The sequence below is a fragment of the Phoca vitulina genome, unplaced genomic scaffold (assembly GCF_004348235.1).
Source record: "Phoca vitulina isolate PV1807 unplaced genomic scaffold, GSC_HSeal_1.0 scaffold1, whole genome shotgun sequence".
In the NCBI taxonomy this organism is placed as follows: domain Eukaryota; kingdom Metazoa; phylum Chordata; class Mammalia; order Carnivora; family Phocidae; genus Phoca; species Phoca vitulina.
The window spans coordinates 16113079-16185167 of record NW_022589704.1 but is presented as its reverse complement, the minus strand read 5'-3'; positions in this window follow the sequence as shown (position 1 = coordinate 16185167).

The following is a 72089-nucleotide window of genomic DNA, read 5'->3' as shown; positions in this document are numbered from 1 at the left end:
GCTGAGCTGAAGTGTGCATGGGCAGTGAGGTGAGGGGTCTCCTCAGCAACCACTGTTTTCACAGGGACCCTTGGCTGTGAAAGCCATGTACATGACCTGCTCTGGGAATCCAGCCCAAGATGCTATAATGGGCTCCTTTCATATCTCTCTCTCTCTCTCTCTCTCTCTCCACATACTCAGTCCCGTGGGCAGAAGCCACTTGCTCTTATCCACAGCTTCTGGGTATATAATGCATGTTGAGCATCTTGCCACCAGACCCCCTCATGGCTCAGGGAACCAAGATTTTCCTTGGCCTGATGCATGGGAAAAAAAAAAAATTAGTGGGCCGGCTGGAGATACACACAGAGCCGAAAGCAATTCATATCTTCCCCCCACCTGCATTTCTTCCCCTAACTTCCCTGTTGGTCTAAAATTCAGCAACATTTAACTGGTTTTGTATTTAAGGGCGGTGGGGGAGGATAATGAGTCTGTTGATACTAATTTGGATTTTTCTTTTTTATTGATGACCCCAGAGATGGCCCTTGATTAGAAAATCATATTAGTAATAGAAATGACTCTTCACTTCTACCCCATATGGGAAGATCGGGGTAAAAATAGTCCGATGGTATAATTTAGGTATTCTCCACTGATCCAGACGTAAGATCCGTTAAACTCATTATGTGCCAGACACGGTAGAAGGAACATTTACAGATATTATTTTCACAACCTTGTGCTGTAGCCTCATTTATAGGTAAGAAAACTCAGGTGTGGAGCTAGCAAATGGCACAGCTGGGATTGGAAACTAGGACTTCTGATTCCAAGTTCAAGATACCCTTCCCACTATACACATGCTGTCTAGGACAAATCGCAATTCATTCGGGGGATGCCCCACTTTAAGGAAATAATTTTTCCCAGCAGCTGGAGAACAGACAGGAAGGGGTGGTCATGAGGAGGACGAGGCTTAAATCTCAGATGAAGCCCAAATAGGTCTGGGTGGCCTGGAGGCCAGTCTCTGTCCATGAATGCATCACCCAGAACGACACATGTCTGACCTCAGAAGTCTGGATATATTAACTAAATTTTTACATTTGGTTTTCTTGAAAGAGTTGCGTATGAGTTTAAATAGCACCTTACACAGGGAAACATCCTAAAATTCCTAAGGACACATCCTCCTGCCAAAAGACCGCAGGAGCAGCTCTCCCACACATGTTCTCTTTGTGTGTGTTTCTCTCCATGCGTATTTCTCTCTGTGTGTCCGACTTTCTCTTTTTACCAGCAATCGCCATGCTAACTGCCCCTCCTTCCTTCCCACCTAGTCCTTCCACTCATGGACTCCACTCCCAACTCATGACCCCCACTTCACGAAGAGCCCCAGGAAAGGCCTGGGACTGGTATTCATTTCATAGAGAACAGGCCCTAGAATTTTCATGAATAAAATTCTCCATCTCATTATATAGGTTAATAAGCTCCTAGAGCATGTTCAGATCCTATGAAATATTAACGACATGCCACAGAACTTACAGGCTGAGGATATCTTATGCTTAGAGCATGAGGAGCCTTTGCCAACTGAGCATGAATCAACAATTAAAACATTTCTCAATGCACAATAAAAATCTGTGGGACATTTCTTGATGTCTAAGTGTCTGATACAGGACGGAAATTGAGGAGAACATTCATGGCAACTTAAAGGAACATATATTTAAGACTCAATGTATATGTAAGCTCCTTACCAGGAAATCAATGGCATTATTGATTATACAGAACAAAACAGAAAATCAAATTGGAAGTCAAGTAATAACTTACAAAATTAACATGTGGTAATAGCAGTTTTTTATAGTATCTGATGGACAGTAGGTCATATAAATGGCACTCACCTTCCAGTTTGGAACTTGGTGGAATCAAGTATTTTTCTAGGCGCACAGCTGGAAAGCAAGGCCCCCACTGAAGCTTGCAAAGCAAGAGAGAGATTTGAACACTAGACCAAAGCTCTTCTGACAGAAGTTCTAATTTTAGGTGTCCCTCAAAATAAATGTAGACTTAACTTTTACACCCTAGTGTCCTACATTGACCTATTTATGTTAAAAATAGCAGCCCTGAGCACCAAAGAAACCACAGAAGAGCTTCTTCCTTTTCTTGTGAGGTTTTCCTTTTATTCTTTTCTAACTGTGCTAAAACACTTAATTGCTGCAATGTTGCCATTTTGGGAGGGATACCTCACTGGTCGGAGTAGCACAAGACAGAACCTGAAGCTTTCTGGCAAATTCAAAATTGTGCAGTGTTCCAGCCTCAAGCATCACCTTGCCCAGACAAGCCCTCCACATCCAGGTGTCCCACCTACTTCCAAATTCCCTAAAATAATCCCCCAAATGGCTGTCACGGCCAAGGTTTACCAGAGTCCTAGTCCAACGCCACAGGGGCTCCGCCCTTGACAAGGTTTATCAGGTCATAGTTCCCACTCCTCTATTTTTGCAGGGATAGACTAGAGGCTTTTGTGACTATCAGACTATACGTTTGGGAAGATCCAAAATTGTCAGCTATTAACCGTATCTTTTTTTTTTTTTTTTAATGCAGACTTGGGAAAATGACTGAGTTCCAGACTATAGAGAAAGTTTCCAGAGACGAAGAAAATAAATTACAGGAGGTCAATCAGATTGTTCAGTCATCAGCCTAATCAAGGCACTCGTCATGGCAGAGACCCGAGCTCTGACTCTAACAGTGGGGACTAGAGATCACAGGCTGAATCCACAGTCAGGCTGAATGCCCTTTTCATTTGCTGCCTCGCCTCACAACTGGAGGTGACCATGGGACGCAGTGCTAGGCGATGAAACACAAGCAGAAGTCTCATGCGCAGAGCCAGAAGGTCAGGAAGATTTTTCTTTCCTAATAAAAGGAAACAGTAGAACTTGCATTTGCCTCTTGCCTTGGCCTTGAATGCAGATTCAGTGCCTGGAGACGCAGTAACCGTCCAGAGGCCACGAGGGAAATGCCAAGACAATGGCAGACACACCAGCTCTCACGTCATCGAGCCAGGGAGCCAATGCCGCCCGCTGCCTCCTTCCAAGTACTTTATTAGGTAATAATGAAAAGAAGCCCTTTTCATTAAAAGAAAAAAAAATACTATAACTAGGTGTGGTGATGGATGTTAACTAAATTAAAATAATAATTTCACTATATACACACATATAAATTATTATGTTCTACACCTGAAACGAATACAATGCTATATGTCAATTATATTTCATAAATTTTTTAAATGAAAAATATATAAACTTAAAAAAAGTATCTCTAGCTATTTGAACCACTTCGTGATGGTTTTCTGTTACGTGAGCCAAGCTTATTCCTGGAATGGATACAGTGCCCTGTCTAGTGCTTAGCGAGACATCTTACAGCTGGCCGGGCAGAGTGAAAAGGTAAGAAGGTGCCATAATTATGCTTCACACTTCTACTTCCATGCCAGTTGGCTCCAGGAATTTTAGAACCAGGCACTCCACAGCCTAAAGGGCACTCCCAACACGATACGGCACCGCACCTCAAACTCTCCTTGTACCAAACCCAACCCCTCTTTTTCCCCTCAAACTGCTCCTCGGAGTTCCTAATTCCAATTCATGGCACCATAGTCCCATAACTGTTGAAGTCAGGACGCAGGCGCTATTCTCAACTAGTACTCTGTGGGGCTTGAACAGAGTTTCAAAGTCCTAGTTAGAGACCCATAAGTAGGCCAGAGTATTTTCTTTTTAAATCTGGAGACTAGCCACATAATGAACTGAGACAAAATACACAGGGACTAGTGGTTCTCTACATCACTACACCTCCTCCTGCTCCCATATCTTCAGATCCGAGGACGAAAGAGAGCAAAGGAGAAAAGAAGGGTCTAGACCCTGCCTTCTGGCTCTGCCTGGGGCCGCCCACCTCCTTGGCTTTGGTGAGGGAAGGAGTCTCTGGAGAGGAGAGGGCAAAGCTACGCATCCAGATCGTCAAAAGAAGACGGTAAGCAAGGAGGTGTGAGGACCAAAATATGAAATATATGTTGCGGGTTTGAGGGTTTTTGTTTTGTTTTGTTGTTTTCAAATTACACAGCCTAATTCAACCCACAGGGCCACTAATATGGGTCTCTCCCTTCACGCTCTCAGCAATAGTTGGATCTCTTTAGTTGGAAGCCTTGGAGACTCAGCTCCAGTCAGCTCAAACAGATAAGGAACATGCTTTGGTTCACCTAAATAGCCCACCTAAATAAATAAAGGTGGGAGTGGAGCTGGTCTTTGGTCTGACTGGAACCTGGGGTCACAGTACCTCCTGAGCGCACTCTGCCTGTCCAGCTCATTCTCTCCGGGCAGGAAGGCACTTCACACGTGACCACCCGCTTCTCAACTCAAGCCCAGAGAGGAAAAGGAGTCTCGCACCCTGCCTCAGTTCAAACAAATCCCAGGAAGAAGTCAGTAGGAGTTTTCTGGGGTCCTTGAGGCCAGCCTTCGTGAACATAAAAGACTGTTTGCAGCTACTTGGTTTCTAAGATAAATATTCAGTATACTGAAGTAATGAAGGTTTTTTTTTTCTTTAGCTTTTAAGTTCAAACTACAAATCTTATTATTCTATCTATAAATCTAATAAATTTTTAAGGGGTACTTTACAATTTTGGCAATTAAGTTCCCTTAAACAATCTAAACCACATTTATGAATGTAATATATACGATTTTCTTTTTAAGTACTTCAAATGTTTGACTAACAAGCAAAACTTTCCCAAGTACCTAAGCAGTTCTTATAAATCTAATAAATTAAGCTTTTAAATATCATGACCCTAAAGTTCTCTTAAATCTTTCAATACTGTTTACAAACTTAGCCAACCTCTCTTGGAACTTTTAACTTTAAAGCTTTAGTCTGTAATCAACCACTTAATTAGTCATTTAAACGAGAATCACATGGCAAATTACAAGGTCGACTATGCCAGGATCTCTTAAACATTAAAAACACTTTACGAACATTACAATTTCACTAGCAGGCATATAGGGGTTGTCTGAAATCCAACACAAAAATGTTAAAAGTGTGGGTTTTGTTTAATTTGCCCTCTCTGTAGTTAATTCTAAAACCTTCCAAGGTTGGAAAACACTTACCTGATAAAGGAACAGTTTTATAATTGCCAGAAAATTGGAGCCACCTTCTCAATGGATGGCATTTCTCGTTATCCTGAGGTTTAGGCCCAGAAGTGGGTTCAGCAACCGGGGAAGCTGGACCTTCAATTTCTTGCCTTCATGACAGGCACCCTACGGCTTCCTCAAACAGCCATCAGGGGGTGCTGCACCCATGACCCACAAATGGGGTTCCTTTGGCTGAACCGAGTCCCCTGAGGAGAGCTAAATGCTTACCTAATTCATTTATAACTTCCTTCACCTGTTCCAGCGGATCTGAATTGAGGGATTCACTAATCATGCACCCAGATTGCTGCATCACTTGATTGGATTCCGCTAATCTAATTAGAGTTCGCTTCCTTCTTGTCCCATCTCCCACAGGCTACAGCTGCGAAGGCCATTTGACAACAGGAAGAAGGGGACCTCTGGCTAGTTTGGTCACATGCCCACCCATGGGGCCAGGTGAGCCAAATGCCTGGTCATGAGCCTTAAGTTCGTTGTGTGCACAGAGAGGGTAGGGGCGGAGGAGGAAAGCAATGAAGTCACGGCTTAGACAGCGGTGAGCAGCCACTAGTCCTGGCTCCCCCTTCACCCACCTTCTCCCAAACCCTCTTCCCTTGTGTATCTCAGATGTAAATCCACAGTGCATGCTCCTCTTCAAAAATCCTTCCATCTCCACTTGCTGATCATGACCAAGATCCATTAGTGACCTTTCTTGATGTGGCCACCAGGCCCCTTTTTATCCTCATCTCCTGACACCTTTCCTGTCATTTCTTATCCTTTGATCCTTCTAACAGATATAATTTATTGTCCCATCTGTAATGTAATAATTTACAGTGCTCTACATATGCAATGACCTTGTACACTTTCTTCCTTGTATACGCTGGTCCTTCCATCTACAAAAACTCCCCTTTTCCTGCTTTGTTTGCTCACTAAACTCCAGTTCACGCTTCAGGGATCCATTTCCCAGCCCCTCCCTGCCTTAGGTGTGTGCTCTTCTGGGGCTCTATGGCATCTCTGGGCTCTATTGTAGGACCCATCACAAGGTTTGGCAATTACTTGTCAGCCCTACCCACTTGCTAATTAGACCATCGGTTTCTTGAAGGCAGGTTTGTGTCTTATTTTTCTTTATATCCCTAGCGCCTTCCACAATACCTGGCATGTAGGTGATCTCAGTAGAGTCCTCCGTTATGAAGCCTCTGGAACGAATATAACTGAAATGTGGGAATAATGAATACATATTACAGTGCACAATAAAACTCATGACTGTGTGTGTGTGTGTGTGAGAGAGAGAGAGAGAGAGAGAGGGAGGGAATTTTGGAACCTTAGTTCAATCGATGAATGACCACCCAACAAACAGGAATCTTAAAATCCTTAAAGGCACAGGCAAATGTGGGGACATGGAATATTTGAGGCCTTTTAAATCCCTTCTAAATAATGATAACAAATACTTAAATAGTGCTTACGATGTGCCAGGCATTTTTCACCGTAAAAGAATTAATTTACTCCTTACCAAAATCCTAGGAGGTAGGACTACTATTTTCCTCCTTTTAAAGAGGAGGAATCTAAGGTACAGAGAGGTTATGTAACTTTGCCTCTCAATAGATTCAATTTACCTGTTTGAACACTCAGTGCTCTATGAGCTGGAACCAGGTAACAACAAGCCAAGAAGTGAAGATGACAGGATAGAAAGAATGGTACAGAATCCAGGAAAAGAAGACGCTTCTGAGAGATAAGACTTCTGCATGAGGCTATTAATATCATTTGCTGTCTGTGGTCCTATCCGAATGAGCATATTTAATGTGGTTAGAGGACCCACCTACTTGCTTATGGATGAGGTCCAGATCTTAATATTTGATCAGATCCATTTACAACAGCCCATTTAGGGCAGCTGTCCTCTAGCGGGTTTGACAAAAGCATTAGCCATCCCAACCATTCTCACCTAAACAAGAGGATTTATAGTGAATTTACTGAATTAACTAGTTTAAACTGGAATACTGTTATGTCAGCAAAGATCAGCTTCCCATCGTGGTGCCCTTGCTATCAGTCTCTCTCCAGACACTCATCTTGTCACACCATGGCTACACTGTCACTAACCGTTCTCTCTCTCTACCGGGGTCAAGCTAAGATGGAATGCCAGAGACTGAATGGATCCACGTTTCTGGCTCAAAGGACTCCCGTCTGTTTCCTTGTTTGAGTCTGTTTTAGATTCTGCAGAACTGAAAGGTTGTCACTCCGACTGATCATTCTTTCAGTGGTCAGTCCAAGCTTGTGACACAATTGTTAGCAAGTAAGGCAGGAACAGGAAAGTTGCTCTTGGCTGGACTTCTGGTGGCAGGGACGCTCTGGGATGGGTTTCTGCACTTGTGACATCAGTTGGCACCATGAACTGACATGTGAGGCAGGGAATTAAGATTATAGAAAATGAAGAGAGAGCTCAAGAACAATGTCTTCCTGTTTTAATCATGTGCTGGCTCATGTCCCTATCGTCTCTTTAGTTTGAGAAACAAGGCCATTTCCCTGGTTACAAATGCAGGGTGGATATGCCTCCATGGGTTGTTAGGATGATGAATGCCAAGTGTGTGTGTGTGTGTGTGTGTGTGTGTGTGTGTGTTTGAAGGAAGTTGGGCAGATTTCTTTAATTAATAAATGCTTTAAACTGGTAACTGCGCTATTATATTTATAACTCTACAGATTCCCTTATGCATTTTAGTTGTGGGTCCATTTTGAAAGTATGTTGCTTGTAAAACTTAGGGGCAAATATCTTATCCCCTTTTGTCCCTCAGCTACTTCATCTGTGAAATAAAGGATTTGATACAAATCATCTCCATGGTCTCTTCTAGCTTTATAGTTCTAGAATTTGAGATGGTCAATAATTACTTGTTGATGTGTTATAAATGCCTTTCATTTGCAATTCATTTGATGTCCAGGGACTAAATAACACTCCCCAGGGGGAGAAGAAAGGATGTATCATACTATTAGCAGTTGGTTGTTTGCTGATCTGTTTCCCTGCCGAGGATGTTACACCAAATCAATGGGCAGTAAAGGTTGTTGATCAAGCATAAGGTAATAAGGTAACTCTTCCGTTAAAATGCATGGATGAGGGGGTCTCACCACTTTCTCCAGTCTGTACATGTTCATTCACCTGGAGCTTGTAACGTGTTCGTTGGACAGGGCATGGTTGGATCTCTCCCCAAAGCTTTCCCTAGAATGGGTGAGTATCCTTCTAGAATTCAATCCTCTCTTTTATTTCTCTGATTAACTCAAATTCAAAGTTGACCTTCTGTTTACTAGGGACCTTTAGCAAAACCTATAATGGCTTACACAATGGTTCCATAATATGCTAGCCTCTTTGCTGGTCAACATGATGTGATTACTTCGTCTTCTTAGTGAAGCATCTTAGATTCTCAAAGAGTCTGATTCCAGGGACAGAAATTAAGGGCACGGGCATTCTTCTGGAGCACCGAGCTACTATCTTCATTAGTTTGGCTGCCCTCTCTGCTCTGGACTTCTGCTTTATACACTTCTCACAGCTCTGACACCTCTGTTCAATAGTCTTGTCATTCTTGGCTAATAAAATTGGTCTCATGCCAAGTCAACCATTCTCTCAAACCCTGGGAGTCTCATCTCATCATGTCTTCCTTTTATCACTGAATAAAGTACAGTACTACTTGACCAGCTCTGAGTACGTGCTCCATTGTGCTGTCCTCCAAATACAACCCTCTTCCAGCATAAGACTAGGTCATTTTCTCAACTATGATTTTGTTTCTTCTCACTTTCCTACAGTTAAGGAAGGTTCTAAAAAGACATTTTTTTGAGATGTGTGGCTCCTTATTCCCTCTGAACATATTTGACCGCTAAGAAAAGAATTCTTACTCTTTACAAGCCCATCAATTTGCTTAAGAACCTCGTCTTCCACTGGGACACCCTGCTTCTTATTAGGAGAATCTCATTCGGCATTACAGACCAGATGTTCAGCATCTCACTCTGCTTCCCCCATTACCCTGTGAGCCAGGAAATCTGTGTTGTTTAGGCCCTTTTGCCATATTGCCCACTGGATTTTTCAAATTACATGTATTTATGTATGTCTGTATACATATATATATATGTTAAATGTGATATCATGTATATTTTCTGTGGGTTTTTTTGTTTTTGGTTAATTTAGTGCAGATTTTTTTTTGTTCTTTTCCTTTTTCGCAGCTCTCCTGTCTCCCTGTTCTACCCACCATTGTTCCTGCCACACCATTCCCCTCTACCCAACTCCTGTGTCTCATTTTAACCACATGGTATAGATCCTTCTACATTCCTCCATGTTTATGTGATTGTATACAAATGTGAATATACATATGTAAACATGCAGGAATAGAGGTTGTATTAGCCAGGGTCTCAGCAGGAAACAGATGGCAACTTCCAATTAAGATTGTTCAAAGAGAATCTAATAATGGGATTGTTTATAAAAGTGCAGATAGGTATCGAAAACTAGAAGGACTGGAGCTATACACCAGGGCTGTTAATATCCCTAAGACTAAAGGAAGAAGGGGAGGAAGTAGTTGCCAGAAAAAGAAGGAAAGCCCTAGAGAAGGGGCTGTCGTGAGCAAAACTGTGATGCTCAGTGACTCAGCCTGAACTCCCTCTCCTGACAGTGCTTCTGACTGGCTGAGCCTAACAGGAAATCATTGGTTTCAGAGAACCCACTGGGTTGGTCCACAAGGTTGGCTTCTCAGGGTGCAGATCAGAGTGGAGAAGGTAGGAAATGGATGTGCAGGGGAGTAACAAAGATATCCAGTTTACGACTATCTTTGTTGTTGTTATTTGTTTTCTAAAAATAGGATTATATTGTTCATACTTTTGCTACATTCACTTTTCTCCACAACACTTGGCAGATATTCTTGCAAATTAAATGGCATAGTTTCCATTTATTCTTTTTAATAGCTGCATAAGAATCTATAGACCTGCAGTCTTCAAACTCAATTGTGCACATCAGAGGCACGAAAGAAGCTTCTAGCACCTGGGCCCAGAGCAGAGAATCTCAGAGCTCCCAATGTAGGGCACTATTTTGCTGTGGGTCCCTACCTCTCCTGACCTCCCAGCTCAGTAAATCACTGAGGAACTAAGCCCATGAGGTAATTGATGGCAATCAACCTGAAGCAGAGGCAAAGCTTGTCCTCCTTGGGGTAAAAGAAGGCAAGACAATGGGAAATACTGTCTAGAAGAGCATTAATTGGGCACCTTTCTGTATACAGAGATGAATAAAGTAGACAGGGTTTGGCTTCATGTAGCTCACAGAGAAGCCTCTATAGAAAAGCCAAGAACAGGGTAACAAAATAATAACATCTGTTTATTGAGTTGGCCAGGTCTTGTGTAAGACCTGGCACCTCCCATACATTATCTCATTGTATTTAATCTTCATGTCTCTATGACAGTGGGCATCCTCCTCACTTTGAAGATGAGGACAGTGAGGCTCAGAGATGCTACGTAGCTTGGGCAAGTCACACACCAAGTGAGGGTCAGAATCAGGATTTACCTCAAGATCCATCTGATTTGTTTTTGTTTTCATTCAACAAGAATGAATTCAGTGCCTACTCCGGGCGTGGTAATGCACTGTGTGTCCAAACATGTTTCTTCTACTGTACTTGGCTGCCTTTCCCCTTTTCTCCCTTATTTTTGAATAAAAGTTAAATATCTTACGGTGGTTCTAGCTATATATTCAACTGAAAAAATGAGAGAGAGAGAGAAAGAGAGAGGGAGAGAAACTGGGAGAGAGAGACTAACTGGACATCTCATGTCACGAGAAATTTTTTCTCTAAGGAAAAAACAACGTATTGTCAGGTTGGTTTTTACACGCAGTTGTCCCATATGAACCAGCTTATGCAGATAAAACTAGAGTTGCCAACTCTTTCACAAAGGGGTAGATACCATATCTGTGTGTGTGTGTGTGTGAGAGAGAGAGAGAGAGAGAGAGAGAATGAGAGAGGGAGAAATTTCTGGGAGCTTTTGAGAAACACTATTTGGGGATAATGTAACACTTACTGAAAAAGTGAACAAACTTCTGTGGTTTTAACATTAGTAAAAAAGCTTAAAATTATGCATTTTTTTCAATGCTGTGTGGGAACACACACACATTCTCCCTTGGATTGTGTCGTGTTATCAGCTGCCCTCTCTCAGATCTCTGTTCTCCTGATCTCTATCAGCGTAGGTTGCAATGAGTGGTAAACTATTAACTTCCAGAGGCAGGAAGCTTAATTACAATGTCAACCCCGCTAGGTGTAAAATTTGCAAGTTGGATTCCATGAGAACAGTCCCTTTGTCTGGCTGAATCGTGCTGGGGGATTGAGAGGAATGGGGCAGGACGGTTTACTTGGCCCTCTGGATCCTTTATAACCTTCTGCTTTATGAGCCTTAGATCCAGATACTGAGTGGGCAGACTCCACTGTAGCCAACCCCTTCCTTGTCTGTGACTGGGTACCACAGCAATGCGGAGGACCTGTGGGAGGAACGGTGCCAGCTGAGTGTTCTGCTCTGTCACTATGTTCTACTCAGTGGCAAATAGCTTTGCAATCAATATAGTTGGAGACAGCAAGTCAATGCAAGCTGACGGCAGCTCAGGGGAGGAGAAGGCAATGCTGGGGCCTCAGGAAGACACCACGAATCTGCCCAGGAGTCACCCAGCTGAGAAAATGATCTGATTTTGAAGTCACTGATAAATTCTTTCCACTGAATCTTTATTTAAGGAACAATGTTAATTAGCTGTGACTATCTTGTGTAATTATCTTATAATAGGATGGGTATTGCATGCTGATAAAGGCAATCTCAAAAGGCAGTAGTGGGTTTTGCTAGTTTCAAGTATACTATTTAAACAGAGGTGAACATGGTGAAATTGTTAAGCATTAACACTGTTATCCATGCTTCAGATTGAAATTGGGAGTTAAAATGATGCTTACAGGAACTTCCTATGTGTTCTAGATGCCTGGCAATTGCTTCTCGTGTGTTTCCAGATGCACTTTTTAAAATATGGAACGAATTTTATGAACTACCCACCAATCAAATAATCAGGAAAATATTTATTGCAGACCTATGATCTTCAGGTTGTGCACAATACACAAAAATAAAAGAAATGGCCTTGTCTCCCCTTAAAGAGATTACTATTTACTTGGAGTGTGTGGAGTGTGTTTGCAAATCTTAATTAGAGGTATGTAAGGAACTATGGAATTGATTTTGTCTTTGGACACTAATGTTTACCTGTGATTCCCACCACAACTTGAGAACATGCTCATCAGTTGCAGATAACTGTAACACTGAAGGTCTCCATATTTCTGGGAACATTCAGTTTTTAAATAAGACTTGATTTTTCATTTGAAAATCATAGCAGAATTGAGTTGCAGAAAGAGCACAATAGGTTGTAATAATAGGCTACACCTAACAAGGTTAATTTTAATGGGATTGAACAGGAGGGTCTCCATTTCAAGGGACTGATGAGATTCCAAGCTCTGTGAGGCCAGATACAAGAGCTTATGGACCTCACCTGGGGTCTGCATCTCCAATGCCCCGCACAGTGTTTCTGACATAGTTGACGCTAACAAATACGAGGCATGAATGAACCTGCCCCAGTTAATGCAGCTAGTAAGTGAGAAGCACTAAGATTTCAAGTGGTTGATTCTGGAGGCGCAATGAAGGGAATGTATAATAAGGTAAAAGAGCCTAGAAAAAGACAAAGGAAAGAGACGTGGTTAAAGGAGGGGCTTTCAGTTCACTTCTTGGTGTTTCTCCATTAATGGGTTGACCTACTCTGGACTGAAACCCATCACTGGGTAATAAATTAACTATTTGGTTCAGGATTGGCATTTTCTGAAATGAAAGGGAAGAGGAGTACGAGTGCATCTAAGGTGGAAAGGGTAAGTCTTCTTTAAACTTTTATTTCCACCATATGAGTATATATTATGCATATAAGTGTATTATATAAATGTAATATACTGCAACATTAGTGGTAACCCAAACATTTTTGGACAGTTTTCTCAAGAGGGAAACCTGATGGTTGATTGGGAAAGAGGGAGCAGTTTGGACAAAGGCAGGCAGGATGGAATGGCCCAACAGTGTGGAGTACTGCAAACAATTTGGTGTGGCTACGGGATAGGGTACCTGAGCTGGAAGAGTGGGATCTGAGTCTAGATGAGCAATAGGGAGACAATGACAAAGAGTATTTGGCTCAGCTAAGGAATGTGTACTTGATGCTGAAGGAATATTAAACAGAATGGGTAAGAGAAAGCTAATAAGGCGTGACCAGGAAAGTGGGAAGATAAAGAAGAAACATTACAGAAGTTAAGGGAGGGTTGACTTTCAAACAGAGGGTTGAAGTTGTGGTCAATAGTGTCAAATGCCCCAGCATGGTCAAACATAATAATAACCATGAAGGTCATGTTTGTCAGTTAAGAGGTCAGTGATCTCGGTTCCTTATTTTTGGTGGGGAGTGGGGAGCACTAAGATCCTACAATAAGAAGTACATGTCACATGCCAACCCAGCATGCACATAAATATATAAACCAAACAAAATTTTCGTAGAATAATATTTATTGTTACCATGTGCAGTGCATTCTGTCATTCTTTCTTTTCTGCTCTACTCTATGTATTTTTAAAATTTTAGTTGACATCCGCTAAATTTATTTCCCACAGAAATAATGGCCGGTGACCAATAATTTGAAAACAACTGCATTAGATTACGATGTAACTATATTGGAATGAAGACTATGGCAACCAAGGCAGATTCTCTTACAACCAAGAATAGTGATCTTTTCTGTTGTGTGTTTCTGTTTTTCTATATCCAATAAGCTAGATTTGCCTTTGCAAAGCCAAGATAATAATACTCATATATGTAAGTATAAAGTTAAATAAGAATTCTATTCAGTGTAGTCTCCCAGACCTTTTCTAGAAATATGTCTTATAAACCATTCATACCAGTAATAGTAAAATTGCTTCATGAAACTTTTTGTCTGTGAAAGCACAGAAGCAATACCCAGTCACAAAAATTTTGCAGGATTGTGGAGTGTGGCAAGGAGGGAAGGAAAGCAGAGTGTCTTTAGTTTAGATAACAAAAAACATGAGGGAAGACCATGAGTGATTTCCCTCTGTCTTGGAAAGGAATAGAGTTCAGTGAATACCCTTAAGTTGATTCACCTGGGGTAAGAATCAGAACACATTTAATGAAAATTTTGTGATGCATATGCATGTTTTCTATCTCAAAGGTTAAAATGTTTAAAATAAGAACTACATTTTTAAAGTAATTACTTACCTCCCTATTAAGAATTTTGCAAAGATAATTAGATCTTTTTTTATGCCGTTGCACACGCAGATCATATTTAAAACTTTCTAGCTGCTCCATGTGGGGAAAAATATTTTAAGCAAATACCTATACTTCATTAAATTTGTTTGAGATAAAGGTTTGTCAGAGTACTGGGTCGATATATTTTCTCAGTTTTTAATCCTGAAAAAATGTGATTATCATCATCTGACTGTAGAGCTCGATGGGTATACACTTTATACTAACACCTTTGTACTACTCTTCTTAAAACTTTAATAATTATAAAATAGGTTTGCTTTGTCATAATGCATCCCAAAAGTTCCAGAGGTTTTATAAAAGTAAGTTTTCAGTTTTGCCTGCAGGAAAGTTGTTTCCTAATGTGTCTCCAAATTGAGTGATATCTAAAAATTACATCTTGAATAAACGAGATTTAATGTAAAATATTAAACCCTCAAGTCCTGCATAAACTCTTCCTGGACAGGATGGGGCAAGCCTACGCTCAATAGATAATAGAATCTTTTAACTGACTTCTACAAAACAGAAGGATTAACTGACACTCGTCCTTGCCTCTGAAAAGCACACAGAGCAAACTCACCTCACCAGGAGGCCTTCTCCAATGGAGCCATGCACTTCTGCTCTCATGTATTAGTCCTACTCAGTGACAGATAGGCTTGCATTTGAACCCTACTGAAACCAGTAACACTTGGTATTACTGTTAGAGGGGAATTCCTTCCCCCACCCCCACTCCTTGTGTCCTTAATGAGGGATTTTCCCCAAGCACTCTCCAAAGCTCCCTCTCCTTCATTAATTCTGGCCCCCACCCCTGGGGGAAGTGGAGTAATTTACAAATAGTAAAGTTGGGAAGAAAAACTGGACTGGTTTGGCTCAGCTTTGCTTTTCTCTCTTGGGTAAACATGCCTAGTTCTGCTCACCCAGGACCTCAGTCACCATGAGGGAAGGCCGGCCCAAGTCCAGTGTTTCTTGGGACCAGGTGGTTAAGTCTTGACCTAATTCCTAGTTGCACTGCCAATTTGGCTAATAACTCTAAAGCCCAGTCCTTCAACCTGGCTTCTAGCTTTATGAAAGTGATATTCTGATGTCAATATTTGCTCCTTGTTTTATTTTCAGTTTGTTCAGGACCTGGGTAGGAAAGAGGGGTGCTAATTATTGTGTCCCCTTTTGTAGACCCCAATAATTTTAATTACATTATTTAATCCAATATTATTTAAATTGATGAAATGTGATTAGAGTTGTTTCAACTAAGTTGAATCTGCTGGAAAGACTGACAAAGGCAAATCATTTAATAAATACTATTGATTTAAGTGTAAGCATGACACCTGTACAAGTTTGTTAAAAATTATAAAAATCTAGGATTCTTCATTCACATTATTTCTCCAATGTTTCATAATTCTCCCTTCAATTTGAACCAACTGAAACTGGAACCATGTATGATGCTTTTGATGGTGAGTTTTTTATAAGACAAACACAGAATTCCAATCAGCTTACCCAAACCGAAAGAAAAAAGCCTTGACCTTTCATTAAAAAATAAAGACAGAATTTACAAATGTATATGTTTTAAGTCAAACAAAATGTTGCAAGTATTTATCTTTTCTTTCTTTACAATTTCCCTCTTAAATCAACTTTTTAAAAAATTCTTTTTTGCACCAGAAAACTTGTACTATAGTTCTTGTTTAAAAGCTTCTATAATTTGGGGAGCCCCAGAAACCCTTTGAGAATTCAGTGAAAGGTATGAATCACTTCTTCTTCCCCTGGAGAGCACATACCCACAAAGCCACAGCTCACAGACCCTACAAAGCTTATCTTTGATGGAGTTCCAGGAAAAACTTTCCATCTCCCGCTGTTACTTGACGGCTAGGCTAAAATTTACCAACATTGCAGGATAGGCATCAGATAAAATAAATGTGATATGAGGCCATAGAAGGAGGAATTTGTCGCTCACTTTATTCTGGTCTCATCTGCCCATATTTCTAGACCACTGTTTGAAGGTCAGTCACCATATTTTCAGATGCATATTCAAAAAATAGAACTTATATAGGACACATGGCTAGAATAATGCAGTATGTAGAAACTATGCCAAATGACCAGGGCTAAGGAGGTTTAACCTGAGGGAAAATGACTTAGGAATGAAGGAGAACTATCTGGGCTGAGGGGGGCCTGGCTTGAAGGTGGGGGCTATTCTGTGTTGTTTTACAGGTAGAACATGGAACAACAGGAAGAAGTTACTCCCAGGCAGGTCTGGGCTTTGTTCAAGAATCCCTTCATCCACGGGGGAAGAAGGATTAATTAACTAATCAACAAGCATTTATAAAGAGCCTAATCTCCTCTCAAGATTTTAGATTTCCTACGTCTTAAATGAGATACGAATTTATTTTAAATTAGCTTCTGTGGTTCTGAAAAACCAAATGTACTATGTTATAAAGATTGCTTTTCACTGGCATGGATAAGTTATACATTTTTATTTCACTTAAGAAAAGGTTATATAAATATTTCAGTGAGAGGCTTCTATAGTATTACATTGATTTTTCTGTTATTATGTTCTTGATTTGTCTGTTAAAAAGAATTTCTTGATTTTGCCCCTTTTTCTGGGCAATCTTTAAGAATAATGAAACAGGCTAAATTTTCCTTTGGAAGCCCATCCATCTTTTGACCTACATACTGATCTGTCTTTTCCTCCTATCCTATCCCAATTGTCATGGAAAAATTCCCATAGGGAAGGGGGGGGTAATTTTTATTTTTAATATTTGAATTTTCTGGGGAAAATTGGATGATAGATACTAATAGTGCATCCCCACCCCCCTCCTGCTTCTTTCTTTTCACCTCTCTTCCGCTGTCCTCCCTCTTTCCCTGTAACTTCCAGAATAACTATATAATCAAGACCAGGTATGCAGTTTGCAGAATTCAATGCAAAATGAAAATGTGGGGCCCCTTGTTAAAAATGATTAAGAATTTCAAGATGGCAGCAGCATAGCATTAAACCAAGAGTAGAGCCCTTGTGGGAGCACAGACTGCACCTCCATGAATCCAAACCCATGTGTAACTAACCATTTGTCGAGTGCCTTCAATATTCCAGGCACTGAGAAAACTGTCTGACATGCATTTTGTCATTTAATTCTCCCTGCAGAAGTATCATTCTAATTTTGTGAATAACAACATTGAGACTTATTGAGGCGAGATAGTTGTCTAAGGTCACATGCATAGTAAGTGGACTTGTGGGATTAGAACCCACACCTTATGCCAAAGCCCCTCTATATTAGGGAATTAGTAGAAGGAGACAAGACAGAGAAAATGTGAGGAACTGAGACCATTACTCTCCTCAAAGTTTTAGCCAGTAGCTGCTCTATACATTAAATTGGAGCATGTGAAGTCCCAAGGAGTCAAAGAAAAATAAGAAGACAAGCTTCTGCTTTTTAAGTTTATGCAATAAAGTAGTGGAGGATCCAGCAAGAGAATGGTTTCCTAATCACTCAGGAAAAAACAAAAACAAAACTTGGTCTGGTAAGAATTCTGCTACTGAAGGAAAGTCAAAAGTCCTTCCCATCAATGCATCCTATAACACTGCTCTCTCCAGCTTAACAATGACATCCTGTCTCTCTGCTGGTCCTCCCACCTGCCTCCCTCCTCCTGGAAAGCTTTGGCTAGGTTTAAGAGTCACTCCAGCCAGCTCCCTCAGCCTCCTTTCCCTTCCCACGGAGGAAAAGCAACTCATTGGATTGATGGGTAGGGAGGCTCTTGCAAACGTCAGTTCACGTTTGAGGATTGGGTAGAATTAGTTTATCCAAAGGCTATAAGCTGTGGAGATTCGCTCTTTTTGTCCCATGCTTGCTCTGGACCAGTAATAAGCAGTGATCTTGGGTATTTATTTCTGCTCTCAGGCTAAAACTCGCCTTTGCATGACCTTTTCTTTGAGGTCCACAGTTGAAGCCAGCCTTGTGGTTGCACATAAGAAATAATATTTCCAATCAGTGTTATCAGTAATAAAGCAAATGCTTTTTTTAAAAAAAACTTCATCTCCTGATTTTATCATTTACTTATGAATTGTTTTGGACTTGAGAGGAAGAAAGGATATTACTCTTTGCCTTCTCAAACCCCAGTGATTTCCTTGCCCACATATGCACATATATACGCATACACACATTCCCCTTCCCCAAGCCCTTAAAACATTGCTTTCCTCAGATCTGTTACTCAGTACTGGTGGGTACAAAATTTGTCCCAATGAAATTTGTCTGTCTTGTTAATTAAAGCCTTAAACTAAAGAGACTTAACTTCTGGACTGAGCTCTTTCATTAATTGGTTGTCTGGATTTGCACAAAGCACTTACCCTCTGGGGGACTCAGTGTTTTCATCTGCAAAAACATGAGCAGGATCTGGTGATTATGAGGGTCCCTTCTACCTCTGACATTTTCTTGAATCATTCCTTCAAGGTCAGCATCTCCGGATTTTTCAAGATGGCAGCCCAAGGGATCCCCTAACAAATTAATCTGAATTGAGGCAGTTATGTGACAGAAATAGAAGAGAAGGCTCCAGGTAGCATGTACACTTAGCAGAGATCATTGGGACACAGTGTACCAGGAGTTTCTAACCAGGGGTGACTTGAAGGGTGTAGATTTGGGGCAGTAGACAATGGTTCAGGAAGGAGGTATTTTGAGAAAGACTAGATGTCATTGGGCTTCCAGTATCACAACACATACATGACCACTTAGAGTCTAGGAGGACTATCTTGTTTGAGTAGATTTAATTAATCACTTTAATCATCCACTTCTTAGAGATTCATTTTTGAGCATTTCCAGGTGGCAAGCAGGCTCCTAGGCACTAGATTAAATCAGTGAACAACACAGAGTAGAGTCTCTTCCCAAGAGGAACTTACATTCAGAAAAAGTAAAGTAAAATTCCGAGTAGGACAAAAAGAAGGACAGAGGCTTGGAGATAGACAGGTTTGGCTGGGGTTTAATGAATGTGGAGCACATGATAGTTAATTTTATGTGTCAATGTGGTTAAGCCATGGGGAGCCTAAATTTTGGTCAAACATTATCCTGGGTATTTCTGTGAGATTGCTTTACAATATGATTAAGATTTAAATGGGTAGACTTGGGGCGCCTGGGTGGCTCAGTTGGTTAAGCAACTGCCTTCGGCTCAGGTCATGGTCCTGGAGTCCTGGGATCGAGTCCCGCATCAGGCTCCCTGCTCAGCGGGGAGTCTGCTTCTCCCTCTGACCCTCCTCCCTCTCATGCTGTCTCTCATTCTCTCTCTCTCAAATAAATAAAAAAATCAAAAAAAAAAAAAAAAAAAAAGATTTAAATGGGTAGACTTTGAGTAAAGCACATTGCCCTCCGTAATGTGGGTGGGCTTCATCTAATCAACTGATGACTTGAACAGAACAAAAGACCGGCCTCCAGTAGGCAAGAAAGAATTCCCCAGCAGACTGCCTTTTTCTGCAACATCGGCTACTTGCAGTTCTACAAGCAGACAGAATTCGGACTTGAACTGGAACATCAGTTTTCCTTGGTCTCCAGCCTGCCAACGCACTCTGCACAGTTTGGATTTGTCAGCCTCTGTAGTCAGTGTGAGCCATTCCATATAATAAATCTCCTTCTGTATATATACACATCCGATCAGTTCTGTGGCTCTGGGGCACCTGACCAACACACAGAGGGATGATGAAAATGAGGTGGTGAGGTAGACATGGACTGTGGTGGGTAGGGCTCTTCAGCCATGTTTGGGAATTTGTATTTTAAATATAATGAGTAGGCACTGAAGGTATTTTAGCAGGGAGATATTAACCTCTGGTTTACACTTGGCTCACTCAGGCTGCTGTGTGAAGGATGGACTGAAGGAACAAGCATGAAAGCAGGGAGACCAGAGGGCTGGCTACTGCTAGCGTCCAGGCAAGAGATGATGACGTGCTTCATGGTCTAGGGAAACTCACTGAAATTCATCAGAAGCGATAGGAGTCTAGAAATATTCAGGAGTGAGTGCTGGCAGGCCTTACTCTTGGATTTTATATTTATTTTTAAATTTGAAAAACAAAGATTATTTTCTTCTGTTACAAGAGCACATAAACAGAGCAGGTAAGTAGGTCATGACTCTGGCCCAGAAGGAACCATAGTCATTGTGTGTAGATTGAAAAAAACAAGCATAAAGTTTGTGCTTATTGATACCAACTTAGACCCAAAGGTAATCAAAAGCCCATGATTAGTCCAAGGACCTTTGGTGATACTTGTGACTCAGTTTCCTCCTCTGCAGAATGAAGAAGATAATGGGACCTACCTCACAAAGTCGTCATAAGAATTAAGACATGTATAGGGTTTAGTAAACTGCCAGGCATGGAGTTAGCATCACGTGACTCTTAGTTGTTACTATAATTGCTATTATTATTATTACCATCATTATTATAATTGGTAAAAATCCCAAAAAAGTCCAACTCAGACAAAATCAAAACCCAAATACTGTCCAAAAGTGAGCAAGAGTCACACTCGGGATTAATTCTGAACACAGATGAAACAGACAGAGCTTATGGGAATGGTGCAGACACACTTGTACTGAGCCGTATAGTGCCAGAAATAAACAGCTCAGCAGTGAGAGCCTTCCAGACACAAAAATACAAACAGACAAGCAACTTCTCAAGTGGTCTGAAGAACCCTTAGTCCTTAGACACCCCTTTTGATTTTAAAAATAAAATTGCTTAGAATAATGATAGTAAAATAAATCAAGTACCTGCAAAGTGCAATTCACGTACTAGCCTCTTTACATACCTTATCTCATTTAATGTCATTTAATTCCACTGGTGACCCAACAGGATATATTTTTATTTATTTTTAAGGGTGAGGAAACCAGGCTCTGAGAACTTAAGTAACTTACCCCAAAGTCTCCTCGCAAGTGAAAGATTCACACTTCTGTTTATTTCAGAACCCATGCTTTATATTGTGGGTTAGAACAGAATGGGAATCACATGCAGAGAGAACAAGAAACCTCATTCCTTGTTTAACAGGAAGGGAAAAGCCTTCTCTGTTCTGTTCCTTCAATTGCGTGAGGCTGGAGAGTATGAAATACAGCCCCCGACTCTGTGTCTCACTGGTAGGAGCAGCTGCCATAAACTTAGGCAAGAGCCCTCTGACATTTATGCTCCCTCACAGCTGCCTTCACTGACCTTCTTCCCTTCCTCTCCCCCCTTCCCAAACAACACCCACAAAGAAAAAGAAACCATTAAATCACACCTCCATCCCTCACGCACACAGATGCACACTCTTGGCCCATTTGGGGGGAGGGGGTGTCACTGTGAGGTGAAGGGGAGAGGGGAGGGGTCAGAAGGGAGGAGGGCAGTGAGACGGAATCAGTCTTCCATAAATCACTGAACTTGGTGCTTTGCCTCTCTTCAGCGGATACTTCCCTCAATGAACAGCTCTCACTTGACACAGAAAAGACAGAATATAACTGTGGCCCTGAAGGAGCTACAGAGATTTTTCCCTCTTTGTGTCTGAGGAAAGTTTGGTTGAATCTAGAGCTAGAAGGCAAGATCAGTATCTTCCACTTTCATCTGAACGGCTACAAAGAATGAAAAAATGATGATTTTAAGAAGACACAAACTCTGATTTGTTGCTTGATGTTTTGGGGCATGCTGCTAGAAGCATACCAGTGGGACATAGTGAGCATGCATTTTAATGCATTGGGCACTCCCGTGGGGGGCTGCGGGGGCACCAGTTCAGTCTCCAGTGGCCCAGACCGATGTTAAGAAATATACATCCTCTCACAGTTCCCAAGTTAGCACTCAGCTATCAGCTGCTCCAGAAACAAACTGCTTTAGGGCTACTTCATTCCTGCTCTTCATCCCCCTTAAGCCCTGCTACTCAAGGTGGGACCTGCGGACAAGAATCAAGGGAACCACCGAAGAGCTTATGAGAATTACAGAATCTTGGGCTCCACCCGAACCTAGTGAATCAGAGTCTTTATTTTGGTAAGAACCCTAGATGATTCATATGTATGCACATTAAGGTCTGAGAAGCATTGCCTTGGACCATTAAGGACTAAACTGGAGTTTTAAGGGTGGGCATAACTGCCAGCAATAGGGTGGGAAGAGATGCAAAAATTATTTGTCAACTGTAGTCTCTACAGGGCCAAAGAGAAGCACTGCCACCTATCCCCCCTCCTCCCAAGAATGTGGGGGACTACAATTACTGGTCCATAAGTTATGAATAACTTGGCCCAACCGTCGATGAAACAGTCCTGTACATCCTGGTCCTCTAAAGATAATCTGAACCATTGGTACCAGGGATGAAGTGTACCCAATAGGACCAAAAATCATTACCTTTCCTCTTCCCCCAGGAAAATGGCAGGAGGGTTTTAATATGGTGGCATCAACACCTTTGACCCTCTACTCTTACCTGGTTTCTGAAACATTTATCCTTATTGCATAAAAAAATGAGTCTCTCAAGATAGGAAATAGGTTAGGTTTCTCTAGTTTACCCAGATTGGTGTATATTTTGTGATAGGGCAGGTAAAATAAGAGGGAAAAAAGATTTATAGGCATGGATGATGGAGGGAAGGGTGAAGGGCAAGGCAATGGCTCTCTCCACAGACCAGACAGAGTGATATTAAGGCACGCAAGCATTCTGTGGTTTATAAAACACATGTATATACTTTATCCCATATTATCATACAGAAACCTAATGCCAGATATTTTTATTGATTGCACATTTTACAGATGAAGATAATAAGACTATGAGAAATGAATCGACTTGCCTAAGTTGACAAAATTAGGAAGCAGGGAAGTCAGTCCTTATCATCAGGTAAATAAGCAAAGTATGAGTATTTTGTACTGTACAGCAAAAAAGAGGAGGCAAAAAAGAGGAGGGAGGTAGGAAGGAGGATAGGGGAGAAAATAAAAGAAGGGAGGGAAGATGAAAGGTAAGAAAAAAATAGAAGGAAAACTTCATTTTGAATTGCAATTTTCTGACCTTTTATTACACTTGCCTTCTTAAATGATCTTTTGCAATTTAGTCCTACTTCTTGTAATTGTTTACTTGACATAAAAAAATGTCCCTAGTAACTCTAATTACTAATTACATAAAAGAGAGAAATGAAATTTCAGATACTTTGATTTAGTGTCTATGTTTTAACTAAACTTACGATGCACACAGAATCAAAGTGTGTTTCCTACGATCTCATTTTTTTTAAAGATTGTATTTATTTATTCGAGGGGTATGGGGAGGAGCCAAGAGAGAAGGACAAGCAGACTCCATGCAGAGTGTAGAGCCCGACGTGGGGCTTGATCCCAGGACCCTGAGATCATGACCTGAGCTAAAATCAAGAGTCAGATGCTTAACCGACTGAGCCACCCAGGTGCCCCCCTTACCATCTCATTTTTGCTACAGCTGTAATTTCAGTCAACACAAAGCTATTTATCTCAAAACTTTGATTGCATTTTATCCTATTGATTTTGAGATTCATGTTGTTCCAGTGGTGATTCAGGGTTTGACCTGAAGGGGGAGAAACACCAATATGTAAGGAATCATTCAGATGCCATGTTTGTTGATGAGTTATGTTACTGCTGTTCTTATAGCTTCCATTGATAAGTAGGGTTGAAATCCTAAAACTATAGAGTGTTAACAATAGAGAAGACCTAACAGGCGACCTGTTTCAACCATGACATTTCATGACAAGGAAATGGGAGTTAATCAGGGGTACCAAGGATTTGCCTGAGATTCCACAACTACTTACTGGCGCTCAGATGTTCAGATTACATAATGAGAAAATAATTGGTTAACAAACTAAAGATTTCCTTTTATTGTTGGAACATTAGCATAATCACTCTGGCCTCTCATTGTCAAACCCATCAGATTTTTGTTGTTGTTGTTGTTTTACTTACATGATCAAAATAAATCATTTTCCCATCATCATGCTTTATTTCTCCCCTCAAGGAATAACAATGGAGACTCACTGGCTTCTGCATCTTTTGCTGCTTCTCAAATATTTTAATCCCTACAGGATGGGGAAAGACTTTTACCTGAGACACTTTCAAATTCTGTTCTACCCTCTTCTGATTAGAGTCTGGTGATCATTTTGTGTCCTCAGCACCTGGCACAAAGGCTTGGCATTGTATTAGTCACCAGAAGTGAATCACTTATTTAATCTGTAAACTTAAAGACTAAACTGAGGCAAGCTCAAATTACCTGAAATTGAACTAATTCAGGAATAGCAGAGGAATTGCATTTCAGGAAACACATGCCACAGCTAGGAGGGGGAGGTCGAGCCAGAATCCAAGCAGTAAACTCACCTGCTTGAGGATGGGGAGAGATTCTTGGCAGATGTTCACTGGTCAGAAGATAAGTCTTGATCATCTGTAAATTAGGCATTATAGGAAATCAGTCTCTTGGTTCTTAACTCCTATTCTGAGGACACTATATCTTCCAGCTCTCTTTTAGATCAAAATCCTTTCACAGATCTCTACAATCTTATAAGTGGTGGAATGTCCATTTTACAGAGAAGAAAACTGAGATTCCTCAAGGATGAGTAATGTGGCCAAAGCAACCCAGTTAGAATCTGGTGGAGCCCTGTCTCCCTTGAGACCCAACGGCTTTCCACGGTTGTAGGTAAATACACAACTCATGTCCTAATGAGGTGAATGAATAATCAGGTGAATGAAAGAATATGCATTTTACCCCAAAGTTACTGAACACTGCACCAACCATCCTGGCAAAGCAGCCAAGAAAGAAAATCTCTCCTAGTTTGAGATCTCAGCTGTTTGCTGGAATCACCTAGGAGGAGACAAAGCTGCCAGAGAGGACCACCACGAGAGACTGACAGAGACTGACAGGAGGAGTATTGCTTTCCTATCTCTGCTGCATCAAAATGCCTCCGAACCATGCAGGACCTCCATCGCTCACTCCATGCCACCAGGGCGCGTGGCCAGTTGACAAGCTGCTGTAAATCTGTTTTTTAATTTAACCTTCTCTCTGGCCTCACCACTGGAATTGCTGCACAAACAAGGAAACCAAGAGGAGCCCCTCTGTGATGATGATCACCTGATGAAATTCAGAGCATGCTATCAAAGAGACAATGGCAGCAGTATGGGGGCGAGGGGAAGGTTGATTTCAGGATTCCGGGAGGGTCCTTATAAATAATTGAGAGTAAGAAACAGGATAAACTGAAAATGCAGCATACAAAATTATCAGTGTTACTCTACAAGGAAAATGTTTAAATACAGCCGGAATCCTTGGAACATAACCAGAGGACTCCTGTTGTCTCCAGAGCTATTCACAATAAATGGTTCGTGTGACTTCAATGTGCCAATTAAACAGTTTGTTTCTGCCTCAACCTTAATTTGGCAGATGGCTCTGTTGTAAATCTGCGTACTGGGATGGCAAAAAGTTGTTTCTTAGCTGCTCCCCCCTCCCCAGAGTTTATTCTTTGCTTAATACAAAATGTAAACGTGCCATTGCATTGACTGGAAGTCAAATGAAAGATGCCGATTGGAATGAAATATCCAAGTCCCAGATTAATTACTGCTTGAAATATTCTAATTTATTGCCCATGGTTTGTGTATCAGAGGAAGCTCAGGGCCTATGGACATCGCAGATGCAGAACTACCTTAGGACTTAGGAGGGAGAGATCTAGAAGCTCCACGAAGTTGTTCTTTTGTTGAGATTAGAAAGTTCTAGAAACTGTCCTATGTAAAAACTAGATGACTTCTGTCACATAGTAAGATGCCATCAGGGTCCTGAGGAGCAAAGTCAGTAGCCACTTGACATAAGTTTATAGTACAAAGTTCAAGAATCCTATTTAAGCATATTTGACAAAGCATATTGTATCTCTTTACTGACTTAGGGGTTGGCTATGAGAAACATGGCTACCAGCTATAGTGTTGGCAGATTTTATGGGACAGTTCCACTATAAAAAACTCAGAAACTCTCTAGAAGCCAGACATCTTTATTCTGTACTGTAATGATGATTCTCTTGCTGCAGGGAAAATTGAATAACTTCCACCAGATTATTTAAGTGTGGCTGCCTCCATGAATGCTAGAAGACAACAAGCTGCGAGGGTCATAGGCCCGTCTACCATTTACGATATTGGACTGAACCTCAAGCTCTCAGGCAATCTTGTTCCCATGCATATAGGAAAGGCCTGGTTTGGGACAGGCATGAGGAAAGAGTGGTGCCATCTGGACCTACCTTATCATTTCATTCAGGGTTCTAAAATCATTCCTCAGCTAGGTTCCCATCTGCTTGGGAGATGGATGAAATATGACCGTAGTAGGTAAGCTGCACCAAACAGTGCCATTTATATAATCTCCTCTTTTTTTAAAAAAAAGACCTGCTAATTTCCAGAAAAGTTGCAAAGATAGTACAGACTCCCTGTATACACCTCATGCAGTTCATTGTACATCCCCATGCTACCTCTGTCAAAAGAAACACTATTTATTTATTACTATGAACCAGACTCCAGATTTATTTGGATTTCCCATTAGTGTCCCTTTTTTCTGTACCAGGCTCCCACCCAGGATATTCCATTGCGTTTATTCGTCATGTCTCCTAACCATCTCCTCTGGTCTGTGATGGTCCTCATATTTCCATATCTATTCTTTGGAAGCTATTCTCAACCCCAGTTCCAAGTGATGGGATGGGGAGGGAGGTGGCTAATTACACCTCCCAGAGTGGGGAGCATCTCAGTACATTATCTTGAATTCTTCTGTAAGAAAGATTTGTCTTTTCTCCTTTATCTATTTCTATCTACCTATCTCACTGAGGACTCATGTGCCTTTATTCTTTTTTAAAGATTTCATTTATTTATTTGAGAGAGAGAGAGTGAGAGAGAGTGTAAGAGTGGGATGAGGGGCAGAGGGAGAAGAAGACTCTCTGCTGAGCAGGAAAGCCAGTGTGGGACTTGATCCCAGGACTCCGGGATCATACCTGAGCTGAAGGCACTTAACTGACTGAGCCACCCAGGCGTCCCTCATGTGTCTTTACTTTATACACTGGTTTGTATTTTTACTCTTGGATATTTATTTTGTACTTTGGATTATAATCCAACACTGTGTTATGTATTTTGTTGCTCAAAGTCCAGCTTTGGTCAATGGCTCTTTCGATTGGCTCCCTGTGTCCCGTTAGTATGCCCCATCCTCCAATGTTTTGAGTACTTCCTTATTTTCTGGTACTACAAGATGCTCTAGGCTCATTGTTTATTCGCCATGTCCCAGCCCTAGAATCCGCCATTTCTCCAAAGAAACTTGATTCCATTTATTGGAGAACAGAATTTTGGAATTCAGATCTGGGTGTTTTATGTGCCCATTGTTACTGGGGTGCTGTTGCTTCCAGGCCCTCTTAGCTAAAAAACTAGATAATATTTGTGTTCATACCAAGACACATACACACACATACCTATCATTGTTTCTGCATCTATCTGTCTGTGCATATTTTGAGTGAAATATGAGCTCATGCTGATATCCTGGACTCTAATCCCAGAACCACATCTGCAACTTCCCTCTCCAGTGCTGAGATGTCTGGCTCCCACTATCCATCATCCATTTACTTATGCGTTCAACCCAAGTACATGTGTAGAGCATTTTCAGAATTGCTCATCGATACCACCAAAAGAAACACATTTACCAGCCAGCAACCGGTGTTATCCTTATGGGTCCCAGTCAAAATACTGTTTTCCTGAATTACCTGGGTCAGCTCCTTTACCCTTTACCCTCTTCTGTAAAGTTGTCATGCATTTGTAATAAAATGAAATTCATATGTCACAGTCTGCACACCATTCTGGTTGTTGTTGGTGGTGTTTGTTTTTTTTTTTTTTAGCTTGCATATATTAATACTCACTCTTTGTGATTTGCAGTTCTAGTGCTTTGTGACAATTTTTCTTTCTTTCTTTCTTTCTTTTTGTTTTGTTTTTTTCTGTTTTGTTTTGTTTAAGCAGATCCAAGCTTCTAAAATGAGCCAATCCAAGAGATGACGGGAAGAACCCACACCAACTGTTCAACTCTATACACTCCACACCCCTGCCTTCTTGCTCAGCCTTTGATGTAGGAATTCTCTGCCCAAATGAACTAAGCCTGCTTCCAGGTCCAGCATGGGCCTCTTCCCTTGGTTCTTCCTCCTGAGGCTGAGGGGAGGCTGTTTGCTGGGTGGTGATGAGGAGGAGGCAGTATGCGCAGGGCAACAATCAATGCTCTGGGAATAAAGAGGCTCCATACTCCTGCCCTGAGCCCCACAGATATATTAGGAGAAAATCATGTGCTAAGTGCTCAAATGATCTCGCTTAATCCTTAAAACAATCCTATTAGGTATCTACATTATACTGAGGAGCAATAGGACACAGAGAGATTCAGTAGATTGTCTGAGGGGACACAGCATGTCAATAGTAGAAGAGAGAATACAAGTTCAGATTTATTTAACTGTGGACTTGAGGGTGTAACCATTACACTACTGTCTCTCGTGTACTGTCTCTTTCAGGGCTGCCATGTTTCATGACTCCACTGTTGTCAGGTAGGAGTGGATCCTGAAGTTGGGAGCTGCACCTGGCTGTACCAGGTAGCCATGGCTGTAAAAAGAAATAATTGCTCATTCACAACATCCAACCTCTTCACTGTGCTCATCCTCATTGCTCACCTGCTCCTCTCTTTTCTCCTTTTGGATTGTCCTTAACCAGCAGCGTGGGCTCCTGAATTTATAGCATCTGTGGTCCTCAGCTCTCTGGTGCACATGGGTGTACTTGAGAATCCATGTGTCTTTCAATCATGAGGTTTAAAATGGGTCAGCTCATTCTTAGCAAATGGCAGGTATGCCTCTCCAGGTGGGAGGGCATGACATTTCTGCCACGTGCCACCTCCTCCCTCCCAGCCTCCCCCACAAAGGAGTATTTTAATAGAAGGTTAATGGAGGGCACGCAGAACAAAAAGAAAACCCTGTCATCGTTATTCCATGTTTTACTGTAATAGAGGTCAGCTCTCCCCTATTCTTCCTAGTATCCATCTTTGAAATGAATTATTTAGCCTATGAAAACAAAACTAGTTTATTTATGATGACAGAGAAGCTGTAAATGTGCTCCTGATCTGTGCATTGACTAATTAGATTAATTAAGCCAGCATGCATTTCAGAACAGGCAAGCAGGTGGCAAATAACATTTGAGATGATTTATATGATATATTCCATCAAGCTTACAGTTGATAAATAATATCACATTCATTCCATTAAGATATCGAAGCAGCAAAAGAAAACAGTGCATTTTTGGCTCTGGGCTGTTACCAAAAGAGTAACTGTTGAGGTTACTACATGGGCATTATTTACTCTGCTCAAAAGGGTGAAGGGAAAAAAAAAAAAAAAAACCACGCAAGCCAAATCTCAAATTCAAGTTAGTCTCCATCAGTTCCTCTCATTATGCTGAGGTAATTCTTTGCCATTGCAGTGGAATTGAATTTTAGGAATAGAGAAGAGATTTGAATTTTAATTAAGCCATTGCTTCCTGCTACCAAATTTTGCTAAAAACTTCCATGCCATGGTATTTTCTAATCACCCTGCTTTCAGTGGGTTCTCCTCATAAATGAATGAATACAAGATCTCTCTTCCTGCAGTCTTCAAACTTCAAAATGCCTAAGAATCATTGGAAATGTTTGTTTGAAAGCAGGTTCATGGGTCCTGCTCCCAGCAGGTCTGGATGGAGCCTAGTGATGTGTCTATTTCACATCAACACCTTGGATATCAATATTACCCTACATCAGTAAGTTCACATACCAAGAACTGAAGCTTGTGATTTGACCTTTGGTCTTCCAGGATTCTCAAGTTCATTGACTATTATTAGGTCCCCTTCTTCTCTTAAAGTAGTTGGTGTTCCTCAGTGTTTGGTCAAAGGACCATCTGCATTAGAATTTCCTCAGGGACGTGGTAAGACATCAGATTCCTGGGCTTTAAAACCTACTGAATGTGAGTTGATAAGAGTAATACAGGATAATCTGTATTTTAGCAAACCATCCAGATAATTCTAATGTATACTAAAAATTAAGAACTACTGTCTTGGAGCAAGAACTCTTTGATGTAGGTGTAAAATGGCAGCATCTTCTCCCTGTAGTCATAATTTTGCTTAGAAGACAAAGATATATGTCTTGCCTTACCTAGATCGGTGACCTCTCTAAGAATGATCTTGGGTATAGACAGAAAGCAATGCTGGAATGGTCTGCTCTGCAGGGTCACCTTTGGGCCTTACAAGCTTTTTGGTTTCTCTCCCAAGGGTCTTTGCAAAATTGCTACCATCCTGTTGAGTGCTGCTCCCACATTGCCTCTAGGACACTGGGGAGAAAGTGACTGCATGGGAAGTCCCGGGAGCTACTGCTGCTGGGATATAATGGTGTGTTTGCAGGTGTCATGGCAATGACTAATGGAAGAAATTGAGATGTGAGATGGGCCCGATCAAAAACTGACAATCTCCCTAGCCCAGGAAGAGATGGTAACCCTTCCTACTGCAGCAGAATGTCAGGCAAAGTGGCAGAGGAGAAGTTTTCAGAATAGAGAGACAGAGAGGTGCAGAGGTCCAAATAATCCAGGAAAGGGGCAGCCGCATTTTACAGAGCATATTAGCCCAAGCAAAGCCTCTTCCAAAGACACATGATGTCTTTATTTAAGCTGCGCACAGTCAAGTAAACAGAGATGGAGAATAATCTGAAACTCGGAATAGAATTCTAATTATAAGATGTTATCAGTTCATCCCAGACTGCATCGGACAAGGACGAGCTGGACGTGAAAGGAGAACTCAAATTCAAGAGGGTCTGGGAGGAGAGGTCTGGGAGGAGAGGTCTTTGTTCAAGACCAGAACATACCGGCTAAAATTAAAACCTGTTCCACAGTGAGAAGGAACTAGAAATTGATTTTAGAGCCTCTTTTATATCCTTCATAATTCTTGCAATAATTTTTTTTGCTCGTTAATGAATCTTGTTTTTTCCTTCCATAGTGTAGACTCCGGGCATTCTCAATAAATCTTTTGTTTATCTTCAAGTTCCCAAAGAAAGAACCTTCCAGGTATCAATACATACTAGGGATCTTAGGTAAATCCTCCTTGATGGATACAGAGGAGTTCCCAGTTCTCTAGTTCCCAGAGTAGACAAAAGTTGTAGGCACTGTTCCTCGGAGCACCTTTCTGAATGAGTGAGCTACATCTTTGCATAGTGAAAAGAATAGTATCACTCAACCCTGTAAAAATATATCCTAGCACATTTAAAATCCTTGACCTCATAAAACATTTTTGTTAATATGGTCTTCATTCAGCCATAATTTCCAGATTATACACAGTTAGGCAGTTTTCCTTCTTATAAAGAATTTCTGTTGGAATCAGTTATGAGTGGTCTGATCTTCTGACCTTCTGTCACCTTGTCATAACAGTGCCTTGCTCTACCTTGGACCTGTCCAGCAGCAGAAAGGCAAATTGAATCAGTAACAAGCCCAGTCTTTTTTTTTTTTTTTTTTTGCTCAAGGGCACATGATTTTGTCCTATCCTCTCAACCTCTCAATTGCTAATCTCAATTAGGTCCTATCTCCATGACTCTATGTATGTTTCAGATTTTATTTTATGCACTGCCTATTTCTAAAAGGCTCTTAAATGTCTGATAATAAAAGACATGCAGAAGGTAGGCTTATTAAAAATAAATAGAAACTGTCAACTATCCCCACAGAAGATGCATTGCTAATCCAAAAGGCATTCATTGTTACTATGATTGTTAGATTTAGCCATGAACTTCCTCAAGCCAACGCCAACGCCAACATGGACATAAGATGTTTCACATAATTCTTATTATTTAGAGAAAAAAATCTACCAATTCTTTAAGGCATAAAACTATTTTTAAATCAGCTTTATTGAAGTATTATTTACATATAATAAATGTGCCTATTTAAAGTGTACACTTTGACAAATGTATGTAATCATGTATCACTTCAAAAAGTCACCTCTGTCCCTTTGCCATCAATCTCCTCCCCTTATCCTTGTCCCTAGAAAATGTTCTGCTTTCTGTCACTATATTTTTACATTTTCTGTAATTTCATACAAATGGAATCATACAACATATACTCATTTATGTCTGGTTTCTTTCACTGAATGTAATGCTTTTGAGCATTATATAGGAGTGAATCACAATTTGTTCATCCATTCATTAGTTGATATATGTTTTTTCCAATTTTTAGCTACTAGCAGTAAAGCCACACATGACATATGTGTGGACATATGCTTTCATCTCTCTTGGGTAAATATCTAGGAGTTGCTCTGCATCCTTGCTATGCTTGGTATTGTCAGGCTTCTTGGTTTCAACTATTCTAGTGGGTGTGTAGCAGTATCTCTTTGTGGTTTTAATTTGAATTTCCCTAAGGACTAGTGATATTGAGCATCTTTTCATATGCTTATTTGCCATTCATATATCTTCGCAAAGTGCTCAAATTTTTGCACATTCTTTATCAAGTTGCTGCCTTTTTATTTTAAAAATTGTGAGAATTCTACATATTCTATAAGCTACATATATTCTGGATTCCAGTTCTTTTTCAGATATGTGTTTGCAAGTATTTTCTCCTAGTCTGTGGCTTGACTTTTCATTTCCTTAACTGTGTCTTTTGAAGAATAAAGAATTTAAATTTTGATGAAGTTCAATTTGTCAATTTTTTTTCTTTTATAGTTCATGCTTTTTGTATCCTAAGACATTTTGTCTAATCCAAGGCATGAAGACTTTTTCCTATGTATTTTCTAGAAATGTTTTTTGCCTTTAGGTCTATGATCCATTTTGTGTAATTTTTTGCATATGGTGTGAGTTAAGGGTTCAGGTTTATTATTAATAAATAATTGTTACTGTTATTGTTATTATTGCTAATTGTTATTGTTGCTTCACTCATCATTTGTTGAAAAGACTACTCTTTTCGTCATTGAATTACCTTGGCATCTTTGTCAAAAATCAATTGACCATGGGGCGTCTGGGTGGCTCAATCAGATAACCTTTGGCTCAGGTCATGATCTCATGGGCTGTGAGATCAAGCCCTGCACTGGGCTCCACGCTCAGTGGGGAGTCTCTTTGAAGATTCTCTCCCTCAGTCCCTCCCCCTACTCTCTCTCTCTTAAAAAAAAAAATCAATTCACCATTTCCAGACTCCATTTTGCTCTCATCTTGATTTATATGTCTATACTTAAGCCAATGTCTTAATTACTGTAGTTTCATAGTAAGTGTAGAATTCATATAGTGTGAGTCTTCTGACTTCGTTTCTCAAAATTGTTTTGGTTATTTTAGGTTCTTTGTGTTTTCATATGAATTTTAGAATCAGCTTGTCAATTTCTACCAAAAAAAGTCTATAAAAACTGGTCATTCCACAGAAGAATATTTTCACAAAGCCCATATGTCATTGCAATAAAATCTTAACCTTATCTCTTTCCTTCCAGTCCCCCTTTTTCCAGTTCACTCCATATGGGCTACCCGATTAACCTTCTAAAAATCTCCCCTTCAGGGGTGCCTGGGTGGCTCAGTTGGTTAAGCGTCTGACTCTCTTGATTTCATCTCAGGTCATGATCTCAGGGTTCTGGGATAGAGCCCTGATTTGGGCTCCACACTCAGCATGGAGTCTACTTGAGATTCTCTCTCTCCTCTCCCTCTGCCCCTCACCCGCTCATGTGTGCATGCTCTCTCACTCTCTCTCTAAAATAAATAAATAAATAAATAAATAAATAAATAAAATCTTTAAAAATGTCCCCTTCATAATGATGTCCTGCTGTTGAGAATATATAGTACATTGTAAGAAATGGTGTGGGAAAGAGGAAGAGCTTTGAAGCCATGTAAGATGGATTTCAACTGCGTTACCTTCTTCTCTCCAGGTCTGTTTCCCACCACAGTTGTTGTGGGACACGAAATAAATAATGGCTGTGAGGCACCTTGTACAAGATTGGCTACATGGTCAGCATGTGTTAATTTCCTCTGCTCTCTGACTCAGCAGTGCTGATGGACATAAAATTTCTTTTTTCCCATTACTTTTATTGAAGTCTAATTAACATACAATCTTATATGAGTTCCAGGAGTACAATATATTGATTTACAAATCTATACATTACTCAGTGCTCTCACCACAGTAAGTGTAGTCACCATCTGTCACCATACATCATTACAATATTATTGACTGTATCCCCTATGTGGTACTTTTCACCTCCACGTCTTATTTGTTTTATCACTGGAAGCTTGCATCTCCTAATGCCCTTCCCCTATTTTGCCCATCCTCCACCCATCTCCCCTCTGGCAATCATCAGTTTGTTCGACGTAAAATGTCCTGGAAGTCAAAAGATATGGAAATACACAGAGCAGGTCCCACAGGACAAGAGATGACACTGCACTGATGTAGACTTCCAGGTCCCTGTGAGGCCATGGAGCTTCTAGGGATGATACCTCCACATGAAGGGAAGATTCCACTTGGCCCTTGCTCAGCTTTACCATGCTCACAGGCATATTTATACACTTCTGTCCCTTCCCCACCATCATCTAACTGTTCCGGAGACTGACCTTGTTCCTGCCTGTTTCTCAGATCTAAGTCAGTGGTACAACACAAGCTGAGCTTATCCCCAAGCAGTTGCTATAAGCCTCGTTGCATTAAGGTAAGTTCTCAGGTGTAGTATCCCTTGGCAGACTCGGGGGTTAGACCTGCCTGAGGTCCAATCCTTTCTGACCTAGTATCAATAACCCTCAGCTAAGTGGTCCCACTTTAGTTCTTTTAACTTCATCTCACTTCTGCCCTCCATATAGCCTTTGCTTCAGGTAGGATGTTTGCCATATCACACACTCCCTATGACTTTGGTCTCCTTGCTCCCCTGACTCTGACCTGCCTTCCCCTGCCTCTAAGACCTCTCTAGACTTCAAGACCAAGCTCAAAACCAGCCTCTTCCATTCAGATTTTCCTAACTCCAGTCCACAGTGATATTTTCTCCCCTGGTTTTCAACAGAATTTCCTTTATCAGTAGGACCCAGTTTGGTCTGAAAGTTCATTTTCAGATTTAAACATAATTCACATGGTGTGGAAATGAGATGTCAGAAAATGAGTAACATATAAATAAATTCTAACTGAAACAAAAACATATCATAAATGCTTCTAAGTGTCTTAGGGCAAAAAAAGATTGGATGGAATAGAAAGCACATCTGGGTTCAGGTCAGGATTAGCAAGAAGGTTCTAACTTAGGATCATAGATCTCCAATTAAGAAAAATGATTTGGGGCTCCGAGGTGGCTCAATCAGTTAAGCATTCGACTCTTGATTTTGGCTCAGGTCATGATCTCAGGGTCATGAGATCAAGCCCTGGGTCGGGCTCCGCTCAGCAGGGAATCTGCTTTTCTCTCTTTCCCTGTCCCTCTACCCTTCCCCTTGATTGTACTCTCTCTCTCTCAAATAAATAAATAAATCTTTAAAAAAAATGATTCAAAGGTCAAAGATCTGACCAGGGACCTAAGGACAAGTAGTTACTTACAGATCACTCTAAGGCATTCACAGGAAGTTGGAATTGGTGTTTCCATGCCAGTTTGCCCAGGGGCCAATTCTAGTGTCCTCCAGGGGACACCTCTCACCTCTGCATGGTTTTACCACAATAGGTAGAGAAAGCAATCTCTAGCCAATAAAGAACTTCTAATAGGGCCAATGGAACCAGGCCAGCCAGGACAGAGCTGATACTTGGTGTGAAGGGTATGTTCCATGAAGACTATTTTCACTTTCCTGTACATTTCTTATATTCTTGGGTTGGGAGACAGTTTCAGGAGCCTGCAATGTCCAAACTGGATTTGTGAGGACATTTTTGAGTCAGCACATAGTGGGGAAAAGATATCAAAGAGGGGCCCAGAATAATAAAGGTAAATGTAATCTATATTTATATTTGTTTTAATCTGATGGCTAGGTATGGGCTAAGTCAGGGAAATCATTCTACAATGATGTTTCTGTTTCCCTTGAAAAGTAGACTGGAATTCAACTTTGATGACAAATTGTGCCCTGTTTTAGGAAAACCATCTTCATGAGCCCATTTGATTATTTCAAGCTAAGGCTTGGAAAGGAGTCAACTGGCCCCCTCAAAATGGAGGCAGGTGCAGAAGCCACAGGAAAAACGATCCCACAGTAGTCCCCACGAAAAGTCTTGATCTGTGGATTCCAGTTACACAGTAGTCAGTAAAACCTTACTTTTTTTTTATTCCCATATTATTACCTTCTGTTTTCTCTCATTTTCAAAGATTATCCTTGTTTGGCTAAAAGGAAACCAGGCTAGAACAAGAAAATCTGAATAAAGTATGGACTTTAGCTAATGATCTATATTGGTTCATTAATTTTATAAACTTACCATATAGCCTTAGCAATTTTTCTGTAAATTTAAAACTGTTCTAAAAATAGCTTCTTTTAAAAAAGGAAGAGTGTTTTCTGAAGACTGGACATATCTGGGACACCTAGATTACACAGACTTTTCTGATTTCTCAATTTTTCTTAGCTCCAGTTATGTTTACCTTCACATGTTCGAAGACAAATAGAAGCAGTGGGATGAAGAATTATCATTGTGTATTGCCCTGCAGGAATGCTGCTTGCTGGGAAGAATGTGGTGGAACAGCATGGTTCATGCCAGACAGCAGCACATAATTTATGACAACTTCCTTGTTTATTTTTAAAGCAACCAACTTGCCTATAAAAGAGCCAAAAATTATATAGCTTCTCTCCCCTATTAGCTTATTAATTCCTTGAAGGTATAAGCCATACTTTCTCGTTCTTTTATGCAGCACGTAGTACCTTGTACTCAACAAATAGCTGTGGTTTAAATGAACGCTATAAATAGAGGCATTGATAAACATAGGGTAGTCTCCACATCTAATATAAAAAATATATATATACTAGTCAATTTAGATTCTCATCAATTAAATATAACAAAAGCTTGTTACATCCTTTAAAAATTAACTGCTATTGAAATTACTAAGGCAATTAAGTCTACATCATGAATTCATCATATTGAAAGACCTTCTCTACCCAGAAGAAAATAAAAGATTTTCAGTTCAACAAGCAAAAACCATATTTTGAAAGATTAATTTCCATCTTTTTGACATCTTTGTCACTCAAAGCCAGAAAACTTGATTTAGGGGTTTCAAACTCTGTCACTTAGAACAAATCTCAAGCTGTGGATGTCTATGCAAAATTTCAGTGGAAATGTTTTCCTGGCCAAGTTATTGCGGCCTTCAAAATAGAATTTGTAGCAGACTCTGGCAGGTTCTAAATGTAGAAGATTGAATATTGATGTAATGTCAAAAGAGTTCCATAATTAAAGGTGTTTCTTTATAGCATCTCCCTTCATCCATTCATTAGCTCAACAAATATTTATTGAGTACCACCTATTTGCCAGACATTGCATTAGCGAGGCTTTTCTGTTTCCTGAATCAGATTACATTACCTGAATGAATGAATGGATGAGCAAATGAATGAATGAATGAATGAATAATGAGATGCCTCCCAAAGCCACATTACTGCACTGCTCCAGAGCTCATTGAGAGGTAAAATGTGAAGGGGAAAATTGAAAAGTATTAAAAAGCTCACTGACTTAGCAAGGCTTCCCTTCACATTCTTTCCTTTTCCAGATTTCGACCCAGAAAGAGAGCCAGGCTATCATCAACTGAGCTCTTCCTTGCTCTCCTCTCTGTCAGTCTCCTCTTCCAAGCACCAAAAGGGCTTTCCCTTTCCATCTATTATGAACTGCTCTTAGGTCATATCCATCTTTTTGGGGACATGAAATGAAGTTTCATGGCTTGGTCTGTGTTTTTTTATCGTTGTTGTTATTGTCGGTACCTTTTGTTTACACTTATATTATGAAGAATTGAGAACATACGAAAACTAAACAAAATAGTATAATAAACCCTCACGTACCCATCACACATCCTCAAAAAAAACCCATCAACTCATGGTCAATCTTACCCTACCCACATCCTCATCTGCTACCCCATCCTAATATTATTTTGAAGTAAATACTCAGCATCATATATTTTCAGTTATAGCCTGGATTTAATGACAGAAAGACTAAATGGAAAAACCTCAAATTTCTAAGGGAAGGAAGAATGTGAAAAGCAGTTTTTTAAACTTAACAGTAAGCTAAACCTGAATACAGCCTTAGGAATGACAAGACCAATCTGCTTGAGGATTCTCTCTCTCCGTCTCCCTCTGTACCTCCCCCTGCTCTCTCTCTCTCTCCATCTCTCAAAAATAAATAAATCTTTTTTAAAAAGGGTAAGTATGATCATTTGCATTTTTTTAATGAAAGAAGGTTAAACTCAGAGAAATTAGGCAGTTTGCCCCACCTTTGGCTCTTTCTGTATACCTCTATTTCCTTTCTTACTCATGCTATTCCTGAGTTATATGTTTTAAAGTGCACAATGGGCATACACTGAGTAAAGAGGACATTTCAAGAGAGATACGCTACATACAAGTGATTTCGATCACCATGAACCTTAGACACATAAGACAATATGAAGCTATACGACCTTGAACAATATTCTTAATTTCTCTGTGCCTCAGTTTCCTGGTATGTAAAGTCGTGATAATAATACCCAGTTTGATTGCAAGGATTGAGAAAAAAAATACATACATAAAGTGCCTCCCATGCTTCCTGGCATGTAGTATGAAATAAGTAAATAGTTGCAATTACTAGTATTATTACTATAGCCCAGTGCTCCAAGTAAATACAAAGAGATGATTATCAAGGGCAAAAGGAAGCTGGGGTCACCAGCTGTGATGAATTGCTGTGATCATGAAATGAAAACACCCGCCTTTATTATTTCTTCAAAGGTGAGATCCAAAAAATACAATGGTGTTTGTTATTTTCCTCTATCGTTTGAATGCTCTTTCCTCCAAATCCAGGAATTTACTGAAAGTTAAACTAAGGAAGATCATGAGGTTACCAAAAAGGGAAAAATCGAAAAGCACCAAACACTCACTGACCTAGAAAGTGAAATTGAGTGGTTTTGTCAAATTAGAGTAGATATCATTCCTATTTCTGGTTCTTGTTTGAAAGGGAAGCCAGTAAAATTGCCTTAAAGAGGAGAATTGTCCCAATGAATGGTGCTGGCCTTCTAAATCTAACATCTAATGATACGACAACAGCGTCTCTTTTTGCTGAAGACCAGACAACTACTGCTGCTGTTACAGCAGGAAAAGATCGGCAGTGCAAGTGGACAGAAAATTCTGGATAAATACTGCCATAGGAATAGATCCAGGATTCTGAATAAAATTGTCTCTGCCTCAATTTGCAACTTGCCAAATGTGCTTCTGGTTTTGAAGGATGCAACTCACTCTAGAGGGAAATTGGATAAGAATGGCTCAGAGAAATTTAAACCAACAGAATGCAGAAATTTTATATAGCCCCATGGTGAGATTTCTGGAACCAGAAATCCAGGAAGGCCCAGGAAGATCCAGACAGTCTGGAGAGGTGGGTGAGGCCTTTTTCCTTGCTTCAAGGCATTGTGCTGTTCCAGGCAGATGAGTTTGTATCATCTCCAGTCTCGGCCAGCTTAAGTTATGAAAATTTACTCAGCAGCCTCAACCACACAAAAATGGAAAATCTGATAGGGGCTGTCGAGTGAAGCAGAATGTTTGTATTTCTTGCTCCTGACTACCTGCAACTCTTGTTGTTACCTAGTGAAGGTAGTAGACAGAGCAGAGGGTCTGCAGCGAGAAACCCCACCATGCAAACCACAGAGACATCTTTTTAGCAAAGAGGCATCCTCAGTTTTGAAATATCCAACACTGAAACAGCCCAAAAGACTTCATAAGAACAGATCCACAGGCACTTGGGAGCAAGAATTACATTTCATTAAAAATTACATCTCCAGGGCTTACGACTCTGCCTACCACCAAGAAAGAGTGAATGGAGCCTGGATACTTGGATGAAAAACATACATCTGATAAGAGTCAGATTCTAAATAGCCTTCAGAATGATCAGAAGCAGGCATTTTCAGCACTTGTCAGTATGACCTGCCAAAATTGGAAATAATAAATCTCTATTTCTGACACTAGAGAGACAGGCTAACATTGAGAACTAGAGGGAGAACCATAAACAAAAGTAGGAGCTCTCCTTTTGCATCTAGTATTTTGGGTTTGTGCTGAGCTTTTTCAAGAACTAGGTTCTAGGTACTTAATTCATTCAAAAAATGATCTTACTCTGCCACCTCCGTGAAGTCCTTAGTGATGGTCAGACTAGACGAATTATGAAAGTCTAGCCAAATCTGAAATTCTGAAGGGAACAAGCTCCTTTTAGACTCAGTGGAGCTGAGCAGGTGGGTCTCGATTCCATGCCGGCTCTCAGCGCCTCTCATACGATGAGGAATTCAGTACAATGCGGTGCTCAGCTCCAAGATAGGAGGCAGAGCCTAGGATCAACCTTGAGGTCTCTGCTTACTTTGACCTAATCCCTCACCTCTCTGGTCTTTCTCAATCCTTTCTCTTCTGGTTTCTCCTGGATACCAACCAGGCTCATCATCTCCAACCTGAGCCCTAGCAGAGATTTAGCTGTGCCCACCCTCCTTGGTGGCCAGATGACTTGGCTTGCCTCTCAAGTGTTCCCCAAGCCTGGCAGTTACCCACTCTGGGCTGCCTTGGTACACTGCTCTGCGCCACCCCTTTGGGGTGAACCCATGATAGCCCTGGAAACTGGAATGCCTGCATCTCTGATATATGTTGGCCCATGGCCCATTGAGTGGTCAAGTGCTAAACATGACTAAATGATACCAGATTAGCTACAAATTGGTCAGGCCAAACGGACACTTTTATAGCTCCTTTATTCAGTCATGACATCACTAACAATTACCCTAAAATTTTTACTATGGAGAATGTCAAACATACAGAAGAGTAGAATGGGATAATGAACTCCCATGTACCCATCAGACAGCTTCCCAATTACTTTTTAAGTTTATGACTATAAAAATAGTTACACAGCTAGCAAATCATTTCAATACTGCACAATTACATTTTGACTAAGGCCATATTTGCACTTCAGCACCCCTGCCTTTCAAGATCATATCCTGCCTTGCTCCGTTATAATAGACCATAACTCCTGGCCAACTTAGTCTGAACGGTTTAAGCCAATCTACCCAAGATATTATGTGTTTGCTCCCTTTCGTAAAAATAGAAGCTAATTGAAAAGGTCATAAAAATGTTCGTCCATCAGGTCAGTCTGTGTAGTTTTCCTTTTTGTCTCTGATAGCAATTTGGCAGGAGAGTATGTTTGCTGCCTCCAATCTCAACCATAAAAAGGCCAAGGAGGTAACACAAATCATGCAGCCTCCCTTAATAATTAATTACACGGCCCATCCACGAGTTTATCTAAACAGGTTTTGAAGCCATTTCTATTTCTAGCCTGTGCCAGTTCTGAAAAAGCTTGGTAGAGACCATGGAGGTATTAGAGCTGAATCAGGAGGTGGTAGGACAGGCCGTAAAATACACATACATGCATTTTACTCCACTGGATGCAAATGGAATCCAAAGCCAAGCAGTCAAGTTAGCAGGTGAACCAGCACAATTTTCTCTTTATTACTAAGGAGCCTATCACCTAAACCAATTCATCCTTACACTGGGTCGTGTTGCCTGTTGAGGTTAAAATGTAATTCTGAAGATGATGAATTTTCAGCCCCAAAAGAGCTCATTAGTTTTACAAACAAACAAAACCTTTAACTTCTCCACCAAAGCTGATCTGTGTCCTTTTCCCTGCTCCTTCTTTTTTTTTTTTTTTTTTGATGCATCACGTGCTCATTTTTAGTAAGGTGGGATGAGGGAGGAAAAAAATCTGAGTCCAAGAAAAAAAAAAATTCAAAGAGCACACTATATTGACAGCGAATTTCGGAGGGACATCATATATGAAAGAGAAACGTGTATTCTGCGTAATTGCATTGTGTATTCACTTGAATTGTGTTAGTTAGACAAAGCATAATACAAAATATAAAATTCTAATAAAGTCTCTCTTTAAGGACAAATTCCGTGTACTACAAATTTCTCCAAATCAGAAATTCATTCATCGTAACCCAAGTCTGTGCTCCCATCATTACACAGGATTGTTTTTGTGGCTACGTCAAAATAACTGTCATCCACCATCAGGTTCAGTCTTGAGTCATGTGAGTCTGAATGAGATATGAAAGCATTCCTTGAACCAAATGCAAAGTTTTGTATTGCTACCAGATGCTTTTCTTTGCACAGTGCTTGGGTTTCTTAGCTGACTCACTGGATTTCTCTTCCAGAAGCCTCTGGCATTTTCTGAGCAGCAGGAGAAGCTGGGTTCTCCTTTCAGGTGTTAACTGGGGCACAATCAGTTTAGGCAGAAGACAAAACTGAGTTACGGGGAAGCTCGGTGTTGCAGCTTAATCACAGAAAGAACTGTGACTCAGTTGCTTTCTAGTACTACCCTAGGGCTGAGACTCTATGCTCCCAGGGGAAACAGAACCGAAAACCCTGTTCTTTTGTCCACCCTGGGAGACTCGCTGTGACCTATATAACCATCTGATGGCCGCCCGCAGTAAGACGCAGCCTGTCTCTTGTCCTGGGAGGGAGCTTTGCCTGCTGTTGTTTCCTTGGCCTGGAATGCTCCCACCTCCAAGGCAACCCCTCCTTATCGTGTACATTTCAGCTCTTCCCCAGGGAAGCCACTCCCAGTGGGGCCATGTTTCTTTCATCTAGGCATGCACAGAACCTGACCATTTATATTGCCCACAGCTTCCGCATATGCTGTGTTTGTGTGTCTTGATCTCTTATCTTGAGGGTGTTTAATTCATAGTTGAAGGACCTTACTCTGAAATACACACGCAAGGTGTGGTTAGTTAGTGTTTAAAAGCTTTAATAATAATAATAAAAAAAATCTACACTCCAGGATCAGCTACACAAAGGCTTCAACTATCTCTTAATCCCCCGGAGGGTTTCACAATCAGTAAATTGCATGTTTAAAGATAATGTTCACCAGTTTGATGACTGGCATTTTAAAAATGTGGATTGGCTAGAAATCTCAATCCACCCTCTCTCGCTTCTGCAGCAAGAGGGTAAAGAGTTGAGCAAGTGCAGAGGCATACACCTGCCTAACATTTAGGAGTTCGTCTGATTCTGGGTTCCACAGAGGGTGTTGACACCTGAATCTTGCTGCTGGAATTCTGTCACATTAATTTCAAGTGAAGATTTAAATTAGTGCTCCTAATGTCCTTCCCGCTCTGGGTGCCGCAGCATCAGCCCTACTGAGAGCGGGCTGGAAATTGAGACTTGCGGGCCCCTGGCCTTATGTATTTCAACCCGGATCCACAGTGACTTCTCTGCACGGACACTGACGTTTGAGACGCCCCGCCCACATTCCAAAGGCTGGAACTTCATCACGCTTACAGACCAGTTCATATAAATGCTTTTATTTTTTTATTTTTCTTTTTGGATGCCAAGCTTCCTGATAACCACTGATGTGACAGAATTCCATCTGAGGCTTCCTGTCGCTGCAACTGACACCTAGTTATCAGTCCGGGAGTGGGGAAGAACCGCAGACCTGGCCAAAGTTAATTTTGGAGCCTACCTTTATCTGCTGTAAATAACCTTATCATTGCAAACTATCAATTTGGCTTGTAGCTCATTCTTTTTCCAGTCGGCCTCCAGGGTGATCTTCTATCCACCATGTCGTTATTTCGTTAATGCGTGTCACCCCCACTACACCATAGTTTCCAAGAGTACGGAAACAGGTTTTACTTTTTCTTTTACCTCTCTAGTCAAGTGTCTAGCACTGTTACTAGTAGACACTCAATAAATATTTGTTGAATGAAAATTGTGGTGAGGGAAGGGAAATGTTGACAGTTTAAGCTTTTATGGGCTTTAGAACTTTGAACTGACTCTTGGGGACTGAATGAATAACTTCCATTGTGATTTGCCCCCCAAGTCCCAAATAAACATTTCCCAAGCTGATATCTTGTTCACTTCTAGGGCCATTGGAGTAAAGCTCAGGGTGTGGAAGATCATTTATAAAAGTTTTTTCCTTTTCTTTTCTCGAGTCTCCTTTTGCTTATCTTTATTTGGTTGAAGCTTGCTAATCAGGTATGTACAAGTTTAATAGTCATGGAATGCATAACCAGTGTTAAAAGGAACATTGAAAAATTATTTCATGACTTCAGTACATTGTTTTGGTCTCAGGGTGGCAGCTAGCCATTTTCCCAGAGGGAGGAAAACCAGCCAGTGGGGACACACACATGCCTTCTCTCAACTCCAGTCTTGTGAAATAGAAAATCTTATCAGAAATATATAATCAATTTAAGCTTATTTTATGCAAATTATACCCTATTAAGGAAGCCTGTGAACAAAATCTCTGAAAACAAGATTCTGCAGGCTTTTTTGGCACCACTGTGAAAGACAGTACTAAATGCCAACAGATTTGCATATTTAACATATTTAACGATGGGAAGAAAATATAAAATTAATTATCTTGGTGAGAAAAAACTGTCAGACAGATAATTTATTAAAAACTATTTTAGAAAATTATTACATAAGACGTTTCTAAATAAGAACAATTGATCTAATAATAGGTATTAGAATTTCACCAAAATGTTGCCAAATTAAGATTTATGTTGAACTCCAATCCAAGAAGTAGATGAAATAAATTGTACCAATAATGCACAACTGGTCGCTCATGGCAATCTCGGGGCATAAGAATGGCTTGTGGGCCTATATCTGCAAGTTTTAATCTTATATGCGTGTTATTTGAGGGAAGTCCAACACCTTTAACGCTCTAGCCACGCCTGCAAAGGGTATTTTTTACGAGTGTGCTGTGGTTCATGTGGTGTGATGGTTAATTTTATGTGTTATCTTGACTGGGCCACAGGGTGTCCAGACATTTGATCAAATATTATTTTGGGTATGCCGTGTGAGGGTGTTTCTGGGTGAGATTAACATTTGAATTGGTAGACTAAGCAAAGCAGATGGTTCTCCCAGTGTGGATGAGCATCATCCAGTCAGGTGAAGACCTGAATGGAACCAAAAAAAAAACAAAACAAAACAAAACCCTGGGAAAGAGGACATTTGTCTACCTGAATAATCAATCTTCTCCTGCCTTCAAGTAATTATAACTTACATCAGCAGCTCTCAAAGTTCTCAGGCCTTTGGACCTAGACTGGAACTACACCACTGGTTCTCCATGGAGCTTGTAGATGGCAGATCTTGGGACTTTTCAGCCTCCATAAATGTGTGAGCTAATTCCTTCTTCTCCTTCTCCTGCTCATGCTCCTGCCCCTGTTCCTCCTTCTCCTCCTCTCCCTCTATGTGTCTGTTATGTTTATGTGCGTATACATATATATATAAAATCTCTCTATAGATAAATAGAATCATAATCAAAATCCTGTTGCTTTACATATATCCTATTGATTCTGTTTTTCTGCATATGGTTTATTCTGAGATGGTTCTTATGTAGGGCTACCTTCATCATTACTCTACTTTTAGGATTGGAGATTTCTAACTATTTTCAAAACCACATGCATAAGAAAAGAAATATGTGGGCAAGAAATCCATACACTGCAATAATATGTGGATGAAGCAATTGAAATGGTTAAGTAATACAGTATTATTAAAACATAACATTTTTCTTAGACTTTCAACTTCACATAGGGAACTTATCATTTGAAAAGTATGAAGCTATAATATTTTATTGCTTAAGAGATATTCATGCACCTAGATCCCTGAAATGGAAAGGCACACATTTTATCACTCTGCTCCTATAACTCAAAGCTGTTCAATAGATTTAGTATTTTTAAAATGACTTAAGACCACACGTAGGCAATTCAAGCCCCAACTTGTGGTTTCAATAAGGAATGAGAGGAATAACATGGTGGCAATGGAAACGCTTTGCACAACTCTAGGTGTGTGAAAGAGATAGGATGTGCAGCACAGACATCTGATTTACACGGAGAATGGGGAAAGAAGGCAAAGCGAAAGATGGAGAGCAGCAAGGAGCTTTCAGCTTCCCAGAGCCCAGGTCTTTCTTTCCTTATAGTGGGGTTGGTCCACAGCACGGGTCACTTCTTGGGACCCCAGGGTGGAAGAGACCACCTTTGTCACAGTTCCCTAAAATTTGCCCCTTCTGAACTCGAAAATGCCAAGACCAAAGAGGATAATACTCCAGTCCTTTTCCCAGGCGTGGTTACCCAAATAGGGTATAACTATTCTCTATTTATATACAGAGATTCTCAGCAGCCACAGACTAAAGAACTGGAAAGGAATCTGGTCTCACTCTTTTTCTCCTTCCTGCTTATTTCCATTCTTTACTTCCCGGGAAAGAATCCTTACTCTTTGGGGCTACTGAAAATAAATATTTCAGAAACTTCAGATAGCATCTCCATTCTGTAATGTAAATTATTTTCAGGGCAGTAGCATAACCACAGAGAAAGAAGACCTAGGTTCTAACCTTATCTATTTAACTTAAACAATCCATTTGGTAAGTATTTGTATAATGTTTTCTCTGTGCAAGACACTGGCATAAAGGCCAAGTTCATAGAAGTGTCAACAACGAAGATGATGGGAGCTCAAAGGAGAGAAGTTCAACACGATGGGATGTTTGCAGGGACACACTAGATCACAGGTGATATTAGGAAGACAGTGATCATTCCTGCTTGAGTCAAGAGGAAAGGCTTTGCTGAAGAAGATTATCACCGAGCATGACGCTAGCCAACAGTGTCTCCAGGCCATGTCCTATAACCTGAGGCTCACATTTGACCTCTGGAACATTTGTTCTGGAAGCTTCCTACCTCCCATGCTCTTCCTGCTCTCTCTCTGCTCCACAGTCTTCCAGTCCTGATCCTATTTATTTATTTATTTATTTACTTATTTATTTATTGCTTTCCTCTCATACTTCAGCTTTCTTTTCAAAGGCTCGGATCAACATTAATAATGCATACCATATTTAAGCTTATACGTGCATGCCTTTTCTTAAATGTGGGCCTATTTTGTCACATTTGCACAGGTGTACAAGTTCACGGAAAAGCAAAATGCAGTCAAAGTGTGGGAAGGCAAGCACACTTTGTTTGTTTGTTTTCACCCATTTTAGAGCAATTTTTTGCCCCCAGTTTTTGTTTTTGTTTTTGCTTGGCTAACCCATTCCCACAGGAATTTGCCCCAACCCCACAGGTAATTTCTATTCCTCTGCAGTCCTATCTTCCTCATAATCATATAATCTCTCTCACACACACATACATATCTATATGGCTTTTCCTCATTGCTTGTTTTATAAAAATAAGGTTATGTTATGCACACTTTTCTGTATCTTGTCATTCTCAAGTTCTGACTCATTCTTTTGAATATTGTATAATATTCCTTGTTGTAGATAGATGATGATTTTGTCAATCATTCCCATAAAAACAAGAACTTCGCCTCTAGATTTTTACTACAATAAATGTCAATATACATGTATTACTTCTCTGGTATGGATTTCCAGGAGTGGAGTTGTTAGGTTAACACACACACACACAATTTTAATAGATATCACCAGGCAGGTGGTTTTCAAAACAATGTTTTAATTCACACCACCAAGGTGTGAGAAAATACTCTTTCTGTGTCGCTGTCAGTAACAGATGTTTATAATTTTTTCAATCTTTAGGAATTGCTTCCTTCTTTTTTTTTTACTGTATTTAAATTTTGAATAAGTAAAACCTTATTACACGATTCCAAAGTCAAAACCATATAACCAATTACACTCCTAGAAGCCACATTTCTGTCACTGTCCTCTTCTTTCTGTTGCTTCCTTCTCTTACGGGCAATAATTTTTACTCACTGTTAGTTAATTCTATAGTAATTCTTTTTCAACTTACTTATTTACATTTGCATTTATACCTTTAACCCCTTTTCTTACACAAATGATAGCACGTCATATATATATATTTTTTTTTCTGTACTTAACTCTTTTCCATTAAAAACATATCCCGGGGCGCCTGGGTGGCTCAGTTGGTTAAGCGACTGCCTTCGGCTCAGGTCATGATCCTGGAGTCCCGGGATCGAGTCCCGCATCGGGCTCCCTGCTCTGCAGGGAGTCTGCTCCTCCCTCTGACCCTCCCCCCTCTCATGTGCTCTCTCTCTCATTCTCTCTCTCTCAAATAAATAAATAAAATCTTTAAAAAAAAACATATCCCGGTTCTCAAGCCACATGAGTGAATGAAGACCTTCCTTATTCTTTTTTTATAGCTACACAATATTCAACCAGTCTCCAACTGATGAACCTTGGGGTTGATTTCAATCTTCTGCTGCTATAAAAAATGCCACAGTGAATAATCTTGAACCTGTCATTTCATATTTTCCACTGTATTTTTAGGCTAAACTCCTAGAAGTAAGGTGGCTGAGAAAGGATATATGCATATATAATTTTTTTAGACATTACCAAATGCCCCTACACAGGGGCTGTCCAGCACCACATTTCCCCAAAAGGTATGAGTTACTGTTGCCCCATGGCCTCACCAAAATTCTTCATTTCTAAATTCTTAGATTTTCATCAAATTGACCCATGAAAAAATGGCAATATAATTTAATTTGTACTTCTCTTATTTACAGTGAGATTAATGATTTTTCATATGTTTAAAGGTCATGTACAATTATTTTTTTCTGTGAATTACATGTTCATATATTTTGCCCATTTTTCTATCGGGTTATTAATCTTTTCCCCCTCAGTTTTAGTAGCTATTTATATTTTAGGGATAATAGCCCTAAAATATAAATTGCAATTTTTTTTTTTTACTTTTCTTATGCTGATTTTAATCATGCCAAGTTTTTTTTAAATTACTTTTTTTATGTAATTAAACCTAATTATTTTAATTCCTTATTGATTTTGAGTCGCAGCTAGTAGGTATCCCTACTTCCAGTTTGCTGAGGATTCATCCAAGTTTGCTTTCAGGAGTTGTATGCTTTATATTTCTCCATTCAGGTCTCTGATTAATTTCAAGTTTATCCTGGTATATGGTGTGAGATACAGATCTAATTGATTCTTCTTCCAGAGGTCTCAACACCATTAATTTAAGAGTCCAAATTTTCCCTAAAGATACAAAATACCATTTTTATCATCCACCAATTCCATGTGCATTGGGGTCGATTCTCTATTATATTCCATTTGTATATTCATGTACTAATGTCATACTCACATGAAGGTTTTATCACATATCAGACCATCTGACAAGGCATGTCATCATTCCCAACACTGACACTGATTTTTCAAGGTGTTTTTTTGTTTGTCTTTTTGGTTTTTTGCCTATCTTTGGTTGCTTATTTTTCCATGGAAAACTCAAAATTTGGCTAGTTGCATTAAAAAAACGTTTTAGAATTTTTATGGGATTGTGTTCAATTTATGAAATAATTTAGGAAGAATTAATACTTTTATGATACTGAGTCTTTTTACCTAAGAACACTGTAAGTTTTTCCACTTGTTCAAATCTAATTTGGGATATTTCAGGGATATTTTAAATTTTTCCTCATTTAATATTTTTACATTTCTTGTTAAGTTTATAACCTGGGTATCTCATTTTCTTTGTTGTGATTTTAGTTGAGGCTTCTCTTCCATTTCCTCATCTGTATATATGCAAAGCTCTATTGATTTCTAGATATTAACTTTATATCTTGCTTTTTTTACTACATTTTTTGTTTTGTAATAGTTTTCCCATTTTTCTGAGCTTTCCAGATATTCAGTTTTAAAAGTTTGCCTCTTTCTTTCTAATTTGGATACATATAAATTCCTTCTCCTCTGATTTTTTGGCTTACACTAAGACCAAGTTAAATTGTATTTGCTGTATTGGCTATCTTTATGTTGTCCTTCCCTTTAGCGGGAATGCCCCTAATGTTTCCCCATTAAGAAGCAGGTTTCAGAGATTATATACATGTATCTGTAACTTTGGTATAGAAGTATCTATGATTCCTATTCTATTGATTGGTTTTATCAGGAATGGGTATTAAATTTTGTGAAATGCCTTTTAGACACCTACAGAAACAATCCTGATTTTTCCTTTGATATATGAATATGATGAATTGTTTAGATTTTTAACATCCTATTTCTAGATAATTTATAGATTTTCTAATATTGAAGCATCCTTACATTTTTTGAATAAACTCCACTTCGCAATATTATTTTTTAATGTGTTGTGAGAATCTCTCTCTTCATTTTTTTTTTTTTTTTAAAGGATTTTGCCTTGATACCATACGTGAGATTAATTTATGGTTTTCTTTTTTGTACAATCTGTACCAAGTGTTGGTATATATTTTTCTCTTTATAAGAATTTAGAAGTTTTCTTTTTTCTGTATAGTCAACAACATTTTAAGCAGCACTGAGGTGACCTCTTCTAGAAAGATTTGGAAGAATTTTTCTGGGACTGGTGTTTTTATATGATGGAGCTCTTTTACAGCAATGCACATTTTTTTCCTAGGGAAACTGCTTTGTTTATACTTTCTATCTGTACTGGGGTCATTGGAAGTAGATTATATTTTCCTGTAAAGTCATTCTTTCCACCATACATTTTTTTAAATTAATTCTCATAGAGTAAAACACAATCTCTCATGATTTTACCTTTATTTTATCCCTTCTTTCTTTCTCATCTCTGCTGGTTTCAGAGTTTTTGTTCTCTTGTCATTTATTTTGTGTTTTATCCTTTCTAGATTTTTTTCTGTCAGTCTTTTTGTTTTGTTTGCATTTCTGCCACTATTTCCATTCATTTATATTTATTGGAGGATATTTATTCCTTTCGATATTATAAGCCACTGTTCTACATTTGAACGATGACCATCTTCCATTTCAATTCATCTCTGAGTATTTTGGGGGAATTCATGTTTTTAAGCTCTAGAAAGATTTTTCTTGTGTGTGCTGCTTAGCTATCTTCTACTATATTATTATTTTGTTGTTCAAATCGTATCTTACAGCAGCTCTCTTTACATTTAATATATATAGTCATTTTCTATTGTTGCTTAACAAATTATCTCAATCTTAGCTTAAAACAATAGCCATGTATTAGCTTACAGCTTCATAACTCAGAAGTCCAGGAGGACTCAACAGAATTCTACACTAAGGGTATTACAAGACTCGAATCAAGGTGTCAGTCAGGCTGGATTCTTATCTGGAGGTTCTAGGAAAGAACCCACTTCCAAACTTTCAAGCTGGCAGAATCCAGTTCCTTGCAGTTGTAGGACTGAGATCCCCATTTCTCTGCTAACTGTTGGGCCCTGGGGGAGGGGAGGCTCACACAGCTTTTTAAGGCCACCCATATTCTTTCTCATGTGCCCCCCATCCACCTTCAAATGAACAATGCCACATTGAATCCTCCTCGTGCTTTGATCTCTCTGATTTCCTCATTTGCTTTTAAGGGGTCGTGTGATTAAATCAGAATCACTTGTAAATCTCCCTATCTTAAAGTCAACTGTGCTATATGACATAACAATCATGGGAGTGATAGCTCATTATATTCACAGGTTCCAATGATTAGGCCAGGACATATTTGGTGGGGGATTGGGGAAGGACTTTAGAAATTCTACGACAACTGTTCATGCTCCAGCCACCAAAGGTTCACATGGCTCCCAGATGCAAAATACATTCACACCCTCTCAAGGTTTCCCAGGGTCTCCTCCTATTGTAAGATTAATTCAAAGTCCAAAATCTTATCAGCTTAAAAGTTCAAAATTTCATCAGCTCGGTCATCTAAATCAGTACAGGTGGAGCTCCTGACCATAATTTCTCTCTATCTGTGTTACTATGGAATTAAAGAAGTGAGTTATCTGCTCCTAACATACGATGGTGGGGCAGGCATAGGATAACAGTTATAGATACTCAGATGCAAAAAAAAGGAGTAAAATGGAAAATAAAAAGTAGTCATTTCTACAAACAGTTTTGAAACCCAGCTGGTCAAACTTCTTTAGGTGTCAACATTGCTGTGGCTCTCAACTCTGACCCCTGTGCTCTGGGCTTCACAGTCTGTGCTCCTGGTTCTTCCCTCCCATTCTTGCTTTCTTTTTCATGAAAATGGAAGCTATGAAATTTCAGCTGAGTAGTTTTATCTGCCTGCCGCCTATCAGGAGAATGTTGGGTATGAGAGCCTTTGCAATCTCTTGATGCCTTTCAGCTCAACCTGGCAGTGTTTCTGCTGACGTAAAATTCTCAAGAACCTCGTGGGCATGGATTTCATGGATGTTCACTCTATTAGATGAAAGGTTCGTCCACAGATCATCTGTGGATAATCTCTTCGCTATGTTTAGCTTCTGCTGAGATGCCAGAAAGGCAATGCCCTTCAGCTTCCTAGGGCCCTCTGGTTTGATCAAGAAGATCTGGGACCTTTAATCTCCTGCTACTGAGTATTCTGAACTTTTGATCTCTCAGAGTTTCAGTAAAAGGTTTCAGTGAAATGCTCCACAGCCACATCCTTGGCTTTTTCTCATGCCATGCTTTCAAAAACAATTTCTTAATTTTAGCATTATCTGCCATCTGGAAAAATTGAGAATTTCCTGAATCATCAAGTCCTGGTTCCTAAAGTCACAAACTATACTTCTCAGAGAGAGACAGAACACCTAAAGTAAAGAGCACAGATAAAGTTCTCAGTAAATATTTGCTCTGTTTTCTTGAATATCTTTTCCTACTTGGCAAGAGTTGATTCACACATTCTGCACATCAGTGACCTCGGTAACTATAAAACAAAATATCTGATACCCTGTCATTGATATTATATGACATCCAACAGCATCCTTTGATAAAAAGATTCTTCCAGCAGCTTATCCTACTTTCTCTCTAAGCATAATATTTGTCATCAGATTTCCTAAGCTTGTCAACCATATTGTGACTGGCATAAGGTTTTGTTTTGCATTTTTTCCCCACAAGGAGGGAAATTCTGAATGTCCTTTTTCCTCAGCCTTCAGAAATAAAATTTGTCCATTGAATGGTGGAAAGCAATAATTTCTCATTGTTCTGAAAAAAAATTGATAAACCTTCTAGTGTGGTGATTATGCTTCAGATTGATTTGAAAATTTGGTGTCTCCATGCCACTATTTGACAAAGTTTCCTATCAGAGAGAGCAGTGAAATCTTAAGGTAAAATGGAAGTTTGGTCCAACAAAATCAAATTTTCAGAAATCCGTTGTTCTTATTTGCACTTTTCTTTTACAGCTTGTGAAAACGCATCACATTTAGAAATCCAGTTATCTCAGCACACGCAGCATCACATTCTATATCTGCATCTAAGCCTTGTTCACTATTTATATTTATGATGTTATTCGAAGTTGTGGTATTTGCTTTACTGTTTTCATCACTACTTTCATGCTTCAGTTCACAACTTTTGAGTCACTGATCCATTTCTGTGAATCAAGAATATCACACCTTAGAAGAGTAAGAATGAAACGGGGAAACCTAACGAATGTAAACCAAAATATGTAAATGAGGCGAGAATGAGTTAGTTGGGATCCCAAGACACCCTGTTTACTGAATGACTTGGCTGAGAGGAAAGGGCCACTGCAGTGCTTGTAGAATAAGCAGTCTCTCCAAATAGAATCATTAATCGCACCTTTCAAATTCAGCAATGTCTGCGAATAAATCATTTCTCTGCATTTCCTGTGAAACTGTCAGACTGCCTGCAGACCATGGGATGGACTGACTGCTAGAGCCACGTAGACCAACACCCTCCCCACCCCATTTCCCCCACCATCCCCAACTTTCCCCACCCCAATCCCCACCCCACTGGGATCCATCTTGCCCAAAGTCAGGTGTCAAAGTGCTGGATCAGATTTGATCTTTTGACTTGTAGTTATGACACAATCTTCAGTTGAATTTCATTACCCACCTAGAAATGCTCAGTTCTACACAAGACAAAGCACAGGGCAGCGACCACCACTTGCATGAGCTAGTTGGCTTGTAAAGTGGGTCAAAGACTTTTTCCTTATATTCCTGAGTTGTTCATAAAATAGATGCCAGGAGAATTTGCATAAAATTTAGCTCTACTTGAAGGGATCTGTCTGAAATTAGGGTTACCTGGGCTAATGTCTCCTACACACCAGGGATTCTGGATTCTAACCCCTATTCTGCAGATCACTCATGAGAGGAATTTCAACAAATGATTTAGCCTCTTTTTAACTCTGTCTTCTCTTGCTTTATGAACAAAGGAAGAGATGTCATTTTCTGGTGAAAAAGCATATGTCAAAAAGTAAAAATAGACTCACAGAAGACCCTTCCAATAAAACCAAGATCCCAAGAGTGCTCAGCTAGATTAATTTATTACTACTTTAAATTCTAAAAACAATAGCCCAAACTCATGGCTGTTGAAATAAAAGTTAATGCCTAATGTGACAATGTGGTTTCTCTCTTCCCTTCACCCCTCATTTCCTTCCTATCCTCAGGCATGGTGGGAAGGGGAACTTTTTGCCTCTAAGTTATATCACAGGAAGAAGATCAAGACTACTGAAGATCTGTTTGTCCATCTAACAAACGCTAGAAGCCACTGATCATGGTTACTCCACATTAAAACTCGGGGTAGGGTCAATCAAACAACATGGGTGGACCTGGTAGACTATGCTAAGTGAACTGTGTCCATCACAGAAGGACAAATGCTACATGATTCCTCTTACGGGGAGTATTGAAAATAGTCAAAGGTATGAAGTAGACAATGGAATGGCGGCTACTGGGGATGAGATGGGGAATAAGAGGTGTTGTTCAATGGGTATAAAGTTCCAGTTATACAAGAGTAGTAAGTTCCAGAGGTCTGCTGGAATACAGTGCCTATAGTTCACAAGAAGATACTGTGTACTTAAGGGTTTGCTAAAAGGGTAGATCGCATGTTAACTGTTTTTACCACAAAAATAAGCAAAACCAAGAGATGCAGGTGATGGATATGTTTAGTACCTAGATTTTGGCAATGGTAACACAAGTATATATGTCCAAATTCACCAAACTGTATACATTAATTACATGCAGTTTTGCATGCCAGTTATACCTCAATAAACCTGGGGGCGGGGGAACAGAGGTGGTGGACAGAAAAATGCTTTCTCTGCATCTATCCATGTAGCATTCTGGAAGGTTGGATCAAGGGTACCGGCCGGGGTGGGTAGGAATGGTGGGAGATGAGGCACCAAGAAATAGAAAAGAAAATCAGGAGAGAAATGGAGATAGAAGGGACTTCAGGGTCCCTCTGAGTGAAGGCCAACTCTGCTTGGAGTGATGAGAGACCAGATATGGTGGGAGGGTGGAGATTGTGGACAGTCCTTTGAACTCTGTGTTCACAATCAAGTAACAGGGCTATGATCTTCCTCGAGAGGGCTCTGACTAGGCGGTGCTCAGGGGTTGAGGGCCAGGGTTCCATTTAATAAGGTGCACTGTGTCTTTGAGGAAGTACCATTTTGGGGGGGCTGGTCATCCACTTTTAGCCCCTACCTTGGATCAGCACCAAGCTTAATGCTCCTCCTCGTTCCTCCAGCACCTGTGTTCTGCTCCCAAAGAGTATGGAGGAAGTCGCACTCCACTGGGGACAGCTCTTCAGCTCTCAGGACAAAGAAATCAGAGTTCGTGTTTTCTAAAGAGATGTTGGCCTAGGCTTTGAAAATATGTTTTTGTTTGTTTGTTTTAATTGAATGTGTCTGTATCAACACTGGACACATTTTTTTAAAAAACATTCTGTACCTAGAATAACAAATAAAATCTACCAGAGTAAACACTAAAGCACACAACACAACTAAATGATGTTCAAACGTTTTTATGTTGGAGGCAGAAAAAAATATCATTATTTCTTTAGCAGGAGTTGAAAAAGGAGAATTCATTTTCCAGTTATATAAACTTATCCTCAATGCCTCGATTTATAAATGTGGAATAAGAGTGACTCCGTGTCACATAAATCAGAACATTTTTAAGGACAGGAGTAGAAAAAATAAAAAAGAAAAGAACTTCTTCCCTCTGTTTGTGTGTGTGTGTGTTTAAAAACAGTCATCACTCTGGTATGAAAGTATCATATCTGTGCAGGATGACGAATTTCATTTTAGCTTCCTTATCTAGCCATATATCCACATAGTGTTAACAAGTCATTGCTACTCTGGCTTGATGGAGACAGCCACAAAAAATTCAAAATAATCATAAAAATCAAGACACTATGTTGTTGAAATATTTATATCCCTGACAGGTGCCCTGATGCTTTAAATGAGATCTTGTACACCTGTGGTCTATGCCTTTAGCCTTACCTGGTATGAAGAGCGTGTGTTCTAAACTCTCAAGCCATGCTCTCCAGGGCAGACTGCAAATCATACCAGGTCAGTGGCAGTGGGACCCAACCCTGTCATTCATGCATTCTTTTTGTTTCATTGTACATGTAAGAAATTTTCAAATACCAAATAGTTTTAGAAATGCCAGGACAGAAAAAAAGGACAATGAAGCCAGGGGATGAACGCCTTAATGTAATCATTCAAAAGTATCAAGTGAGGACAGGCCATGTTCCAGCTGGAGTGTGTGTGTGTGTGTGTGTGTGTGTGTGTGTGTGAAAGACAGAGACACAGAGAGGGAAGGGGTATTGGTGGGAGATGAAAGCAAAAGAAAAACTATTTGCAGAAACAGAAATAAAATCTGATCTAATTTGGAAGGGTGCAAGAACAACCAGAAAGAGTCTACTAATTGGTCACTAGAGTCACAAGAGTTAGCTAGGAAAAGATTAAAGAAAGGAGAATGTCCCAGGCAGACAGAAAATGTCCAAAGAAAGCAAGATATTTGGGGAGATGTGTCCTCTTATAAGATAATATGGTCCCATGGAAAGTCAGAATACTACCTACAGGGTAATACAGGCTGAACTGAGAGAAAATACTGGAGAGCCCACATAGAAAGGAATTTGTTTTGTTTCTGACCAGGAGAATGAAAAGAGACCCAAGAAAGTTGAAAGATAGTACAAGCTAGAAGACAAAGACGAGATTCTGGAGACATTTCTGCCTGGTTTGAAGACATAGCGAGGACAAAGTCAGGAAGCAACATATTAGAAATTGTGGCCACCCACCCTGAAATATATTCCTACCAACCCAGAGGTGTCCCAACTTCTTCAAATCCTGGAAAAATCTGGTTCATCCCACTAAGCCCTCTTTATGGGTATTCTGAAAGCCTACTCGGCTTGTGGGAGGCCAGGAAAAAGTAAAAGAGAAGAGAAGATGTCAATTTCCATTCCAAATTCTCATAATTCTGAGAAATGTTTCCAATATCTGCTTATTGGAGGAAAAACGCCTGAATCCGCGAGGGGTGGCCGTGGAAAACACGCAGCAGCAGAAAACGGGGGGCCTTCTCTGTGGAGCACTCTGGGTCTCCTTCATCACCACCCCACTTGTGTGACTCTAAGAGCCGAGTATTTTTTTCTTCCACTACAGAAACTTTGGAAGGCCCCAGCTCCTGCAGGTCCAAACCAAAGTCTAATGGATGTGGGGATATTAGAAGCAGGATAAGAAAAAGCAATGGTGTATTTCTATCCAAACCACAGGTGCCAGACCATCTCCTGCATTTCATCAGTAAATAAATAAAGCCCCATCACTGTTTAATATTCCAGGGATTATAGGACTGTTATTTGATACCCACGGCTCAGTTATGCTGGTACATATCCACGTTAATGCTGCAGGTTTATTCCACACCATCTTGTAGGTGGGCTGGGGCCATTTGGGCCCAAAGCTTTCCCAGCTTGGATGTCTTTCAAGTCATAGGCTGCCCAGAATATTTCGTCTTCTGTTCCCACAGTCAAGAATGATGAAAATCATCTGACCAGTCATTCTCACTGTCCAATCACCCCACCTAATTTATCCTCTTTAAATTTCACTTAAAAGCTTGACTCCTGCATCTTCCGCCTCTCTGCCCCCATCCCATCCCCCACTCTTGGTGTCCGTACAATTAGCCAATTATATAATTGGATAATTTGAAGAATAACTCAAAGACTATTTTGGTTTTTGGTAACTTTTCCTTTAGAATAAACTTCTATTTTAAAAAAACAATCTTCACTTAATGTTAGCTGATTAAAGCTTTATCAGTCTTCCTGTAAAACTAATTTAGTCCCGGTCTTTTCAAAGAAGGTACATCTAATATTCGTTCACATAGAAATCTTTCATGTACAAATGCAGAGAGCATCCCCTGGTTGTCCACTGCAATGTTATTTGCACTTAGGGTTTCCCAATATTCTTTTCCCACCCACGTATAAATAGTGATGACTCCATAGATCATCTTTATGTCACCTGTCAGAAAAAAAATTAAGTCACCACTGCTTTGTGGTTCCTTCAGAGTCAAATGCTGTCAGGACAGAGCTCGTTTCTTAGCTCACCTACCTTCTTTTTCCACAGCTCTTCTCTGCAAAACCTTGCACTTGAGGATTTTTTTTTTTTTTTAATTTTAAAGGGAAAAATACAAGCTCTGCAAATGCTCAAGCACCAGTTTTGATAGCACTGTAGGAGCACATTAAGGAATGTGTTAAAAAGTGGGAGACATATATCCTTTTATGTGTTGAGTATAATGAGGTGTACCGATTAGTCTAACTCACTGAGGCAAATCACTACACAGTTTTAAAGGTCTACCGTTCAATGCACCGTAATTAAATTAAAGTTAAAATAGTGTAATTATTTAGAACGGGGATGCCATTTTTTAACTGACTTTGTGAACTCATAGGCTCAAATGAATGTAGGGATAAAATAGCATAATACAAGTTGGCTATATATTATTTTGTCTATCTTGTATTTGGAATTAAATTACTCGGGAGTTCAGAGGTTAATAAGAAACACAAGAACTATCCTCTATATAACAGTAGGCTTATGTTGGCTGAATTTAAAATTAAATGGGGAGAGCATTAACTCGATTATTTACGTCCAGGCATGCAAGCTTCCCTATGCACACGTACGCATAATGTCGTACTCAAGCCATCTCCTCACCTTTTACTGGGGGCCTTTTAAGTGACAGGAACTGTGCCTTACATACAGTAGCTCCTGCAAAACACAGAACTACCCTGTAAGACAGATATTATTAGGTTCACTTTAGAGATGGTGTCACCTCCACGTGGGTAACTCAAAGTAAACCCAAACTTCTGCACAACTAAATGGAGCTGGTCTATGAGCTGCCTCATCATGACTCTTTGTCCTCCCCAACCTAATCTTTCACATTTTCCCCGACCTTTGTGAAGGGCCCCACTCGCTGTTCAGTGCAGGAGTTAGAAACTGGGAGGTATCCTTGATTCCTTCTTCTCCTTATATCCATATTCAATTCATTGTTCAGTCTTAAAACACCTCTTTATCTTGTATACAGCCTTTAAGTCTTCCCCTGAATTCTGTCGCCCACATTACTAACCGGGACCTAACTGCTATCACAACTCATCTGGACCATGGCAACAGTCTTCAACTCATCTTCCAGCATTCCTCTTTTTTCGCCTAATGTTCTTAAAGCAAATCTGGTCATGCTACTTTTCTGCTTCAAACACATCCATGGATTTCCACAGCTCTTATGACAAAAAAATCTTTAATGTAGCCCACAAAATCCAACATGATTTTTCCTTCTCTGTCTCTTCAGGCTCATACCAGAATCTCTCTAACTTCTTTCCAGTCCTCAGCCATACTGACTTCCCTTTGTTTCTTGAACCAATATTTCACACTTTCATCTGCCTCAGGACCTTTGCACATCCTGTTCCCTATGACTGACCTGACCTCTCTTCCTTCATACCCTTTGCCTAGTTAATAACTACAGATATGATCTTTTCTTTATTGTTACTTCCTTGGAGAAGGTTTCCTTGATCCCATGCTAGGATGGGTCCCCTGTTATATGATCTCATAGCATCCTGTCTCTTTCTTCCATAGCACTTAACATAGTCTGTGAATATACATTTATACATCTGTTTTTTTTTTTAATAGGCAACATACAGTAATCATTAGTTTTTGATGTAGTGTTCAATGATTCATTAATTGCATGTAACACCCAGTCCTCTTCACATCACATGCCCTCCCTAATTCCCATCACCAAGTTACTCTATCCCCCCCACTCACCTCCCTTTCCACAACCCTCAGTTTGTTTCCCGGAGTCAAGAGTCTCTCATGGTTTGTCTCCCTCTCTGATTTCTTCCCATTTGGTTTTCCCTCCCTTCCCCTATGATCCTCTGACCTATTGCTTATATTCCACATATGAGTGAAACCATATGATAATCATCTTTCTCTGATTGACTTATTTTAATCAGCATAATACCCTCCAGTTCCATCCATGTCGATGTAAATGGTAGGTATTCATCCTTTCTGATGGCTGAGTAATATTCCATTGTAGATATGAACCACATCTTCTTTATCCATTCATCTGTTGAAGGACATCTCGGCTCCTTCCACAGTTTGGCTCTTTGGTTATTATTTGTTATTCTCATTTGATTACTAATTCCTTGAGGGTAAGGACCCTGTCTTTTTGCACTCCACCATAACCCCAGCACTTAACAAAATGCCATGTTTAGCAAATATTTGGCTATGTATTCAATTCATAGTCTGACTCATCTTTAATTGAATAACCTTTCTTACTACTGAATACAGATGGGAACAAATCTCTTTGAAGAAAAAATAGGGAAACAAGTGGGAAGTGTACAAAGTAGTAGTTTCCTATTTGATATATTTTGGTGGTCAGGGAAAAAAAAAAGTGTCATTGATTATTCATGATACCTGAAATGTCCACAATTAGAAAATTTCCTGAGTCAAGACATATTTTCTAAAAGTTCATATCAGGGCGCCTGGGTGGCTCAGTTGATTAAGCGACTGCCTTCGGCTCAGGTCATGATCCTGGAGTCCCTGGATCGAGTCCCGCATCGGGCTCCCTGCTCGGCAGGGAGTCTGCTTCTCCCTCTGACCCTCCCCCCTCTCGTGTGCTCTCTCTCATTCTCTCTCTCAAATAAATAAATAAAATCTTTAAAAAAATAAAAAAAATAAAAAAATAAAAGTTCATATCAGGTGGAAAATTTGTCACCTTAATTAGGACCATTAGTCCAGATGAACCCAACAGATAGGCAGCAAAAAGCAAGATTCTCAAGAAAATTGATCAAAAGAGAGGTGGTTTTGATTAAGAAGAAAGAGTTTGAAACTCATTGGAAGTGTCAAAACTTGTGTTAGGCTGAGTCATATACTAAAAGTTGCCAAGTGGGCGCCTGGCTGGTGCAGTGGGTAGAGCATGTGACTCTTGATCTTGGGGTTGTAAGTTCAAGAGCCACCTTGGGTATAGAGATAACTTAAAAATCAAAAATCTAAAAAGAAAAAAGAACTTGCCCAGGCAGGTAGTAGTCCAGATGCCCACAAGAGGGCGCTCATAGTCATACTTGTGTAACCTATAGAACTGAATCATCTGTGGTCTGAGCTCTGCTTTGAGTGCCACTCAAAGATGCATCAATTCTGCATCCAAAATAACTTAAAAGCATTTAACCTACTCCAATATCTTTCTGGGTATTTTCTTTCTGAATATTTTAAACCATCAAAGGAAAAGCTCTCCATTTCACTCACATGCCACAGCAGTTCCCACCCCAACTCCAAGCCCCTACCACACACACATTCTCACTAACCCATCTCTTGAGACTTTCTTGTCTCTTACCCCTCTCCTCCCTGCTCCATCTATTTATTATGTAGATACATTTATCTGAGATCTCTGGCTGTTATTTGCCCATTCCTCAGTTCCTCCAACATCAAGACTGACCCAGGCAGCAATCTTATCTCCTTAGAGTATGAGAATAGGTGAGAAACTGAATATTTATAATTTCATGATATATCATTAAAAATTGCTGTAACTGGGGCACCTGGGTGGCTCAGTCAGTTAAGCATCCAACTCTCGATTTCCTCAGGTCACGATCTCAGGGTTGTGAGATAGAGCCCTGTGTCAGACTGCACGATGGGCTTGGAGTCTGCTTCAGAGTCTCTCTGCCCCTCCTCTCCTCTTTCCCTCCCTCTCAAAAAAAAAAAAAAAAAATTGCTATTATTGTCACCCTGGTTGTTGAAAATATGCAATTTTATGCTACAACAAAGCACACAACATCCCAATTACCATTTCATCATTTATGAGTTAAATGTCATGCACTATCAGCTTTAAAAAGCTATGATTTGTCCCCTTTTGGGGGCATTGGAAGATGGTGTGGGGAGTTCAGACCTCCTGGTAGCCTCTAACCAGATACTGTTTGGAAGAAATGTGTCTCAGTAGGATATTATATTGAAGAACTGTAGGAGTGAGACAACAACAGAAAGTTTAGGCACCAAGATAAGAAATCAGGAAAATGTATCCCTATTTTTACCAATAGAGAGGAGGATGATGGGTAAAAAGAGTAGCACTCAAGAGAGTCCACCCAAATTGTCATTTTGCTTCAGCTAGACCCTGCACAGAGGTATCAGAGAGGAAGTTCTATGAGCCATTAATAATTAATACAGTCAAAGAAAATTGCCTGGGAATAATTAATCCAAAACTGGAGGTCCAAAATATTTATCACCTTCAATATACACAGATGAACCACAAATATTCAGAAATGAGAGATGGTCCCTTGATGAAGCCTCCTCTAATAGCTTGGTTAGCACTGGACTCTGAAGTGAAACACACCAAGTGATGTCGATTTCCAAGTGCTGCATGCTTTCTGCAGTGAGCACATTTAACGATTTTCTCATTTGATACCTAATGAGATTTTTCAAACTAATTGCAGGCTTACAGAAGTTTTCAAAAGAAGACAGAAACAACATTAAGAAAATAAGCCATGGCAATGATCCCATGCTGGGAAGAATTGAATAAGATACCTTTGGTTCCAGAAATCTGAATTTAAATAGGATGTTAACCAAAGTATGTTTCATCAAATTAATTTAAAAAAGAGTTTTAATACAGAAATACTAGATTGTAACAGAGTTTCAAAACTCTGCACGCCTTGCAGACAGACCTGGCCATTACAGAGACCAGTCAGCTGCAAACCACCATTGCTACATTTGAATTTAAATTTCCAGTGAAGTTTCTAGTAAAATACATTTGAGGTGGTCTCTATCAGAGTCATGAAATTTCATTACCCAGAAAAGCCTATGAAATATATCCTACCAGGTCTCTAGTTTAATTTATAGACTGTTCTACCATCTACATAACCATAATGATCTTTCACATGTTGTTTTTCTAGTATAATATATTTGAAAATAAATAGTATATGTAATCCCATCCCATTCTATACCCTCACATTAAAAGATAAAATGAAGCTGTTTAACTTCCTGACTTATTCTTCCAAGTGTTTTTTTTTTCAAAGAGAAAGAGAGAGAGAGGAAAAAAAGAGAAAAATGGATGGAAGGAAACCTGCTAACTGTCTACAATTAAATTTAACAGCTCCTGAGAGGCCACCCCAGCATGTCTGTAACCTAGTTGGGAGACTCCATGTGGATGATTGCACAATCAATTGTTTTTGTTCTTTAATAGGATGCATGTGCCAAAAGATAAACTGTTTAGGTTCAAAGGGCAGTGAATTCATTAAAAGAAGTTCCTAATAAAAGTGATTCAAGCTTTGTATTTAGCTTTTAATACAAAAAATTAATTAACATTTGCATTATGAGGCCTGACCTCCCCAGGGAAATATAATCAATTCTCCCAATACAGGATGGATTCTGCAGAAGGCATAATTTCTTATTGTGGTGCTAATCAATCATGTCAGTGGTGCAAGGGAACTGTAAATGATGCGCAAAACTATTAAACTCTAGACTCTTTTAAAAGCCAGTTGTCAACGCCATAGTATATAAATATATACTTATACTGGGGACTGTTTAATTATAATATTGATTAAATTATTGCAGTCCCTGGCATAATTCATGATGATGGTGTGCTATCTGGAAAGAATAAAAGACAACTGAAAACACATCTATAGTATTGCTAATGTAATTTCACAAGGAAATTGTGTTAATTGTAGCAGCATGATACATGCCTTTACTGCAAAGACCACATTACTAAGGAAATAACTGTAACTCAAGAAGAGAGAATCGAGATGATTTGAGGCCATTTTTAAACCATTATTTTGTGTTCATTTGAAGCATTCCTTTTTTTTAATGTGTCCCTGATTGTTTTTTTAATTGAGGTAAAATTCACATGACATAAAATGCACTATTTTAATCATTTTAAGATGTACAATTCGGTGGCTTCCGGTACATTCACAATGTTGTACAACCATCACCACTATCTAATTCCAGAACATTTCCATCACCCAAAAAAGGTACTCTGTACCGGGTCAGCAGTCTTTCCCCATAAATGGAATCATACGATATGTGGCTTTGTGTCTGTCTTCTTTCCTTTTGAAGACTATTGTCAAGGATCACCCATGTTGTAGCAAGTATCAGTAATTCCCCTCTTCTTCTAGCTGAATAATATTTCATTGTAGGGATGTAACACATTTGTTCATCCATTCTTCAGCTGATAGACATTTGGGTTGTTTCCATTTTCTGGCTATTATGAATTATGCTGTTCTGAAATTCATGGGCAAGTGTTTGCTTGAACACTGTTTTCAATTCTCTTTGACACATACCTAAGGGTAGAATTGGGGGTCATGTGTTATATGTTTAACATTTTGGGGAATCGCTAAGCTGTCTTCCACAGTGGCTATGCCATTTTACATCCCCATCTCCAATGTTTGACTGATGATAACGAGCATCTTTTTATGTGGTTATTATCCATTTGTGTCTCTTTTTTGGAGAAATATCTATCCAGGTCCTTTGCCCATTGTTTAATTGTTTAATTGTGGTTGGTGGGGAAGGGAGTGTTTTGTTGTTCAGTTTCACAAGTTATTTATATAGTCTGGCTTCTAGGCCCTTATCAGATTTGTGATTTATAAATACTTTCTTCCATTCTGTGGGTTGTCTTTTCACTTTCTTGATAGTATTCTTTGATGCATAAGAGTTTTTCATTTTTATGAAGTCCAATTTCTTTATTTGTTGTTGTTGTTGCTTTTGCTTTGGTTGTCATATGTAAGAAACTATTGTCAAGTCCAAGGTCATGAACATTTACATCTACACTGTCTTATAAGGGGCTTACATGTTTAGCTCTTACATTTAGATCTTAGCTCTATTTTGAGATAATTTTTGTATATGATGTGAACTAAGCAAGGGTCTAGCTTCATTCTTTTGTATATGTATATCAAATTGTCCCAGAACAACATTTCCCCCACAGAATAGTCTTGGCACCCTTGTCAAAAATCAATTAACCATGGATATATAGGCTTATTTCTGGACTTTCTATTTCATTCCATTGGTATACATATGACAGAACCGCATTGTTTTGATTACTGTAGCTTGTAGTAAGTTTTGAAGTCAAGAAGTGTATGTTTTCCAATGTTATTCTTTTTAAAAATTGTTCTGGCTATTCAGGGTCACTTGCAATGCCATATGAATTTTAGGGCCGGCGTTTCCATTTCTGTAGAAAAGAACACTGGGATTTTGGTAAAGGTTACATCAAAGCTGTAGATTCTTTTTTTTTTTAAATATTTTATTTATTTATTTGACAGAAAGAGACACAGCGAGAGAGGGAACACAAGCAGGGGGAGTGGGAGAGGGAGAAGCAAGCTTCCCGCGGAGCAGGGAGCCCAATGTAGGGCTCCATCCCAGGCCCCTGGGATCATCACCTGAGCGGAAGGCAGACGCTTAACGACTGAGCCACCCAGGCGCTCCTCAAAGCTGTAGATTCTTTGGGGTAGTTCTGCCATCCTAAAAATATTAAATCTTCCAACCTACAAACATGACATGACTTTCCATTTATTTGGTCTTCTTTAATTTCTTTCAACAGTGTTTTTTAGTTTTCAGGGTACAAATCTTCCACCTCTTAGCTTAAATTTAATTCTAAGTATTTTATTCATTTTGATATTATTATAAATTGAATGCTTTTCTTAATTTCATTTTCAGATTACTCATTGCTAGTGTATAGAAATACTGCTGATTTTTGAATACTGCTCTTACAAATACTACTGATTTTGTATATTGATTAGTTCTAATAGATTTTGTTTTGTTTTGTTTTGTAGGTTCTTGGGATTTTCTTTCTATCAGATCATGTCATTTGCCAATAGAGATAGTTTTACTTCGTCCTTTCCAATTTGGATGCCTTTTATTTCTTTTTCTTGCCTAATATCCTTAGCTAAAACATCCAGTACAATGTTCAATAAAGGTGATTGGGGTGAGCATCCTTGCCTTGTTCTTGATCTTAGGGAGAATGATTTCAGTCTTTCACCATTAAGTATGATATTTTCTGTAGGTTTTTCATAGATGTTTTTTATCAGGTTGAGGAACTCCCCTTCTATTGCTAATTTGTTGTGCATTCTTATCATTAAGGGGTGGTGGATCTTGTGTAATTTTTTTTCTGCCTAGATTGAGATCATGGGGCTTTTTAAATCTTTTATTCATTACATTGATTGATTTTTCTATGTTGAACTCACCTTGCACTCCTGGGATCGTACTAAGTATATAATCTTTTGAATATGATGCTGGACTCAGTTTGCTACTACTTTGTTGAGAATTTTTGCATCTATATTAACAAGGGATATTGGTCTGCAATTTTATTTTCTTGAGATGTCTTTGTCTGGCATTGGTATCAGGGGTAACACTGGCCTCAGAATGAGTTAAGAAATATTCCCTCCTCCTCAATTTCTTAGAGAAGTTTGGGAAGGAGTGGTGTTAATTCTTTTTTACACATTTGATAGAATTCAGCAGTGAAACCATCTGGTTCCAGGCTTTTCTTTGTTGGAAGGTTTTTAATTACTGATTCAATATCTTGTTATATAGGTCTATTCATATTTTCTATTTCTTCTTGAGTTAATTTTGGTAGTTTGCATGTTTCTAGGAATTGGTCCATTTTGCACGATTATCTAATTCAGTGGCATGCAACTGTTCTTATAATTGTATTATCTTATAATGCTTTGTGCTTCTCTATGGTCAGTAATAACGTCTTCTGTTTCATTCCTGATTTTAGTAATTTGAGGCCTCTCTCTCTTCTCTCTGTCTCTGTCAGTTTATCTAAAGGTTTGTCAATCTTTCCAAAGAACCAACGTTTGGTTTCATTGACTCTGCAATGTTTGTAGAGTCTCTATTTTATTTATCTCTGCCTTAATATTTATTAATTCATTTCTTCTGTTTGCTTTAGATTTAGTTTGATCTTTTTCTAGTTTCTTAAGGTGGAAGGTTAGCTTATTGATTTGAGGTATTTCTTCCTTTAATGAAAGCATTTATAGCTACAAGTTTCTCTCTGAGCACTGCTTTTGATCTATAAGATGTATTTTGGTGTGCTTTATTTTTGTCTTCATTTCAAAATATTTTCTAATTTCTCTTGTTATTTCTTCTTTAACCCACTGGTTGTTTAAGAATGTGTTGTTTGATTTCCAAATTGTGGATTTTCCAAATTTCCTTCTGTTATTAATTTTTAATTTCACTCCATTGTGGTTAGAGAAGATACTTTGTATGATTTCAATCTTTTAAAAATTTATTTATAGTTGTTTTGTGGTCTGAGATATGGTCTATCCTGGAGAATGTCCCATGTAAAATCAAAAAGAATATGTATTCTGCTACTATTAGGTGGAGTGTTCTCTATATGTCTTGTCAGTGCTAGTGAGTTTGTTTTTCTAGTCTTCTACTTCCTTCTTTGTCTGTTGTCTAGTGATTCAATCTATTACTGAAAGTGGAGTGTTGAAGGCACCAGCTATTATTATTGAACTACTTTGCCCTTGAGCTCCGTCAGTTTGTACTTCATAAATTCGGAAACTCTGCTCTTAGGTGCATATATACTTATAGTTGATATATCTTCTAAATGGATTGACACTTGTTTTTGTTGTTGTGTTTTAAGGTCTATTTTACCTGATAGTCACACCAGCTCTCTTCTGATTGTTGTTTGCATGAAATAACTATTTTCATCCTTTTGCTTTCAATTTGTGTCTTTTATTCCAAAGTGTTTCTCTTGTAGCTAACATATAGTTGGATCCATTTTTCTTAATCCATCTGCGCATCTCCACCTTTTCATTGGAGAGTTTAATGTATTTACATATGATATAATTACTGATGAGAAAGGACTTCTGCCATTTTGCTATGTTTTCTATATGTCTTATATTTTTTATTTCCCGAATTCATCCATTACTGCCTAGTTTTGTGTTAGACAAACATTTTTTAATATACCATTTTGCTTTCTTTCTCATTTCTTTTACCACATAGGTTTTTAGTTAGTTTCTTGGTTGTTGCTTTGGGGATTACAATTAATATCTTCATTTACAACAATCTAGTTTGAATTAATACCAACTTAGTTTCAATAATATGTAAAACATTTGCTCCTGTGTATCTCCGCCATCCACCCTTTATGTTATTATTGTCACAAATTACATCTTTGTACCTGTGTTTGCAGCAGCATAGATTTATAATTATTGTTTTATGTAGTAGTTTTTTAAAAATAATATGAGAAAAAATGTATAAGTTACTAACCAGAAACACATTAATACTGACTTTTATATATTTTTATTGGTGTTCTTTATTTCCTCATGCAGATTTGAATTACTCTCTAGTGCCCTATCATTTCAACCTGAAAGATTCCCTTTAGCATTTATTGCAGAGCAGGTCTACTGGAAACAAACTCGCTTTTTATTCTTCAAGGAATGTTTTAATTTCTCCTTCATTTTTGATGGATAGTTTTGCAAGATATAGAATTTTTGCATAACAGTCTTTTTTTGTTTGTTTGTTTTCTTTCAGCTGACTGCCTTCTGTTTTCCATGATTTCTGATGAGAAATCAGTTATTAATCTGATTAGGGATCACTTGCACATAGCAAGTCACTTCTCTGTTACTGTTTTCAGTATTCTCTCTCTTTGTCTTTGGCACCCAGCAGTTTGATTAACATATGTTTTCATGTGGATCTCCTTGGGGTTTTCCTTATTTGGGGTTCATTGCGCTTCTTGGATGTGTAGATTTTAGTCTTTCATTACATTTTGGAAGTTTTCACCTATTATTTCTTCAAATATTATTTCTAACCCTTTCTGTTCTATAAGAGTGACAGTATGCCTATGTTAGTATGCTTGATATAGTGTCCCACAAGTATCTTAGGTTTTGTTCATTTTCTTCATTCTTTTTTCTTTCTTCACCTCATATTGACTAATCTCAATTGACCTATGTTCAAGTTTGCGGATTCTTTCTTCTGCCTGCTCAATTCCATTATTAACCTTCTAATGAATTTATTTTATTTCAATTATTGTAATTTTCAACTCCAGAATTTCTACCTGGTTACTTTTTACAACTTCTATCTTTTTGCTGATATTCTCTATTTGGTGAGACATCGTTCTCACCTCTCCCTTAATTCTTCATACATGGTTTTTGTTAGCATTTGAGCATATTTAAAGTAGCTGATGTAAAGTCTTTATACACTAAGTACATTGTCTAGGCTTCCTCAGAGACTATTTGTATGCATTTTTATTTTTCTAGTGTATAGACCATACATTCTTGTTTCTTTAAATACCTTACAACTTTTTTAGAAATCTGAACATTTCGAGTATTACAACGTAGCAACTCATGAAACCAGATTCTCCCCCTTTCTCAGAGTTTGTTATTGCTCCTTATTGTGGCTGCATTTGTTTGTTTGAACTAATTTTGTAAAATCTGTATTTTTTGTCCTATGTAGCCACTGATGTCTTATTAGGTTACCTTAGTGGTCAGCTAGTGATTTGACAGAGATATCCTAAACCTCTAGGAATCCCCTTCCTACCTCCATCCCACCCCCCCCAAAAAAACTCCCAATTTTTGCAAATAAACTATGCAAAGTAAACCTTCAATACTCAGCTGGGCAATTTACAACCCTGCTCTAACTTTCACTTTCTGCTTGCACAGAGCCAGAAGGTCAACTAAGGTAAGAGTTTAGGGCTTTCTTGGATATTTTCTAAGTATGCATCTCACCCCATGTGCATCTAGCCCTGTAAATATGTTTTTAGTGTGTCTATTATTTGCTCCAACTATTATCCCTTGCTCCAAGTGGCAGCCGCTAATAAAGTTGCCTTTAAATGTTTCTGACAAATGTCTCCATATAGTCATCTTTCCACCTTGGGAGAATTCTGAGTTAGGTGGAATAAAGGCAAGCCGTTTGAGTTAGTCCTTCAAGGAACTACCAGATGAGCCAAAACCCACAACCATAATTCTTTGAGAACAGATCTGCTCTGCATTAGCCAGCACTGGAAACCCATACCAGCAGTGCAGGCTGCCATCTTCAAGACCATTCCCGAGCTGGGGAGGGAGGTTGGGGCCAAGGGAAGCTAAAACACCATGAGGCTCTCGTATTGAGATTCAGCCACCTTCTGCTTGATCAAATTGTTTGGTTGCTGTAAACCTTTGGCTAGTTTCCAGAGTTCTGATAAAGTTGATTCTGAAAGCATTTTGTCAGTTTATTTACTGTTTTTGTGGAAGAACAGAGCCTTGGAGTTGACTATCTTCCATTTTTACTGATGTTACCTAGAATATCCTCTTTTATATCACAAAAACAGCTGGGGTAGAGAAGAGAATTCACCAGGAAACTGTTTTATTAAACATTGTAGCTCATAAAACAGTGAGTGACATCTAATTTTGGTATTTTGTCATATTGCTCATAGTTGATGTTTTACATGGTTGTAACTCATTTGGACAGTAGTAAAGTTTGCAGGTGTTATAGAGGCTGAGTCACTGCAGGAGAAAAGCACACTCAAGTGTATCAACTGATTTGCCCCCAGGTTGGAATTTTCTAGTCCCATGGACTCCATATTTATTGTTCAAATTCCTGGATTTTAAAAAATAAGGTAAGAAGCTATGGTTCAATTTAGTACACATAGTCTATTTCCACTTTATATCCAGTCATGTTTGTTTTGTTTTGTTTTATTTGTTTTAAACTGAATGCTCCAGTAGCACACCTCTCAAATGGAGTTATAAACATGAGGGATGATTTTTTCCAGATAAAGAAAGAAAAGAAAAGGAAGAGGTAAGATGAAAAAAATTACATAAGGTTATTTATCAAGTTGGAGCTGATAAGATTTAGACATTTAAGAACAATCAAGTCCTGCTTAGTGATACCTATCCCACTTGCCCATTTATCCCTCATTTTGCCTACCTCTGTGTCTGCAACCAAATATCTACTCAATACATAATTGTCAGATTAATATTGTAGTTGTAAATGATGGGAATGCCAACTTCATAGTCTATAAGGTACTCTATTCCCCCTTGGCATGGACAGATGAACAATATCAAGATTATCTTCTGCATGTCCTAGAATATTAAAACAAACTCTGCAAATTAAGGACAATAATAGCTCCTTAAATTTATGAACCAATGATGAGTTTCTCTCATTTAAGGGCTTCTGTTTTCTTTAGGAAGTGGAAAGTATCATTTGTGAAAGTGGAATCGATGGTGACGGGTTTGAGGTTCATGCCAGATACTGCTCTTTGCACATGAAATCTCATGATCACAACAGATCCTGAGGCAATTTCTTTTAAATTCCCATTATACAGATAAGGAAATGTAGTCATAGAAAAAATAATGTTTAATAATTTGCCCCTGGTCTCACCTCCAGTAAGTGGTGAACTGGAATGTGAATCTACTCAGTCTGATCATAGAGGTCACATCCTTGACCACTACACTACCCTCTTGAGTTGAGTTTAGGACTATGAATTTATGGACACGGGTCTTTGTGGTTGTATGGATTTTCTCTCCCCACTGCTCCTCAATCCAGGTATGGGCATTTTAATATGGAATTCTAGATTTGGGTGTTTAACAGGCAGAGGTATTAGAAAAAA